The sequence below is a fragment of the Papaver somniferum genome, chromosome 2 (assembly GCF_003573695.1).
Source record: "Papaver somniferum cultivar HN1 chromosome 2, ASM357369v1, whole genome shotgun sequence".
In the NCBI taxonomy this organism is placed as follows: Eukaryota; Viridiplantae; Streptophyta; class Magnoliopsida; order Ranunculales; family Papaveraceae; genus Papaver; species Papaver somniferum.
Genome location: NC_039359.1, coordinates 163,808,047 through 163,880,135, shown reverse-complemented (window position 1 = coordinate 163,880,135; position 72,089 = coordinate 163,808,047). Strand labels below are relative to the sequence as shown.

The window sequence follows — 72,089 nt, the reverse complement described above, 5'->3', positions numbered from 1 at the left end:
CGTTAACCAAATTTCATTTCCATCAAAAATTTTCAACTTCCACTCTGTAACACATCCTCGTCAGCCGGGCTCTCCAAAAGTCATGAATGATCGAAGCGCAATCACTGTGGAAGACATTTCCAGGGTGTTAAAATATATCCTCGCGAGTCAGGCTGATATATCAAGTCAGCAAAATGAGACGCTTTGTCTTTTAAGATGTGTGGTAAGCCGGTTGTGGAAGGAGACGGCTAAAACTTTCCTAGAGAACACCATAAACGATAAAGATGATGTCGGGTCTTTATCTGAGATCCGTACTTCCGAAGATGGTGGTACAGACAGGACACGTAACCACGTCGGATATGAGCCGAAGGGAAACAATCAACAAAACTTAGCTAGTGATGAGGGGCTGAAACAGTTTCACAGGGAGACAGACTCGCCAGGGGTGTCGCAATACTCGCGGAATAAGAACGAAGGCCCGGATTATGAAACTCTGTTGGAGAGTATATATCTCAAGACGCTTGCAGAAGTTCGGAGAGTTGTTCAACAATCCACAACCCCAACCACCACGACTTTACCAAACAGAGAAGCACCATAAGAAGGGGAAATTTTTCAAGACCGCCACGGAGACAAAAGCTTCACTAATGAACGGTGCTCAGTTCAACCGCCTCATAATACCATTGATGTGGGACCCTCGAGAGGAGTTACACTTCGGCAAAACCTCCAAACTAAACGGTCCGCGTCTGTGTCAACGCACATCTCAGCCACACCCTCGAAAAGAGCCTCGTATCAAAGCTCGCAAGAATTCTCACGACAACAACTGCAAACACAAGAAAAGCTGGGGTCAGAATACCCGCGCTTCCCATTTTCAATGAGAAAGTTTTTGGAGTTGTTGGAGGCTTGGGTGCAAGATGGAGTAGTTCAACTACCTCTTGTATGGTGTTCACCAACTGATCAAGAGATGATTGATCCACGATATTTCCATTACCACAGATTCATCCATCACCCCACCAGTGAATGCAATGCCCTGAAACGTATTGTCTGGGAGAAAATCAACTCAAGGGAGCTACGCCTATGAATCGAGAACATTTCCTCTCTCCACAATCCGACGTGTGCAGTTTTACAGGATAGATCGAATTAGCTGGGGACCTTTCATTAGCAGAAGTCGTTAGCAGAAGCGTGTTACAACAACTCGGGTCGCAACTTAGATTTTATGCAATTATCTGAGAAATCCCAATTTTATTTCGTCGGAACCTCGTCAACAAGTAAGTCTTGTTAAAACAATTATTTATGCAATAAATCTTTTGAAATTTACTGGGGACTCACACGTGTCCCATTTTTTTGAGAATGAAGTCATTATCGTTCCCGATCTCCATCTTATGTTTAGCTCTACATGTGTTTCCTCTCGTGCGATGTTTGCAATTTTCATACAACATACACAATTTTCTAAAGTGCATTACTTGCATTCAAAAATGAGAATTTCTAGAATTTCTATTAACCCAGTCATAATTCCGCTCAGAGAAAACTACTCATAAATTATCCCAAAATCAAATTCAAATATCTCCATAAAAGCAATCACTTGCTAGTTCAGAACCAAAAAGAAAAATCATCAAACCATCAAAGGAATTCCTCACATCACTCAAAACATCTAAAAGAGAAGTATAAGAAAAGAAGACACAAAGTATCAAGGGAAGTATTTCAGCAACAGCTCGCTCTTTTTGGAAAGAGCAGCTTTCTCTTTATGAAGGGCGGTCTGCTTCAGCTGCAACTACTTAGACAACTTCTCAATCTCTTCCTCCTGACGAGCAATGCAATCCATGGAAGGAACTTCATTCATTTCACCTTGCAGCTTCTGGTTTTCAGAAAGTCCTTTGTAGATACAGGAGGCATTAAACTCATACTGCACGAACACGTCTCGATGAAACTTATAGCTTTCAATTACTTCCTTGGAAACGGTGCGCCCTATCACGATGCTCATACCATAAATGGAGGATAAGGCTTCTTGGACACGATTGACTGATGCAAAACGACTTTTAAGCTTCTTGGAAGTAGCTATATGGTCGTACTTCTTCCATATCTTGGTGTATAACTCTTAATACTTATCTGGCACATTGAACCCTACAACCAGTACATGATCGTCAAAAGGGACATCGAAAGGGGGGGTCAAAAGTGACCCTAGCAGCAGAGTAAACAACAACAGAGTGCTCAGTCAATGTTTTGTCGGTCACAGGGGGCCCTTTAAAATGAAGCGCCACTAACAATCATAGATGTAGCCTCTCCAGCATCCACCGTGTTGTTTTCCTCACCCTGAAGGTTGATTTCTGCCACGGTCTCATCCACAAGCTCACTGAAATGATCAGACTCCTTGCCACTCTGGGAGACGCTTCCTTCGTCACCGACCGAGTTTACATCATCTTTGTCATCGTATTCGAGAGATTCAGTCTCACCGGATTTCTATAAAGCCGCATTACGACTACGTGCCAACCTCGTCAAAGAATTTTCCTTCATGGTGCCCTGATTTTGAAAAAAGATCACGTTTAGTGGAAATGACGCAAGATAGATAAAGTCGGCAGATCAAAAGAGAAGTTTAAAGTACCCGCATGTGGGAAGAATTGAAAACCACCGGCCCATTTTCCTGCCTCTTAGACCTTACTCCTTCATCCTGGGAACTGCAGTCACCAGAAGCTCCAACCCTGGTTTGTTTGCCCGGAAGAGGTTTCAATCGTTTATGCTTTTCCAAAATTATAAGGGTGGGCTCACCACAAGGAAATGTCATGATCTCTTCCGAGAATTTTTGAAAAGCTAGCATCTCTTCTCGCCAAAAACTTCTATACCTACCAGTCGGGGCTGGTTTTCTTCCAAGAGGCAGGAATGGAAGGCTCTGCTTCGTTGCAAATAGGCTAGCATCAAGAACAGATGGCACAAGCTCCTTTGAAGGCATTGGCGGGCGATCAAACGGGATGCCTTGATCAAATCCCATCTGACGGGCGGCTCTGTCAATATTATAAGGAACTGCAGTGAGGAATTCATCAAAATAAGATGGAACATATCCCGAAATACAGCTAAGCAGAAATATAATCTCTCCAGAGCTCATATCCTTTCCATCAGTGTGCAACACAGTGACGGAAGCAGTGGTGAAGGTCTTTGATTGAACCACAGAAGAATGAACCGGTCCCCATGGACGGAAATCTATGGCGTACACGTTATCGAGGAAATCGACGAGCCTTATCCCCGGTTTTTGTCGTTTGTTTTGCCAACGGAGTATTCTCGAACCACCATACATGCTAGAAAATGAAGTTGCAGGGACGGGACCATAACCTTTGAAATTTTCCCATAAGCATGCTTGGAGGAAAGTTATGTGAATATGCGACTCCACATTCTTATACTCGTTGGAGGCGTACATGTCTGCTGCCAAAGCATCCAGATGAGAGTAGAACGATCCAAGGAATAAAATGCCTAAGGGGAGAACCACGCCTTTCGCTAAATTTATGGAAAACATGACAAGATCGTGTCTTATAGTCTTCTTCCCAGATCCGTCATCAAAGATGTCCCTAGACAGCCACAAAGACAGAAATGCGACCACGCTGAGTTCATCATCCAGTGCCTGGCCCGGCCTTGGTTTTGTAGGAAACCATTAAGATACCCACCAAGTATAAAAGCATTTCTCGTCATTTTTCGGTTGATCATACTCTTCTGCCTTCTGAATTATAGCATCGAGGGTGGAATTTTCTTCGATGGATAGTTTATAGTGGAAACTTCCCGCAATGGGGAGATTCAGCAACACGACTACGCTTTCCAGAGTAATAGTCATTTCTATCCATCTACATATTGCTGTATGTGTGGAAGGACGCCATCGAGAAATGAAAGTAATCAAACCTACAACGTCTTTCTTGATGTGAAGTGTTGCAGACACTATGATATCTTCAACAATTTGCGCCTTGGCCAAGTTATCTCTGATGCGCTCATTACTCAACATATTCCTCATCCACCCTTCATAAGAGTTCAATGGGGTATGGAAAAAATTAAAATCAATAGGAGAAGCCGGTTGTTCATTTTTCCGAAGACAGAACCTCATCACATGTGTTGGGGGAGCGAACGGAACAGTCTCTTCATTTTCTGATCCTGTGAGCAGGACCCACTTATGGCCAGGATGAGTTCTAACATTTGGAAAAGACACTGTAAACAGCTCATCATCTATGTTCGGCATGTCTTTGGAGTTGTTAACACCTCCCAATTTGGAAGCAACATTATCCTCAGGTGACATCTTAACGAGGGCTTCTTTGTTCACTTTCAAATAACTACAATGAAGCGCAATAGAAAAGAGTCATTACTTCGTACTGAGGGAGAAATCACGCATGCATGCGATGCAACATGGGTGATAATGAAGAAGTATACACACAAAAAAAAACTGTCGCGGGATGAAAGTCCACAGAAGGATCGGACCTCCACAGGCTTGATCACCCCCTAGATCGATCATTCATTCTATTGTCCGAGGTATGCTCGATCATTCTCTTGGCATGCTCTATCGTGTTGATTATGGAATGAACACACAGCCATGTCTAATAGGGTTTTCGTCCACATAATTCTTGTCGCGGACGTTGCATTCGCAATCGCAACCTAAAGCTTGATTTTGTACGCAGAGACGGTATGGAGCAAGCAGCATATCTACATGGGATTCTTTGCTCGCTTTACTAATGATTCTAGCAACATTAACTAGTTTGCTATTGATTTTACTGGTGGAGTTCGTTACAATATGGCTAAAAAAGAAGTTTCGTTCGTAACGAGATGGTTTTCTCAAGTTCAAGGAAGTTACACCTAGGGTTTACATCCGCAAAAAGAAAAAAAAAGAAACGAAAAACGAAAAACGAAAAAGAGGTGGAGCACTCACCTCGCTGCTGACGGGCGCTCGACGGAGGAGATGGCTGATGGCAGTGGCAATGATGGCAGGGAGTTGGAGCAAACAAAAATAAAAAGAAAAGAGAAAAGAAGAAAGGGTCGACTCCCTTTATATGCGAGATCGTTTGGCGGAGTTCTAATAGGAGAAGGTTTCCTATTTCGATTTGAACACGAAGCAAGGCAGCAGGGTCCACCGCGCCGATGCCCAATGGCCGAACCGACGCCGCCCTGCACGCCCGATGATGCTCGAATTCTCCCGGTAATCCATTTTTATTTTGTCTTCATCATATCCTGTATGTCACCATTTATTGCTTACCTCGCAACAATGTCACCGTTACGTGCTAAGCAGGGGACTTAATGTTGATGGTGGTTTTTAGTTTACGGTCAAAGTTGTAAAACCCTATATTTATCATTGTCATCCTGCAAAGGAATAAATGTCGTTTGGAGGTAACGAGTGCTCAAACATATTTACTTATATATGTATTGAACAACTCAGTATATATATGAAAATTCATTCAGAGTGGTGCGCGTAATAGCAATCCCAGATATTCTGTGAATTCTACTCTATGCCAGCATTATTAACTAATGCATAATTCTCCTAGTATTTTTCCATGTTATGTCCCCGGCCGAACTCTCAATGCTGAGATGACATGATGATCAATGCTCACTCTCAGCAGAGTAGCATGAATCTCCCGAAGTGTTGGTATTGGGATCTGCATAAAAATACTTATACAGGCTGCATCTCTCCAACAAAGAGATCAATGCGTTTACACACTTTTTAATTAAAGTTAGTGTGATCGACAGATTTATTCTTAAAGAAATTCCAGGCTGTTAATGTCGTCTTAGAAACAATCAAGGCCACACAATTTAACCGTGCGATTTAATAAGCATGGCATATTCCTAGCAGAACTAGGAAATCACTATAGTGACCACCAGCGGGCTCACGAGTACCCTATCCGGTCGAACACTAAACATACATCTCCCAGCACCGTCAAAACGCCTACCCAAAATAGGGTGGTCGCTGTAACACCAGTGTTTTAAGCATGGCACATGCTAAAAGATGCGTCGTGGCCTGAGATGAATCTTAATCCAAAGCTTCCTTTGCATAGTAAGATGCATTTGTCCAGGGGCCATATTTGGTGCCAAGTAAGGCACATCGCGTAGGAATATTGGCTAAAGCCAATATGGCAATAGTTGGAAGTCACATTGGCCAATAGCCAATCTCGCATCAAATGGTGCATTAGGCCAGTTGGGTAGATGGCCCTGGTAATGTACAGCCAACATGTCTAGACATCGGGTTGGCAGTGGACATCCAACATGGCTGGACACCGAGTTGGTAATGTACAACTGACATGGATGGACACCGAGTTGGAAGCGCGATGTTCGGCCAGAGTGGTAAGGTGCAGCCATCATGGCCTGTGGAGTTGATGAATGATTTTTTATCCTTCAATCTAAGTTGTAAAAATGTCTTTTAAACATATATAGGGAGGGATAGTTGGTTGAAGGTACATATACGGACCATGTACCAAGTAAGCTTCATCGCTTAGCCGGAAGAGTATAAATGATGCTTAGGCCTCATTTATACATATGTATCCTTACCAATGGAGCGTGTTAAGCATAGGCATCACTATGCCATGTTGCAGACCAAGTATTCATCACTTGGATGCATTTTGACGGAACGGCCTATACGGACTAGGCCATTACCATTATTGTTTGGCCACGACCATGCAAACGAGTTGGCTTAAGCTTCCGTCCCTTAGAGGATGAACTACGGTTTGTGCTTGATCCCTTTAGAGTAGGGAAGGGTACGTAGGAAGCCGCAATGAGTTGCAGCATTGCCGGTCCAGCACGTTGTCGCTCATATCATCTAATTTAGAGATGATTGCGGCACTGCATCTCATATCATCTGGCTCAGTAACTCGATGCAAGAGATGATTGTGGCCATACTTGATGAGGCTAGTTGCATTCCAATCCTGGCATGCTCATACTTCCTATCAAGGCGTTCGACATAGGCTAAAAACCATAGTGTCGTAATTTAGCTCAAGAGGAGTCCATTTTGATGGGAAACGGCCCAAAGATCAAGACATGTGATCAATAGATCCACATGGTCGCCAGAATTTAGCCAAATTCCATCGTTTAGGGCCTCAAAAAGCCGTTTCTGTCGTATTAAGAAAGTTTTTATTTTCTTAATAAACACTTTGCGGAACAAGGATAAGTTGGAACGGTGTGGAATCTAAGTTAGCCGCATCATGCTCCACCAGCATGCTTGCAAAGGCAAATGAACGTGCATTTGCCTATCTTTAAGGCTCGGATCATAGCTTCATCATGGCGCATCGGGGAGATTACGTCCTGCGGGGCAACGCGCCAAAGGCGTAATTTTCCGTTCCGTCACATCCGCGCTGTTCTCCGGGGCATTCTTAAAACTATCGCAACCGTCCAACTTCGCCAATCTAGTTGGAAGGATTAGATCATCCCATGAATGATCAGGGGACGCTAACGCACACGTTGGCGGTCCCACTTTTCCTTCACCCAATCGGTTCCTCACGACAAGGTCATGGAGCAATGAAAAGTTTGCTCGAACCATAGCAGGCGTGATGCTTCTAAGGGTCGCGGAAGTCCACTAGTTTCTTAAATCGATCACAACCATCCGACTTATCCAGCCTATTTGGATGGCTTAGATTGCATTTAGGACCATCAGGAAGGTACACGTGCGTTCACCGTCAGCCCAACATGGGTCCCACGTGATCGATCTCCCAAGAGGAGGCTCACAGCGTGCCAAACCGCTTGGCCAAAGTCACGAGGGCGTGACTGTTTCAACACCTTAATTAGGGTTTGCGGCAATGTACATCTGTCGTAGATTGATCGTGACCATCCATCTTCACCAGCCTAAACGGATGGTGTAGGTATAGACTCAAGAGGTCCCAAGGATGTCAAGGTGATCACTGTGGGCCCATCTTTGCGTGTGATGGTCCGACCAATGCAGACTAGGAACCGGCGCCTCGAAACACATGCCCAAAGGTAGCATGCTACACGTATCTTAAACACTTTGCGGCAATATATTCTTGTCGCAAATTGATCACGACCACTCATCTTTGCCGGTAAGATTGAGTGGCCTAGATCGAGTCTTTGTGGGACATAGAGGTGTAGACATGCACGCCAGCGGGTCATCTCCACGCATGCCTGGTCGGTCCCTCCAAAATTAACACCCATGATTGGATTCGATCAAGCCAAAGGCGGATGTTCGCACACCTCTAAAAAACCCTAAAATTTTTAAACGACACCAAATATGTGTCGTAAATCATCACGTCCGTCCAACTTTGCCATCTTGGTCGGACGTCTTGGATTAAAAGTTAGGCGATCAATGAAGCGCCTCAATGATCACCGTCCGCCACTTTGTCGTTGGGAGTGATCGACCAGATGGTGGCCCGCCCATGCGACCTCCAAACGATCACTCGAAGATGGTTGGACATGCTGCCATTTTAAGACGCTTAATCCGCGACTTATTCAATCATGCATTAAAACAGCGATGCTTCATGCATATCTATCGTTTTGAGCTGCTTGCCCGAAAACGATGCATTACATGTATCGAGCATACACGATATATCATGCATATCAATTCCTTAAATAACTTAGTTATTTAACCTAATAGCACCGTATGTTATTTCATGCGGTAGGTCCCACAACTTGACCCACTCATTCGAGACATCAAACATGTCACAAACTGGGGGATACTTACTGGGGTATTAGTCTGGCGGTTTACAGCGTGCGGTGTGCAACGCGCCCATTACGATAACATGTCAGGAAGCATGGATGGTTAACAATGATGAGGGAAATGGGAAAAGGCGTGATCGTGTGACAATCACCTACACGACCCCATTACCCCATCACTCAACTTCCTCCACTTCCTACGAGATGAGGATTGCGCTCAAGTGACTTGTATAAATAGGTTCTCCAACCTATTTCCAAAACACAAAAAAAACACTAAGTGTTGTCACAGTATCCAGAAAACACCCAGAACTGATAGATTACATTGTGCAAGCCAGTTCAACATTCTGATACAAGTCATAAACAACCAACACCTTCACAATCTCAACACTTTCTTCGCTTTCCCTCCCTAAGATCAACCCTTCTCCTTCACCTAGTGACCAAATTGAATCTGGAACGGCCATTTCTTGGTTTAGGACAGAGTCTTACAGATTGATTGCTCGAACCTAAAAGCGTTCACATGCAGTGCATTTGTTTAGGGTTTGAACTCGTTTCTCATCAATACACCCCCAAATTACCAAAAACAGCAGAATCAGTTTTTACCCCAAAACAATCAATAGCCGAAACAATTATGGATCAATAATACCAAATAAAACTGCCACAATTATAAGACAATTGCACCGGATTAGAAAAATGAACAGACGGAGCATGACCTGATCTAAAATTTCTTGCAAGACAACTGGGTTTATCTGTGGCACCCACTTGGGCTTCATATGAGTGTATTAACAAATAGATTTATTCGAACAACAGGTCTCTAATAGCTGGAATTCCTCCTGGACAGTATCAGGTTGTGGAGTTGGAAGAAACTCAAGTAATACCTCGGGCATACTAGGCTCAATTTCTAAGTTAAGGAATTTTAATGGGGATACGTAATCATCACTACCCCCAAACTTAGGGTAATCAGTATTCTCAGACAAACCTCTAACTATTGCTTGAATTTCCGGATCCTCTGAGTTTTTAAAATACTCAAGAGCTTCTTCTAGATCATTAGACCCAAACTTAGGGTCAACACTACTCTCTGTAAGGCCTGGCACTATGGCTTGAATTTCAGGGTCTGTAGAGTCTTTAAAGTACTCGAGAGCTTCTTCTAGTTCAAATTTTTGGTCACCTAACTGACTTAAGAGAATTCTCTCATCAAATTCATCTTAGGAATCACCAAATAAAGTGTCGTCCCAATTATCCTGAATTAGATCCTGACTTAAGAGAAGGTTGTCTATTGACATTAAAGACATTTAGTTCAGTGGTCATATTACCAAAGGATATGTTCATAAGCCCGGTCCTACAGTTGATGACATCATTAGCTGTGGCTAAAAACGGGCGACCTAAAATCACCGGTATTTGAGCACTAGGGTCCTGAACCATGTGATTACCTGTCAGCTAATTGTAGTGTCATTTTTGTCAGTTTCAACTCTCCAAGACCTAGATGAGTGTATACATGGTAAGGAAGTAAGTTAACACTAGCTCCTAAGTCAAGTAATGCCTTATCAACCATGTGATTACCAATCGTACAAGATATGGTGGGGAATTCAGGGTCTTTATACTTAGGGGATGTTTGGTTCAGAAGGATTGAACTTACTTGACCAGCTAAAAAGGCTTTCTTATGGACATTAAGCTTACGCTTTTGTGGACAAAGATCCTTAATGAACTTGGAATAAGCAGGCATTTGCCTAATTACTTCTAATAAAGGGATGTTAATGTTTACCTGCTTAAATATCTCCAGCATTTCGTTGAAAGTCGACTCTCTCTTTGTTGGAGCTAATAATTGTGGATATGGGGCTTTGGGCACAAAATGAGACCTATCGGGAACCACATTGGCATCACTAGAAATTTTGTCGGTCTCTTCAGCTAGTGGCTCCTCCTGGGGCTCCTCTTGGGCACTAGAGGGATCTTCTACATTATGTCCACTATTAGGCATGGAAACGTTATTTTCTACCGTTTTACCACTTCTAAGGGTTGTTACAGAGTTTATATGATTGAACTTATTCTCTCTAGAGGATACTTCATTAATTCCGCTAAAATTGGGTAATGGTTGACTAGGGAACTTGCTTTTCTCTCTCTTTCAAAGACTCAGCAATTAGACTAACCTGAGTTTTTATCTCGGATATAGCCTCAGAGTTTTCCTGTAAACCTTTCTCAACCGATTGCTCAAACACTGCAGTGTAAGATGGTTAGAGACTCTTCTAAACTCATGATCTTCTTATCTGAATGGCTCTGAAATTTTGCTGGTCCTAAAGGATTCTTAATATAGACAAACCCTGAGAGAGCCTGAGAATTACTAGATTGGTCTTGATTCGGGCCCTTAGACCATGAAAAATTAGGATGTTCTCTCCATCTAGGGTTATAAGTCTTAGAATAAGGATCGAATCTCTGACGGTTTTCAAACCTAGAGTTGTTATGAAGAGCATGGGCTTGCACTTCGTATCTTGCATGGTGTGACCCTTGATTCATTTTTAAGGCCTCTAGACGCCTAAGAATATCTGACCCATAATCAACTCTATCGACCCTATGGATAGGATGTCTAGGTATTTTTGGTTCTCTCATTGAAGCCCATTTCCTAGTTTTCTCAGCTAACTCGATGAACTCGTCAAAACAATCATCCGGGTCTTGATGGGTAAATTCTCCACCGCTAATTGTTTCTACCTGCATACAGGTTTCACTATCAAGGCCCTCATATAAAATTTGGTCCATGTGGGCTTTTTCAAAGCCGTGATGTGGAAACTGGTATAAAAATTCACTATACCTTTCTACATAATCATGAAGTTTTTCACCTAATTTCTGCTTAAAGGTTTGGATAGACTGCCGAACAGCAGAAGTCTTATGGTGTGGGTAAAATTTCTTAACAAATACCTCTACTAGACATCCCAGGTGGTAATTGTTTTAGAAGGAATAAAATGATACCAGTCTTTGGCTTTCCCATCTAGAGAGAAGTGAAACAAACGTAACCTAATCACATCTTTTGGGACATTCGGATAGTTCATTGTGTCACAAATCCATTTCAAAGTCTTTTATGTGGGTATACGGGTTCTCATTCTCTAACCTCCTAAAGGTATGAAGCATGCCAATAGTCTCAGGTCTAATATCAAATTGGACCGTAGAAGCTGGTATAACTACACCTGGGTTACATACTACTCTTGACGGGTTCAAACGATCCCTAAGGGTTTTTACTGGGACCTAAGCATCCTTTTCATCAACCATTTCGACAAAAATAGAAGTACCACCTAAATCCGAGTAACGGGTTGGACTCAAATTAAAAATGTTGTTATCCTCAAGTCTATCTTCTACCTGTTTCCAACGTCGCATACACAAGCAAGAATACTAGTGAAGCAAGAAAATCGTGCACATGCAAATGCAGGGTTTACTAAATTAGGTAAGCTTGGGATACCTCAACAAATATACCTAAAGGTACGAGGCTGAGGCTTGTGGAATATTGGCTGGTAACACCCATAAGGCCCAAGGCACGGGTTTAACGTACTTTTCCACGGGGTTCCTAAATTCGGTAATTCTGACGATGCAATTGGTGTGTGCAGCGTTGTTTTTTTTTATAAATAAAATACTAAAAAAAAAACAATATATACAAGTCCAAAAATAAACAAAATAAAAGCTAACAAAAATAAAAATCTTGGATTTTCTGTATTATTTTAGTCAAGTCCAACTTTCCACTTTTAACTTACAGCAAACTTGCACACCAAAAACAAAAATACTCAAAGTAAAATCTAACAAAAGAAAAAAAATAAATAAACCTAAAAAAAAATAAAAATCTAAAACCTAACCTAAAGGCGAGTCCGCGTCGGCGGCGCCAAAAACTGATGTAGTTTTAATTGTGGTAAGAAAGGGTTTGATTCTCAGACTTGTGAAGTTGATTTTATACTTAAAGTAAATTACACAAACGTTAATTCCTAATTACTTGATAAGTGAATCCTATTGTGTTTGGTTAAGTCCGAACCTTTTTATCAAGTAACATACTTCGTTATTGTATTGTCTCGATCTCGTATCCATAGACGATCACACGAAGTGTGAACCGATTACTTGTACTGTCTCGACTCAATCTATAGGTATCAGAGCAGGCATATTTGGGTACCCTCGCCTTTTCAATTTGTATCAGAGCAGTCAAACACGAAAAGATCTAACAATCTGTGTTTGATCCGATCCAACCTATAAGAATGAACTCGAGTTCTCATGAATCGACTTCAATTAACGTACCGCCAAGATTTGTCGGAACAAACTATCTATGGTGGAAATATGTTATGAGATATTTTCTTCAATCACGAGACTTTAATACTTGGCTATTAGTCGTCGATGGTTATATTCGTCCAAAGATAGAAAATTCGGAAACTGAGTTTAAATGCTTAGTAGATTTTTCGAACGAAGAAAAGGCACTTGCAAAGAAGAATTCAGATGGTTTGAATGCTATTATTCATGCTGTAAGTCGTGATTTACAACATCATGTGTCAACATGTCAAACTTCAAAAGAATCTTGGGATAATCTTCAGATCGTATTCGAAGGAAATTCATCAGAGAAAGAAGCTAGAATTCAAACTCTCACTTCCGATTGGGAAAACCTTCGAATGGTTTGACAACGACACTTTTGAAGAGGTTCATATTAAACTATCTGAGATAATTAATGCCTCTTTCTCATTAGGAAAGACTATTTCTGAAAAAGATATAATATGCAAGATTCTCAGATCGTTGCCATCTAGATACGATTCTAAGAAGCATGCAATCATAGAAGCAAACGATCTTTCAACTCTCTCACGAAGCACACTCGTTGGTAAGTTAAAGATATTTGATCATAAATCACAGTCTATTCAAGGTAAAGGAATCGCTTTTAAAGCTGCAAGAATTCCGAAAGCTCCAATGGAAAGGAATAGACAGTTGGATGATTCAGATGAATAGATTGCAGAAAATTCTGATGATGAAATTGAACAATCATTGTCATTAATTACTAGATAGTTTTGAGATCTCTTAAAGAAAAGAAACAAGAGATTCGTTAAGGATACTTATCGAGTTCCAGTCAAAAGGGATCATGAAGAAGATGATGAATATCAGCTGCAGTGCTTCAAGTGTAAAGGGTTTGGTCATATTGCTAAAGACTGTCCCAATCTTAAGAAATACACTAGAAGCAAGGCATTTGTTAGAGCATTGCTCGTTCGAACTCGCATGCGTTTCTATCTCAAGCATGTTTGTCGATATTAGTGATCAAAACTATATGTCTTGATTTCTAGTTTACTTATGACTAAGTCTCAGTCTAGGATAGTCAAGTGTAGTTGAAGCTCCAGACTCCATGGCGATCATCTTACGAAGACGAAGAACTACTCGAGGAACCGGTGGGACTTCATCCGACTAAAAGGTATGTGGAGACTTGAACTTATATATCACTCAAAAGTATATTGTATCTCCTACTCTTGAGACAAAGTCGTTTAAGTATGATAATTTTCATACATACACATTTGTTATTTCGAGCCGAGTTTACTCGCCTATCTTTTTCTCGAAATATGTGTTGGTAATCTTTCGCTTTAACCATTTTCATCTTTACCCGTGACGAAAGTCATGATGACGTTTCAATCTTGAAAATAGCTTTGATGACGATAGTCGTGAATAACGATTGTTATAACATTATAGAAGAATGTTTCAATGATTGAAATGTAGAGTTGAGATTACCATCTATGGATATAAGCATATATAGTGTGTTCGCACATTAGTGTATAAATACATGTAACGGAAGCCAAGTGCGTGCATATGTGTGCATGCGGTATTGGTGAAGGAGACAGGTTAAGTACGCGTACCCACGGAAATTTTTATACCGAAAATTTCTGCTGGAGTTTGTAAGTTTGCAAACTAGTAAACCAGTCACCGTAGGTACGCGTAAGGGTAGGCGTACCCACGAAAGTTTTCGAACCGAAAATTTCTGCTGAGTTTATAAACTCAAATCCGGTATCTAAGGTACGCATACCCGTACACGTACTCAAGCTGGTGATATCTTAAATCGGTAGTTCATGAACTTAAAACAATAAATTAAAAGGAATGCAATCTTTCCAAACCGTGGCTATATTGTTCATGAATTGATTCAAGTGGATCAAACCGATTTTGTTTCAATTGTGTCTATGAATAAAGACCTAGGCAATTGAACAACTCTTCAACTAGTTCTTATGAGTCATTTGAACTAGTTATGAGAAAGATGAATACAGTTAATATGAAATTTCTCATATGGCTAACCATTGGGTAACTATTTGTGAACCAACTAAGTGTACACGTTTAGGTACGATTACTCAAACATAAATGAATATATTTCATTTGTGTGTGTGACAAGCTAAGTTTCGAACTAACGGTTGAAAGATATTAGCTTGGTTGAATCAGGTTTTTCATCTGACGGTGAATATTGAATGCTTTGTTACCAAGGTAACTTAGATTGCAAACCCTGATCTGAAAACTGTATAAGGAGACATCTAGCATCTGGAAAAACTAATCCCCACACTTCCTGTGTGATACTAGTTGGTTTTCTAGAGTCCATTCTCCTTTAACCTTAGGTTTCTTCTCGAGACCCTGTAGGTTAAAGACTTCATTGGGATTACGAAGTCAGACGAAACTACTTTTCTTGTAGTTGAGCGATCTGATCTTGCCATTTTCTATCGTACGAGTTCAATTGAATAATTGTCTTGAGATTATATCTCCGATAGGGAAAGATAAAAAGAAATCACAAACATCTTCGTCTCATCGTTTGTGATTCCACAATATCTAGTTTCGCTATCATACGATTTAGATGATTGTGAGGTGATTGATAATACTAGGTTGTTCTTCGGGAATATAAGACCGATTTATCAATTAGTTCATGTTCACCTTGATTTATCAAAAGACAGAATAAAAACTCTTGGGTATTTCTGTGGGAGACAGATTTATTCAATTCTATAGACTTTTCTGTGTGAGACAGATTTGTCTATCAAGTCTTCGACTTTGGGTCGTAGCAACTCTTAGTTTTGGATGAGATCATCTAGGGGAATCAAGTGCATAGTATCTTGCTGGGATCAGAGACGTAAGGAGCGCAACTGTACCTTGAATCAGTGTGAGATTGATTAGGGTTCAACGACAATCCAGACCGAAGTTAGTTTGTAGTAGGCTAGTGTCTGTAGCGGCTTAATACAGTGTGGTGTTCAATCTGGACTAGGTCCTGGGGTTTTTCTGAATTTGCGGTTTCCTCATTAACAAAATTTCTGGTGTCTGTGTTATTTCTATTCCGCATTATATTTTTTTATATAATTGAAATATCACAGGTTGTGTGTTGTATCGATCAATTGCGAAATCCAACCTTTGGTTGTTGATTGGAAATTGATTGATCCTTGGATATCGGTATTTGGTGCCATCCAAGTTTATATCTCTTGTATTTAATCAAGACTCGCATATTTGCTTGAGTAAGAATTAAATCAAGAGATAGAGATATAAAACTCTTTGATATACTTTTTTATTGATTGAGTCTAACTGTCTAGTTGATTATAATAAAAGCATATTGGAGTTAGTCCATACAGATTGCTAATAAAAATATTGGGTGAGGTTGTTAGACCCCCTTTTTTTCAGCATTGGCTGTAACTCTAGATGAGACCTCTGATTCATACGATTCTGAATAATAGGAAACAACTAATATTGCATTAGTTGTCAATCTTATTTCTTCCTACTCCATTATTGATTTACCCATTTTAAGAATGGACATGTCTTCCGATGTTATTAAATCACCAAATGGTAAAGGGAAAAATAAGACAAGATGCAAAAACTGTCTCAAAAACAAAATTGCTAAGAGTTGCATATGCAATTCCAGTCAATTCCAAGATACTTCGTTAGTTCGAGGTAACAAAAGGAGATCCTTTCATACTATACTAGATCAAGAACACTCTGGTTGTTCAAAATTACATAATGAGAAAAAATCTCATACTAACGCCACTTGATCGGTATTAGAATTCTTTCCTCACCACGTGTGCCAATCTTTTGAGTGAGGAAGAATAAAAATGGAACTTTTGTGTAGATTATGGAAATAATATCTAGTATTTGAAGATAATTGATATTTTTAGGAATATTGTATTTTCGGTAGTATGAAAAATATAAAAAGATTATTCCCTTATTTTGATCATTCCTTGTCCGAACGATGATTCTGGATCAAATGGTTTCTCTGGAGAAGATGCAAGATCAGAAAGATCATCTTAAGACTAAGTCTGGATTGTCTCTTGATATTAAGGGTAAAATCAGAAAGGGATATTGGCTTAGCAAGAAGAAAGAGAGAGTACTCTGAAGAAATATCAGTGTATTGAGGCATTGATACACTTTTGTGTTCAATCAAAGACAGAATTACATGCTCTTGCAGAATCCTTCATGAAAATTTCTCTTCTGCAAGAGATTCTGGTCAAGCAACAAGGTTTTCTACTTGAAGAAATTCAAAAGATGAAGAGCAGTAATCCACCTTCATTCGGCTCTGATATGAAGGACTGAGTTGCTAGAAAAATAGACATCAATTTTTGATTTCTTTCATTGATTGTATTGGTCTATTATGAATAAAACTATTATGAATTAAATTATTTGATTGGTAATTTTTCTTGTGATACTTTTTGGTTTACATAGCATGTGCTTGATTGCTTTTATCTTATTGCTATGTATGATTATGAGATGTTTGATTTCGGTTTTACTACCTTAATATTCGATCTCATATATTGTGAACCTTTGTGGTTTGGGTGACTTTTTGATTTAGCAGGATTAAGTTCTATCCCATGTTGGTAGGCTTTATCAAAGAATCATGAGGGGTTTTGGTAGAAACAATATGTGAAAAATTCACAATATGTTGAATCAATTTTGGTTTAGCATAAAAGCATATGTGTTTCGACGGTTTTCAACTGTTGCTTGCAATTGTTAAAACCGATTTTCAACCTTTCTCTGGTAAAGGTTGGTTGTTGTTATTCTGTTGTTTTTGCATAAGGATGACAACATGATGATACTTTGATATCAATTATCCCTGGACGAAGATGCAATCATATTGGAGAAGTGGATGCGAAATTTTAGGTAACAATCTTGTTAGTTAATTGTTTTCCTGTTTAAGAAAAGCTTGAGTTTATATCATATATATTTATTGCTTTTGCTTAACAAAATTTCGGTTCAATTGATGTTTATTCCATGATGTGTGTGTGTGGATGTGTGTGATTCAATTGGTTCCGGTTAAGAAAAACTATTGTTATCTTGCTTTATTGTGTGGTATCAATTGTTTAGGCTTACAAAATTTCGATGCAATTACGGTGTTTTAATGCTTATGTTGATTCAATTGCTTCCGGTTGAGGTGAATAATTATGCAAGTTGATTTATTTTGGTTTGTATGAATTATTTATGGCTTAACGAAATAAAAAGTGTACGGGATGAGTTGTTTAGTCCAATTTGATTCCGGATAAGAGAAACTAAGTTAATTCTGATCTTAGTTAGACTTATCGAAGTGAGGTTTCGGCTATTCAAGTCTAATCGAATGCCTTAACAAGAAATGCTAGTTAACTAACCTAGTACTTGTCTTGTTTAAAATTGAAAGGTCTAAGTTTATGGATAATTAGAACCTGATGAGAAAAATAGAGTTATCTTTATTTTGGTCTTATCGAATTAAGCGGTTGTTTTTGAACAATCGGTTTATCTAAATAAAAGATTAAAAGAACATACTAAGGGGGAGTAACATGTCATATGAATTGGTATAACAAAGACGTGCGGATTGAATATCTACCTATATTCCTTAGGGGGAGTATTAGCTTTGTTATTATAATGTCAACAACGACATTTTCAAGGATTGAATGTAAGCAGTTTACTGTGCTGTTGAATCGGGAATCAAGCGTATGTGTAATGAATTCTTGTAATTTGTTTATCCATATGATGTAAGAGTTTTGTTACTAAAATTGACAAAGGGGGAGAGTGTTAGAGAATTTCTCGGTTGAACCCACCAAACGTTGGTATGTCAAGTTTGGTTGTCATATTTTAGTGAATCAAAACTCATGTTAAGAGTCGCTTGATTATGTACTAGAGTCAACTGCGTATAGGTTAGCTTGAAAGTATTAGGATATGAGACATTACAAGTATTGCGAAGTATTGAATATGTGAAGAAGCAAGGAGCTACAACGAAAACTATCATCCTTCCACTTGAGGTTAGTGATATTTGACTTGAACTGTTTCATTCCCTAACGTATCTTTCAAGTCGTGCATATTGAAAACAAAACTGCATAGCATATTTGAACTCTATATAGACATGGTATTAAGGAATACAATACGAGGTTTATTGCTTAACTATTAAACTTTGCAGATAAGACATCGCCATAATCATTTGAATGCTATTGTGATTATGTATGGGTATGAGGTAAGGATTTCATCCTAGGGAACAATGTTTTACATGTGTTCTAAGGAAGTAAGTTCATAAACTTGTTTGTGAACCGAAAAGGAAATTTCCAGGCGTTATTGGCTTTGTTATTCATTTCATATCTTATGAACAACCAATATGTGTGATTGAGTGTAACCGTTCATGACTTGTTTGTGTTGTTGGTAGAACTATTCACAAAGGCCTGACTTATGTATTGGTATGACTTTTATTAGTGAAACCTATTTTAAGTAATCACCTGAGATGGTATGATCGGGTTTGAGTTTTGTCTGACCAAATATGGGAAAGGGGAACTGATCCTAGTAAGAGGTGCAGTACATCACAAAAGGGAACAGATCCTTGTATGGGGTGCAGCAAGGTTTATATCAGAAAGCGGAACCGATCCTATGAACATGTGCAACACGTTTTTAGGAAAAGAGGAACCGATCCTATGGACATGTGCAACACATATAAGTTAGATACCATATATATGTGGGGAGCCGATCCTAGTACCTAGTCAACCGAATTTTGGAAAGCTAGTGTGACTATGGACAGTAGTCACATGGAGGTAGAACCGAAACTTGTTTTGGTAGAACCGTTAAACCCATGATTGTGATTGAATGTTATTTGATCAATCGCATAGTTCTTGAAAGTCAGATGAACCAATTCTAAACTTTTTTGGAAGTGTGGCAAATCAGTTTCAAGATTGTAAGCGTGAAAGAGAACATACAAAGAAAGGATGTCGACATACTTTGAACACGTGTTGTGAATGTTTATTTCTTTAATTGTTCAAAGTTATTCCTTCATAGCTAAGGGAAGGGAATCCCAGGATCGAAACATAAGTAAGTTAAGAATATTTTAATTAAGGTCATTAATTTTATTTTGTAGGGAAATACAATAATTAGTAATGTGCATTTACTAATTAGATTTTCCGAGAGATTTCGATCATTATTTTTGGGCAGAGCATTTCCAGGAATTATGGAAAACGAATTTGTGCTTTAATGAATATCTTGAGAATATAATCGGTTTTGGAAATTCCTTGGTGTCCAAACTTCCTTGTTTATAAATATTTGAAGTTTGCCTTTCTAGCAAACTAATCCTTCGTAATAACAGACTTCCTCTTTGTTGTGTTATTACGGGTGCAGCCGCCTATTCGGAGAGGAGAGTAACCTAATTAGAAGAAATCTCTTACGGCCGCTCAGTTTAAAGTCTTCTTTGGTATTGAGAAGCTCTAGCGTGTACTGTTGGTGGGAAACTAGATAATTGTGGTTTATCTTTTTTTTTTTCATTGATTTAATTGACTAATGGTGGTTGAAATCTGATTGCACCTAGTTTGTTTATTCTTGAGAATCTTCTCTTCTGATATAAGATTCACTCAAACTAGTTCAGAGTTTCGACAGGGATCTTTAGACTGTTTTTAATTCTAAAGACGATCTTGTGATAATCCATTTTTAACAGACTCTGTTCTGTGCGTGATTGATCACAAGAGAGTCAAGTGATTGTGTGCAGGATATTATTGAAGATCTAAGAATATTTGAAGACAAAGAAGATATTGAAGATATTGATTTGTGGGTTCATAATCTTTGGTGTGCACAATACTTTTTTCGGTATAAGAGGATCCAATTAATAATAGGTTTATCCTTGTGGTAGATTGTATTGACTAATTGAGTAGATCGGCATCAACACAATTCTTTGGATTAAGAGTGTTGTTGGCTTAATCTTGAACGATTACTTCGGTAATTGATCATAAGATAGATCTAAGGACCTGACGAAGGAGTTTATGTTAAGATAAAAAGAAGAGCCTTTGTCCGAATCATATCACTTGGTCTAAGAGAGTTGATACCAAACATATTTTTTGTTCCTTTACTGTTTGGAATACGAACCAAAGGAATTGTTCCAAGTACCTGACTTATTTATAAGTTGGAGGCGTGGGAATACAGATGGAAGTAGGTGAACTATAGGTGAACTATAGGTTTAGTTGCTTGGTCTCAACTATACGAAGTTAGGTGTAATTTTGTGTAGCGGATTAATCCTGAGAGTATTAAATTCTGGACGAGGTCCCGGGGTTTTTCTGCATTTGAAGTTTTCCTCGTAAACAAAATCTTGTTGTGTCATTTACTTTATATTTCCGCATTATAATTGTTTTATTATAATTAAAGTAAATTACACAAACGTTAATTCATATTTACTTGATAAGTGAATCATAATGTGTTTGGTTAAGTACGAACCTTTTTATCAAGTAACATACTTCGTTGTTGTATTGTCTCGATCTCGTATCCATAGACGATCACACGAAGTTTGAACCGATTAGTTGTATTGTCTCGACTCAGTCTATAGACAATCAATTTCGGAGAAAGGACTTATAGGTAGGTAAAGTTTTAGCTTGAGGCATATTTGGGTACCCTCTCCTTTTCAAGTTTACTTGTTTAAACGGAAGAGCCTTGTCATAACTCAACGAATCTTTTTCTAAAATATTTTTGGTGTAGTTACCAAACAACTTTGTTCCTTTACTGTTTGGAAGACGATCAAAATGAGTTGAGTGCTTAAGAATTTACATCGGTAAAGCAACTCAAGATTGATTTTATGTCTTGGGATTCACGTGTGTGACCGGTAGGTCGTAGACACATGGATACTGAAGGAACTAAGTAACAAGGGGTAGATTACTTGGTCTCAACTATAGGAAGTTGGTAATGTACTTTGTGTAGCTTCTTAATTATGAGAGTATTCAAAACTAGAATAGGTCCCGGGGTTTTTATGTGTTTGCGGTTTCCTCGTTAACAAAATCTCGTATGTGTTATTTACTTTTATTTTCCGCAATTTTTAATTGTTTATTATAATTCAAAATAAATTCACTTGTACGTTAATCCTAATCACTTGACTTTGATCCTATAGTCAATCGGTCTTGTACCATAATTATTGCCAAGTGAATATCAAGTTGTTGTATCATCTCGACTTTGTCCATAAACGATCACACTTAGTATCAGACTTATTGGTTGAAACAAAAATATTATGGTGTATTTGGGTATTCTCGTCTTTTCACATGCAAATAAGGAATGTATGGAGAGAAAGGGGATCTCCCTGACGAATTCCCATTGAATTTATGAATTTTGGGCCTGGGGAACCATCATTGAATTTAAAATAATAGATAAAGAGGTAGAAGAAGTGCATTCCACTACAAATATCACCCATATGTCGCTGAAACTGAAAGAGATCAAGGCCTTATTTATAAAATACCATTCTACCCTATCAAAGGCTTTTGAAAGATTTAATTTTTAATTCAAGAAATCTTTTTTTGCTTATGGGCGACAATTAAGTTATTAGTAATTTGCCTTCTCGGAAGAAAGGCTGATTGGTTCCGGGCTATTTATCTGTTTAAGAGAGGTTTTAAGATATTTACAAGATTTTTTGAAATAAGTTTGTAAATTGTATTGCTCTGGATAATAAGAAAACCTGTTGGGGTTTGAGGAGTATCGATTTTTGGGATAAGAGTAAAAAAAGAAATAATAGTTATAATCAGGATTTAGAGAATATGTTCTGAAAAATCTCTAAATTAGTGAAATTATATTCGGTCCCATGATATCCTCGGCTTCAAAGAAAACCAGTTGAAACCCATCTGGTTCAGGCTCTTCTCGGTGATTCATGTTCGAAAGGGTATTCGAGAATTCTTTCTTAAAAGGAATTTCGATGAGAAAAAGATTTTTTCTGCTTCCAAAATGCAAGGCTTTATTGTACCAGATAAGTTAACATTATATACACTGATTTTGGATGTGCCTATCTGGGAGAAATGGTTGATAAGAAAGGAGTTGATCTGTTCTCTTATATATAAGCAAAATATCGAGGGTTCTCGAATGTAGACAATTATGTTGATTCTTTTCTTATTTGAAGCTACAACATGGAAACGTTATGTATTTTGATCATATGCTTTGAAGAATTTGTCCCGAGAATACTAGTGGTAAAAATTTCGTACTATTTTACTAATTCCGACCCAAAGATTTTTTAGTTTATCTAAATTAGAGGAACAGTCTTCAAACTTGTGAATAGCTAAATATTTAGGCAAATAATTAAAAATGGTCAACTTTTATCAACGGTGTAGTTGAAAAGCAAAATATAGGGTTACATACAACCCGTACCTCAAAAGGTGAGTATTCAATGTAACCATTTGGAGGTGATAGGAATTGAGGTGAGTATTCAATCTAGTCTTTATAGGTAATAGGAATTACAGGTGGGTTTGGATGTAGAATTTTAAAGGTGGAATTTATGGGTTTAGGGGATTTGGTATAATTATGTTTCCCTTTATATGTTTGGTTGCCTGAATCCTTGGAATCGCGTTTCCTACGGGATTCAGTTTTCCAGCAAATCCTCCATGTGGAGTCCGACCCCTCCCCCATAAGATTTGAAGGGAAACTTATCAAGGGATTTATGGTCCCACTTTTTTTAAACTCTAAATCCCATCATATATATGCAATTTTAAGATTTGGAGGTAATGCTAAACGGTACAAATACTTTAATACAAGAAAACTCTATAAATCCTAGGATTTTAATTGAGTTACCAAATACACAAGGAATTTACATGAATCCCAGAATTTGTAATCCCAAGGGATTATAAATTCCTGGAAACGGTGAATTCTGCAAACAAACCCACCATACTACGTTGCATAATCAGAACCATGCCAAACACCCGATTCTTAAATGTAACCCTTGACTACTTCCATAACCGGAACCCAATTATTAAATGCAACCCTTGACTACTCCCTTTGACTGCACGACACCCTCTAATAACTTCTATTTTTAACATGCAACCCTTGACTACTCCCTTTGAATGCATGACACCCTCTAATAACTTCTATTTTTAACGTGCTAACCGGACCCATAACTTTCAAAACAAAAAAAACAAAAAAACAAAACAAAAAAACGAAAAAATAGTCACGGTTTTGGTACACTCCAAACCGTAGCATGACCATGAGAAGCAGCAATAATATTACCCGGTCAATCCAATATTCAAAATTTAAACACATGTAGATAGTGGATTTTCGACAAGGGTTAAAATTGTAAAACCATAATTATACATACTCCTGATCCAGCGATCAGATGAGTGTTGAGGCTCATGTCTCTCATTGAAGCATGAAAGCTCATGCCATGAAATCTCTGACTGAGAATACTGTTTCTCAGTGTATATGTAGATGTGCAGTCTCTCAGCTGAGGCAACGTCATATCTCATAAATACTGAGCAATTTCAGTAATTACTCCTATATAGAATCGAAAGATTGGACGGCTCCTAGACAGCTTTCCTGCTAGTATAGAGCAATAACGTCTTCAGGATGCAACAAGGTTTTCCCTGAATATATAAAAGAGATATGACGTTTCAACAAGATCATTTTTCTCAATTCTCAGATAATTAATGCTCCTACCTGCTAGTATAGAGACATCAATTAATTATCTCTAATCGTTAACTGAATATTCAGCAATATTCTACGATTCTTCGTAATATTTCGTTACTTCAATTCGTGGTTCTTCCCAGAAGAATTCCACGAGTTAGTGATAAATGTTCAATGTACGGGCATCTGCGCTATCGAATAAGCCCCGACCAAAATGGTGCAAGTGTACTCAGTAATAATGCACGAACGATCATTCCAAAACACGAAGGAATGATGAACCTATACAAAATAGAAAGAAAATAATAAATAATAAAATATTAATTGAAGCGCCAGGGGACTGGACCCACCGTCCGGCCGGTCGTGTCGTGGCCAGTCCCACGCCCAATTTTATATTTTATCATATTTTTATTATTTTCCTTGATCTCATGAAAATCTCTTCATTTGAGCAAATATCCTTCGTTTCATGAAAACTCCTTTAATTCACGAAATTTCCCTCAAGTCATGAAAAATAATATAAAATTAGGGAAACTCGTAGGACCAGGCTCTAGCCGGTCCCACACACCCCTTATTTCATTATTATTATTATTATTTATGTTTCCCTCATCTCATGGAAACTCCTTGATTTCAACAAATTCCTTGGTTTCAACAAACTCCTTGGTGTTATGATATTTCCCTAAAATCATGAAAAATATTATAAAATTAGGGAAAGTGTCTTGGGACCGGGATCCTTGGATGGCCGACCATGCCTTGGCCATAGACGGTTCCACACTTCATGACTCCCTATTTTATTATTTTTATTTCCATAATCTCATGGAAATTCCCTAACCTCATGAAATTCCTCAGTTTCATGGTATTTCCTTCACATCAGGGAAAATACATAAAATTGGGAAAGGTGTTGCGGGACTGAGCCTGCTAGCTGGACGGCCATTCCCTAGCCGTGGCCGGTCCCACACATTGCAATCCCATATTTTATTAATTATATTTCATCATCTCATGAAGATTCCCCAGTTTCAGCAAAACCCTGAATCCTTCATATTTTTTCAAAATGTTGCTCAAACGCGCATCAGAAAATATCGAAACTCTCAGGACTGAGATACAGACATTATGGTGACTCAGGCATGTCTCCTTGACCGACCAAGGCTGGTCCTAAGGCTTGAAAATATCTGGTATCGTATGTTTTAATAATCTTGACATAGTTTGCTCAATTGATCATATTGGGTCCAAACTTTTCTCAAACAACTGGGAGTTTTTCTCAAACGACCATCAGCTGGTCCCACGACCACCAAGATCCGGTCCCATGACCCTTTGGTTGGTCCCTCATATTTCCATAATCAGGTTTTACTACCTAACGCTCACGCGAACATTATTTCAATAAATGTTAAACCAGCATTTAATCATCTTTTCACCAACTGGTCTTCATGAGACTTTGATATTTTTCTCATTTGAGCATCTGGGCATTACATGGTCGACTCGTCATCCCATGTAGCCGGTCCCTCCTTCACCCTGTGGTTGATTTTCAATTAATCATCAATTCAGCAATTGATCAAAATTAGGGTTTTGAATCCAAGGTTCATAATTCCAGATTCAAACACTAAATTTTATGTTGATCCCATGATCAGCATTTTAATTAATTATACTTGGTTCGGTCGCCAGTATTTTAAATTAATATTTGTTTGGTCCTGCTACAATACTTTATCAGATGAGAACATTTGCTCAGACGAGAAAAATTTGCTCAGACTAAGGAATATTGGCTCAACTATCAATATTCAACGATTTATCAAATGAAAAATATTTGTTTACTTCAGCTATCAACATTTATTCGAAGAATTATACCTATGTCTCAACAGACACGTTCAAATCATGAGTCTCAGGACATTTGCAAATCACGTTCAACTCAGCAATAAAAGGACTCATCGTCCCATAAAGTCAGCAACTGACTCCACAATCACGAGATGTCAATCGTGTCACATGGGGGATATTAACTAGGGTTTTGGTATGGCGTTCTACGGCATGTGTGTTCATACACATGACGAGAATGTGAGCAAGTCATGCAATCAGTTGGAGGAGTTAGCAAAGTAGTGGGTGGAAGATTAACCAAGTCTCCGCATGATGAGCAACTGGTTTTGAAACGATTTCCCACTTCCCCACTCTTTGACTCCAGCAACTGTCACACTTTATGGGATCAAGGTACTTACAATTACAACAATATAAAAGGTCTCTGAATCATGATTGAAACGGACAAGAATTTCTCGACAAGTTCATACAGACAATCTTTCATCTTCACGAACTCATCGTCTGAGCAATCACACTTAATTGAGTAAGTTCAATCATTCATAACTTTCTTACGCAGAATACAAAACACACCTACAATCTCGATCACCATTGATCTTACACATTTCTCAGCTTTCCTCCTATAGATCGACCCATCCTCTCTTGTGACCGAATTGACTCTGGAACGGCCATTGTCTTGGTTTAGGTTGGAGTCCTATAGATTGATCTCTCGAACTTAAAGCACTCCCTTCTTGCAGTGCATCTGTGTGAGGTTGAGTATTTTATCGGTTCAAGGAGTCTCCTCCGTACGGTCATCTCCTCGATTCCGTAAAAACCAGCAAATCGTTTTTCCCCATCTACAGATTGGCGACCACAGTGGGAGGTTAATCTCTCGGTTGCAATCTCAATTTACAAATATGGCTGGTCTTAGGTCTAGGTTAGTTACAGGTTCCAACACAAACGACGCTAGCACTAGCAACAACAACAATGAGGATATCCTGGAAACCATTCCGGACTCTAACACTGACGGTGGTGATGTTATTCCTCCTCACGCTAATATGGAAGGTCATCCATTGTTCGGCCGACACCATGGAAGGACCATGCCGGTGATCCATGAGAATTGGCTTAAGGCATTTGACGCCTAAAATTATTGGGAATTTGAGGTACTTGGCGTTTGAGCATTCATGACGTCTGGGATTTGGCATTTAGGATTTTCTTTCATTGTATTTCAATTTCTGCAAAATGTTTGCAATACTTGCATTCTGTATTTGAATTCAGCAATTTATCAAAGTTCAGTTCATTTTGCTTAAAGAAAATCTCTATCAAATCCAAAAGAAAATCCTCAATCATCTACCAATCCAAAACCAATCAATATCAAAACCAAAACAAAACCTCACATCTCTCAGAAGTTCAGAAGTTCAAGAGATTATGAAAAGGAAGTCAAATAAAATCAGCAAAGAAAGATTTTCGCTCCTCTGCATCCTTCAAGACTTGCAAGGCCGCCTTCTCCATGTTCAGCTCCTCAGTCATCTTAGCAATCTTGTCTTCTTTCTGCATCACAACATCATTGGGAAAGGTTATGTTATTCTCACACGAGTTCTTGATAGCATCTATTTTCTTACAAAGCCACTTCACGTTGAAGCCAAGTCTTTCAGAATTCTCCAAGTTGAACTCCCAATCAAAGAATACATCTGGAATCACAGTATTTCTGGCCATAGCCCATATGTCACTCACAACACGCAAGATGACACTTACTTGCATTGTTAAAGCATAAGCGCATCCAGGGTCTCTGGTAACAATGATGTGACGAAACTTCCTCCATATCTTCTCGTACAAGCCTGCATATCCAATAGGAACGCTGAATCCAGCAACCAGTTCATGATATGGGAGCGATGCATCAAATGGAGGATCGAAATCCAATCCCGCACTTGGATATTCATGCACCACTATACGGTTCTCAATTACTGGAGCAACTTCTACGGTCATGGCGACAGTTTCTTCAGCCTCCTCTACTTGTGGCTCGGTTTCTTCTACTACTGGAGTAGCAACAATCGAGGTTTCCATAACTTCGGTGACAACCCTCTCATGTCCTTGAAGTGCAGGGATGGTTGTCTCTTCATCAATAACTCCATGGATGCTCGCGTTATCATTATTGATTTCAGTATCCTCAACTTCGGTATTTGGTACCTAATACGAAGATTACATGAGGTTAGAGCAATCTAGACATGGAAACCAAATAGGATCATAAACTACAGCGTAAAAGCAGTCTAAGTTCATCATTATGCACTCAATACGCGAACAAATAGCGTGAAAGTCATAAAAACACGTTTTGCGGCAAGCTCGTCTGAAGAGATTTTACTCTTCCTTGTACAAGATGACGAACTGGGAGCAATATACAAGGAATATGAGGATGTTTTATATACCATTCTTTTCGTATGGATGTTCTCTACAACATATAAAAATTTCATAGCAATCCGATAAGCGGCCAAGGAGATATGGTCAAAACATTGGGCAACATACAGTCTGAAAAAGTTCTGAAAGTCTCCTGGAAGTTTACTGTTTCGCCTTTTTCAGTCCCTAAATATGCTCAAAACTTAAAAATCTTATTTGAAAAAGCTTGGTAATTTTCCGGGCTTGAAGATACATACGCAGACCGTGAAAATCCGACTTCATATGAAGATTTTATGGCGTTTTTGCTGAAAGATTGAGTTCTGAATTTTCTGGCGATGTATTTCAGCAAAGTTTTTCGTATATGCACATGGATTCTCGTTCATTCACTCATAAATCAACATTCTTATGCTTCCGTGGATAAAGTACAAGGGAAATACTTACTTGGGTGGTCTCTGAAATGTTCAAAGGATTGGAATTGCCCGTGTCAACATCAGGAGTCTCATTACTTCCATTTGGTTTTGAACCTTGGAAATTTCCTTTATCTCTATCCTCCGAGGATGAACTAGTATCAGCACTCTCCACTTCCATGGCATCATCCTCCTGGACATATTTTCAACAATTAGCATTTTACCTACGAAGCATCATGTTTGGCTATGTGTAAGAGTACTCACATCATTATCTTCTTCAACACTCAAGTCAGAAACCGTCTGCACAGCAGCAGAGAATTGAAGACCGTCAATACTTGATGGAGAAAAGTTCTGTAACCAAATAACAAATGTTGGTTTACGAACCTAGTAATACGGATATGAAAAATTCACGGCGGAAAAGTATAGAAAACTCACCAAGGAAACAACTGGGGACTTTATGGTGTTAGGCAACAGCTTACCATTCTTGTTCCTTCCTTCTCCACCGTGAATGATTGTTTCTGCTTCTGAGAAGTTTACTTCAATTCGAGGTCTCACAACACGACCGTCCTGCAAAAGAAAATTGATGCGACAATCAAAAGCAGTTATTTTAATCTTATGAAGAACATGCAAAAGATACATACTGGTGAACATACTGGAGATGCCTTTCTATTATCACCGCCAGAGATATGTTTCAATCTTGGTCTAGAAGCAATCATATCAGTAGAAGGAGGCTCTTTCACTAAAGGTTGTCCAACCATTACAAAATCGTGTAAACGCTCAAGCTGCTGATCCCAGAAATCTATGTAACCTGGAGTTACATATGTAATTCGTTCAGAATAAGGAAACCAGTAAGAACCTCCTTCAACACGTGTACGATCTAAACATGTCTTAAGTTGTTCCACTGATGGTTTCCTTTTTCGAAAAGTTGGAACGCATTGATCCATACCCATCTGACGAGCTGCTCTATCGATGTTGTATTCCTCTACTGAAAAGTCTTCATATATTGTTGATAAAAAGTGACCTGGAGTACAACTCAACATTAAGGATCTTTCTCCATCGTTCAAGTCAACACCAGATTTCAGAGTCATACTTTCTTCAGTATTGAAAGTTTTCAACTGAGAAACATAAGAAGGAATTAGCACCCAGGGGAAGAAATTAAACTCAAATTCATTGTCTAACACATCGATGAGACGTGTCTTGGATTGAGGTTGCTTTGTAGACCAGCGCATAATCCAGGAATTATCCTTCTCAAGAAAAATACGACGAGAATCAGCAGCATTCATCCCTTGCAAGATATTACGAGGAATAGGTGCATAATTCTTGAAGCGCTCCCATATCAAGGCATGAAGAAACATCGTATTGGTGTAGCATTCAATCTTCCTAAATCCATTCGAAACGTTGGAGTATATAACCAAGGAGTCCAGGTTAGAGTACAAAGAACCCAAGAATAGACTACCTATGGGAAGTTGTTCACCTTGATCCATCTTAATAGCAAAAGGGATTACAAATAGATTTAGCAAATTTCCGAGGTCTTCAAACACGTACCTGGACAACCATAAACACAAGAAAGCAGAAATAGATAACATACCATCAGGTTCGTCAAGAGGGGTATCTCGTGGACACCAGTGTGTTTGAAAAGGCGAGGGTACCCAGATATACCTCAAGCTAAAACTTTTCCTACCTATAAATCCTTTCTCCGAAAGTGATTATCTATGGACTGAGTCGAGACAGTACAACTATTCGGTTCACACTTCGTGTGAAAGTCTATGGATACGAGATCGAGACAATACAACTACGAAGTATGTTTACTTGATATAAAGGTTCGGACTTAACCAAACACAATAGGATTGCTTATCAAGTAAATAGGAATTAACGTTTGTGTAATTTACTTTAATTATAATAAAACAATTATAATGCGGAAAATAAAACTAAATGACACAGCAAGATTTTGTTAACAAGGAAACCGCAAATACAGAAAAACCCAGGGACCTAGTCCAGAATTGAATACTCTCAGGATTAAGCCGCTACAAAAAATTACACCTAACTTCGTATAGTTGAGACCAAGTACCTAAATCTATAGTATACCTAGTTCCGTTTGTATTCCCACGCCTCCGACTTGTGAATAAGTCATGTATTTGAACAATCCCTTTGGTTTGTATTCCAAACAGTAAAGGAACAAGAAATCTGTTTGGTATCAACTCTATTCAACCAAGTGATATGAGTCAGACAAAGGCTCTTCCGTTTATCTCAACATAAACTCCTTCGTCGGGTCTAAATTTATCTTATGTTCAATCACCCAAGGGTAATCAGTTAAGATTAAGCCAACAACACCTTTTATCCGAAGAATCGTGTTGATGCCGATCTACTCAGTTAATCAATCCAATCTACCAGAAGGATAAACCGATTATTAATTGGATCCTCTTTTCCCAAACAAGTATTGTGCACACCAAAGATTATAAAACCCAAGTCAGATCTTCAATATCTTCTTTGTCTTCAAATATTCTTAAATCTTCAATAAACACCTGCACACAATCACTTGAATCTCTTGTGATCAATCACGCACAGAACGGAGTCTGTTAACAATGGATTATCACAAGATTGTCTTTATAACTAACAACAGTCTAAAGATCCTTGTCGAAACTCTGAACTAGTTTGAGTGAATCTTATGTCAGAAGAGAAGATTCTCAAGAATAAACAAACTAGGTGCAATCAGATTGCAACCATCGTTAGTCAATCAAATCAATCGAAAACAAAGATAAACCGCAATTATCTAGTTTCTCACCAACGGGTCGTGCTAGAGATTCTCAATCCCAAAGAAGACTTTAAAACGAGCGGCCGTAAGATATTTCACCTAATTAGATTACTCTCCTCTCCGGTAGGCGGATACACCAGTAACAAAGACAAAAGAGGAAGTCTGTTGTTACGAAGGATTAGTTTGCTAGAAAGGAAAACTTCGTGTATTTATAGACAAGGAAGTTTAAACACCAAGGAATTTCCAAAACCGAAAATATTATCAAGATATTCATAAATGCACAGATTCGGTTTTTATAATTCCTGGAAATGCTCTGTACAAAAATACAATCGAAACCTCTCGGAAAATCTAATTAGTAAATGCACATTACTAATTCCATAATTTACCTACAAAGTTAAATTAATAACCTTAATTAAAAGATTCTTAACTTACTTATGTTTCGATCCTAGGATTATCTTCCCTTAGCCTTTAAGGAATATCTTTGAACAATTATAGAAATAAACATTCACAGCACGTGTTCAAAGTTTGTCGACATCTTTACTTTGTAAGTTTTCTTTCACACTTACAACCTTGAAACCGATTTGCCACACTTCCAAACCAGTTTAGAATTGGTTCATCTGACTTTCAAGAACTATGTGATTGATCAAACCAACATTCAATCACAATCATGGGTTTATGGTTCTACCAAAACAAGTTTCGGTTCTACCTCCATGTGAGTACTACGCATAGTCACACTAGCTTCCCAAATATTCGGTTGGCTAGGTACTAGGATCGGTTCCCCACATATATATGGTATTAAACTCATATGTGTTGCACATGTCCATAGGATCGGTTCCCCTTTCTTATATAAACCTTGTTGCACCCCATACAAGGATCGGTTCCCTATTGCACTGCACCCCTTAGGTTCGGTTCCCTTTCCCTCACTAGGATCGGTTCCCTACCCCCAACAACGATCGGTTCCCTTTCCCCAACAAGGATCGGTTCCTTTTCCCCAAGGCACATACAATCTGATCATACCAGGTGATTGCTTAAGATTGGTTTTACTAATAAAAGTTATACCAATACAAAAGTCAAGACTTTGTGAATAGTTCTACCAAGAACACAACAAGTTGTGAGCGGTTATACTCTATTACACATATTGGTTGTTCATAATGCAATGAATAACAAAACCAATAAATCCGGGAAATTTCCTTTTCGGTCCACAAACAAGTTTATGAACTTACTTCCTTAGAACACATGTAAACATTGTTCCCTATGATGAAATCCTCACCTTATACCCATACATAATCACAATAGAATTCAAATGATTATGGCGATGTCTTATATACAAAGTTTATTGGTTAAGCAATAAACCTCATATTGTATTCCTTAATACTATGTCTATCTAGAGTTCAAACACGCTTCGTATTTATGTTTTCAATATGCACGACTTGAAAGATACGTTAGGGAATGAAACAGTTCAAGTCAAATATCACTAACCTCAAGTGAAAGGATGATTATTGTCGTTGTAGCTCCTTGCTTCTTCACATCTTCAATACTTCGCAATACTTGTAATGTCTCATATCCTAATACTTTCAAGCTAACCTATACGAAGTTTAACTCTAGTACATAATCAAGCGACTCTTAACATGAGTTTTGATTCACTTAAATATGACAACCAAACTTGACATACCAACGCTTGGTGGGTTCAACCAAGCAATGCTCTAACAATCTCCCCCTTTGTCAATTTTAGTGACAAAACTCTTATATCATATGGATAAACAAATTACAAGAATTCATTACACTTCGCTTGATTCTCGATTCAACAGCACAGAAAAACTGCTTACATTCAATCCTTGAAAATGCCGTTGTTGACATTATAATAACAAAGCTAATACTCCCCCTAAGGAAGATAGGTAGATATTCAATTCGCACGTCTTTGTTATACCAATCAATATGACATGTTACTCCCCCTTAGTCTGTGCTTTCACTCTTTCGTTAGAAATAACATTCAAGCACCAATGTTCTTTTCCTTAGCGATAACAATTAATATGAAATCAATGCTAGTATCACTTGTTTACTCCATATATTTCTCCCCCTTTTGTCACAAAAATGACAAAGAAACGAAAAAATAAAGGACAACACGAAAAGAATCTTACAAATCTCAGAATAGACTTGCAAACCTGTAGAGTTAGGCACGAGGGTTCCATACATCAAGTTATGATAACCAATATCAAAACCGAAACTACAATTAGTCTTATTTTGATATGTTACCAAGGAAATAATTTCCCGAAAAAAAATTTCCATTTAGTTTAGCAAACCAAAAACAACTAATCACATTAGTCCCTTTGTTAAACCGATTGTTCAAGAACAACCGCTTAATTCGATAAGACCAAAATAAAGATAAACTCCATTTTTCTCATCAGGTTCTAATTATCCATAAACTTATACCTTTCAATTTTAAACAAACCATATTTTAGGTTAGTTAACTAGCATTTCTTTATTTAGGCATTCGATTAGACTTGAATAACCGAAACCTCACTTTGATAAGACAAACTAAGATCAGAATTAACTTAGTTTCTTACCCGGAATCGAATTGGACTAAACAATTCATCCCGTACACATATTATTTCGTTAAGCCATAAATAATTCATACAAACCAATATAAACCAACTTGCAAAAATTATTCACCTCAACCGGGAGCAATTGAATCAACATAGCCATTAAAAGCACCGCAATTGCACCGTAATTTTGTAAGCCTAAACCATTGATACTGTACCAAAGCAAAATACCAAAGGTTTTTCTTAACCGGAACCAATTGAATCACACACATCAATTGTACCGAAATTTTGTAAGCCTAAACCATTGAAACTATACAAAAGCAAGCTAACAATAGTTTTTCTTAACCGGAACCACTTGAATCACACACACACATCAATTGTACCGAAGTTTTGTAAGCCTAAACGATTGATACCACACAATAAAGCAAGATAACAATAGTTTTTCTTAACAGGAACCAATTGAAACACACATCCACAAACACATCATGGAATAAATATCAATTGAACCTAAATTTCGTTAAGAAAAAACAACAAATATATATAATATAAACTCAGGATTTTCTTAAACAGGAAAACAATTAACTACAAGATTGTTACCTCAAATTTCGCATCCACTTCTCCAATATGATAGCATCTTCGTTCAGGGAGCATTGATATCGAAATATCTCCACGTTGTCATCCTTATGCGTAAACAAAAGAATAACAACATACCTCAACCGTTACCAGAGAAAGGTTGAAAACCGGTTTTAACTATTGCAAGAAAAAGTTGAAAACCTTAGAAACACATATGCTTTTATGCTAAACCAAAACCGATTCAACATATTGTGACTTTTTCACATACTGTTTCCATTAGAACCCCTCATAATCCTTTGATAAAGCCTACCTACTAGGGATATAACTTAATCCCGCTAAATCAAAAAGTCACCCAAACCATGAGGGTTCACAATATATGAGATCGAACATTATGGTAATGAAACCGAAAACATACATCTCATAATCATACACAACAATAATATAAAAGGAATTAAGCACAGGCTATATAAACCGAAAACTATCACAAGAAAAATTACTCAAATCAAATAACTTTATTCATAATAAGATAGTTTTATTCATAATAGACCAATACAATCAAAGAAAGTAATCAAAAATTGATGTCTATTTTATTCTCTCATTTCTTATGAAGATTGCATTCAAATACTGGATTCAAATTCCTCTGAGTACTTTCTCTTTCAGTAGATATGTTCATCTCCAGCAGTTGAGAATGAAGATTTGCTATTACTTCCTTTGAATCCTTTAGCATCAGTTCATGATACCTTATACAACCTTTAACAGATTGAATATGTTTTCTTAGAGAGTCTTGAGAGTTACCATGAAGAGGAACATCATGAGGTTCAGTCGAAATTGACGCATAGAGTGCTAGTTCATCAAGAGACGATTTCTCTTTTTCCGATTTCTCCATTGAAATATGACAGTCTTCTCTCAGACATGAAGAACATGTGAGAAAAATAAGGAAAATATATAAGAAATTTTTGGTTTAAGGAAACCAAAATTATTCTTTCCCAAAAATAAGAAATATTCAATATTTTTTACAAAAGAAACAAATATGAATAACTTGCCCATATTTATGCTTCCTCACAATCATAATTTTGGGCAACAAGTGAGGATGAAAATCTCAACACATCAGTGAGTGTCGAGGTGAGAATAATCCTCACCATTCTTGTCTGAAACATCCTTAGAATGATTTATTAACACAGTTGACTGTGTTTCCTTAGGGTTTTCCTTTCTCTTGTCATGGCAAGAGTTTTCAATCAATTTGTGTAAGCCAAGAATTTTACCGATCTTCCTTATCCCTTTTTGAAGAGCCTGAACAAGTTTGATTTCACAAGATGTAGCGACATCATTCTCTTCACATGAAGAACTTATTGTATCATCAGAAAAGTTGGTTTCTGATTCGCTTGGTATTTTACCTAAATTCTCAGGTTCAGAATCTATCATACAAGATTGATCTGAAATGGATTTCAAACATTTTTCAAGATCTAGAATTAACCTTTCACTTTTCTTAATTTCCAACTCAAGTTTTTCTAGAAGTTGATTAGACATTCTTGAAACAACACTGTCTGAGTTGGCAAGAAGTGCATTGCAATTAGATATTTCTTCATTGGATTCTTCCTTCGGAATATCATCAAGAGTGGAGACATATGCTCTATTGCACTTTCTAGTTTTTCTACTGGACAGTATTTTGCCATATGTCCAAATTTACGACACTTGAAGTATTGAACTTCATTACTATCCTTTTTATGGCAAACTGTCAATATATTAGGAACATGTGTCATCATATGACAAGATGTTCTTAACTCGTTGCGCAAGAAGCACAATAGTTGAGTCAAGCTCCTTTTCAACAGGTGCCATTACCTTTTAGCTACGATTTTCAGTTTGATTCTTCAGCAGAAATTCTTTATCAAAGATATTTATCTTTCCCACAAGAGAGCTTCGAGAAAGTGTATAAAGATCGTTTCCTTCTATTATGGCATGTTTCTTAGACTCGTATTTGGATGGTAACTATCTGAGAATTTTGCATATTATTTCTTTTTCAGGTATAGATTTTTCCAAGAAGAAAAGATGCATCAACAATCTCAGAAAGTTTAGAATTAAACTCCTCGAAGGTGTCGTTATCATCCATATGGAGATGTTACCATTCAATTGAAAGAGTGAGAAGTCTAGCTTCTTTTTCAGATTCATCTCCTTCGAATACAGTCTCAAGAATATCCCATGTATATTTAGAAGTTCTGCAGGACAGCACATGATAAAGAAGATCATCTAACAGCGTGTATAATGGCGTTTAAACCATCAGAATTCTGTTTTGCAAGAATCCTTTCTTCAAGAGTATACGATGCTAATCGTTTGAACTCTGACTCCGAATAATCTAACGGATGTTGGTATCCGTCTTCGATTAATTACCATGTATTAAAATCTCGGAATTGAAGAAAAGCTTTCATAGCCATTTTCCATAATGGATAATTAGTCTCATTAAATCTTGGTTGAACGTTAACTGAATCGAACACAGATTCAATTCTTATAGCTTGGATCGCACCAAACACAGATTGTTAGATATTTTCGTGTTTTCCTGCTCTGATACAATTGAAAAGGCGAGGGTACCCAAATATACCTCAAGCTAAAAAATTTCCAACCTATAAGTCCTTTCTTCGAAAGTGATTGTCTATAGACTAAGTCGAAACAATAATACTAATCGGTTCACACTTCATGTGATCGTCTATGGATACGAGATCGAGACAATACAACAACGAAGTATGTTTACTTGATATAAAGGTTCGGACTTAACCAAACACAATAGGATTAATTATTCAAGTAAATAGGAATTAACGTTTGTGTAATTTACTTTAATTATAATAAAACAATTATAATGCGGAAAATAAAAGTAAATGACACGGCAAGATTTTGTTAACGAGGGAACCGCAAATGGAGGAAAACCCCGGGACCTAGTCCAGAATTGAATACTCTCAGGATTAAGCCACTACACAAAATTACACCTAACTTCGTATAGTTGAGACCAAGTACCTAACTCTATAGTATACCTAGTTGCGTCTGTATTCCCACGCCTCCAACTTGTGAATAAGTCACGTACTTGGAGCAATCCCTTTGGTTCGTATTCCAAACAGTAAAGGAACAAGAAATTTGTTTGGTATCAACTCTATTCAACCAAGTGATATGAGTCAGACAAAGGCTCTTCCGTTTATCTCAACATAAACTCCTTCGTCGGGTCTAGATCTATCTTATGTTCAATCACCCAAGCGTAATCGGTTAAGATTAAGCCAACAACACCTTTAATCCGAAGAATCGTGTTGATGCCGATCTACTCAATTAATCAATCCAATCTACCACAAGGATAAACCTATTATTAATTGGATCCTCTTTTCCCAAACAAGTATTATGCACACCAAAGATTATAAAACCCAATTCAGATATTCAATATCTTCTTTGTCTTCAAATCTTCTTAAATCTTCAATAAACACCTGCACACAATCACTTGAATCTCTTGTGATCAATCACGCACAGAACGGAGATTGTTAACAATGGATTATCACAAGATCGTCTTTAGAACTAACAACAGTCTAAAGATCCCTGTCTAAACTCTGAACTAGTTTGTGTGAATCTTATATCAGAAGAGAAGATTCTCAAGAATAAACAAACTAGGTGCAATCAGATTTCAACCACCGTTAGTCAATCAAATCAATCGAAAACAAAGATAAACCGCAATTATCTAGTTTCCCAATAACGGGTCGTGCTAGAGCTTCTCAATCCCAAAGAAGACTTTAAAACGAGCGGCCGTAAGAGACTTCACCTAATTAGATTACTCTCCTATCCAGTAGGCGGCTACACCAGTAACAAAGACAAAAGAGGAAGTCTGTTGTTACGAAGGATTAGTTTGCTAGAAAGGCAAATTTCGTGTATTTATAGACAAGGAAGTTTGGACACCAAGGAATTTCCAAAACAGAAAATATTCTCAAGATATTCATAAATACACAGATTCGATTTTCATAATTCCTGGAAATGCTCTGTTCAAAAATACAATCGAAATCTCTCGGAAAATCTAATTAGTAAATGCACATTACTAATTCCATAATTTCCCTACAAAGTTAAATTAATAACCTTAATTAAAAGATTCTTAACTTACTTATGTTTTGATCCTGGGATTCTCTTCCCTTAGCCTTTAAGGAATATCTTTGAACAATTATAGAAATAAACATTCACAGTACGTGTTCAAAGTTTGTTGACATCTTTACTTTGTAAGTTCTCTTTCACACTTACAATCTTGAAACCGATTTGCCACACTTCCAAACAAGTTTAGAATTGGTTCATCTGACTTTCAAGAACTATGTGATTGATGAAACTAACATTCAATCACAATCATGGGTTTACGGTTCTACCAAAACAAGTTTCGGTTCTACCTCCATGTGAGTACTACGCATAGTCACATTAGCTTCCCAAAGATTCGGTTGACTAGGTACTAGGATCGGTTACCCACATATATATGGTATTAAACTCATATGTGTTGCACATGTCCATAAGATCGGTTCCCCTTTATTCTATAGACCTTGTTGCACCCCATACAAGGATCGGTTTCCTATTGCACTGCACCTCTTAGGTTCGGTTCCCTTTCCCTCACTAGGATCGGTTCCCTTTCCCCAAGGCACATACAATCCGATTATACCAGGTGATTACTTAAGATTGGTTTTACTAATTAAAGTTTTACCAATATAAAATTCAGGACTTTGTGAATAGTTCTACCAAGAACACAACAAGTTGTGAGCGGTTATACTCTATCACACATATTGGTTGTTCATAAGATATGCAATGAATAACAAAACCAATAACTCCCGAAAATTTCATTTTCGGTCCACAAACAAGTTTATGAACTTACTTCTTTAGAACACATGTAAACATTTTTCCCTGATAGACACATTTTTGTGTCTAAATTGATCTCAATACTATATATTGTTGGCACTCGGTTTCGTATTTATTATGGTGTTTTATGTGTTTGTAGGTATTCTGGGAAATAGACGTTTTTGGAGAAATCGGCTCAAAAAGTTGTTAAAGGCACCTCTGGAGGATACCTGCTAAAGGGACCCCATTTTGGATAAGGGGCATCCACTTTATAAGGGGCACCTATCTGTTATGGGCATCTCAGACTTTGTTCTCGGTGCTAACAGGGAAAGAAGATACTCGGAATTTTGGATCATCTTTGGACAAGGCTTTAGCGAGATTTAAGGAGATTGTGGCTTGGATTCGGATTGGATTTGGTGTATTTGATCTAAACAGGAACGGTAATCCTTTTAGATTCCATAAAATAAGGATAGAATTCTGTTTCACGTAGAACATAAAAGGTGGAGATATTTCCAGAGTTTGAGCGACATCCTATTGAAGTTTTTCAAGGATTTGGGTTCTGATTTGGACTTGGGTTATTCTGTTGGAGTATTTGACGGATTTGGATTGGTCTTGGATTTATGCGGTGAAACAGGGATGCTGAGAAGTTTGTTTTGAAGAAAACGAACAAGTTTCCATACTTATCTCACGTAAACATGGCAAGAGAGAGTCTCGGGAGTTAAGTCATTTTTTTGGAAGTTGCGTACGACTTTGGAGAGTATACTTTCTCAGGATTCTATTATATCGAGTTGGAAGATTTGTTAACAAAACAAAGACGCGGTGAAGAGCAGAAAAGGGAGGAAAATCCCGAGACTTTCGTGTGAAGTAAAAGAGACTTTCGTTGAGGATTAAACGGGCTGTCATGTATATATATATATATATATATATATATATCTTGGGGGAGTCCCAAAAGAGGGTGTCGAGTAGTTTGGGGCCTTTATGGAGTTTAGGGGAAGCTCTGGTACGAAGAAATCACGCTGCAGAGAAAGTTGCAGCAGCAGGAGGAAGAAGACGAAGCTGAAGAACATTAGACGACCCAAGTCAGTCGCAGAAAAGTGTGGTTTATCCACGACACACATAGTATCGTTCCCAGCAGTCTTACATCTTCTGTATCGTTAGTAACAGTCGATCTTCCACGCATATAAACGTTGCAATTGATCTGTTTTATCTTTTTCTTGTATTTTCACTCTCTTCAAACACTTTGGAGCCATGAATAAATATTTTGAGCATGTTTTTGATGTGAGGAGCTAAACCCAACACTGGGAAGACGGTGGAAGCCCTTTTTTATCATTGTGGTAATTCTATTAATTCTTTATATGACTTTTTTGCACTAAAATTGAAATGATTTATGATTTCTCTTGAATGGTTGTGGTTTCAATTGATGGGTCATGCTTAGCTTAAGTGTTTTGATGTCTCATGCTTTGGATTTACAGTCATTACTTTCGGAATCTACGTTGGCAAAGAATAAGAGTCAATAATCTTTATCATATGAGCTATAATTGTGTAGAATTGATTTTTGAACCACATGAGTATTAAAATTGGTGAATCCCGAGTCTCGGTACTTCTCGTTATTGTGACAACCTTTTTTTTGTGTATATATTTATTAAATCTGAAATCGAGTCTACACAAGTCCGAGTTGAACGAACTTTATTTACCACTATAAAACTACATCAATTTTTGGCGCCGCCGACGCGGATTTGTATTTATATTTGTTTTAGGTTTATTTTTATTTTTATTATTTTTTGTTCTTTTTTACGCGTTGTGGTATTTTTCGATTCTTTTCAGATTTGGAGCGAAGCTACAAGAAAAGAAAAATTGCTATAAAAGGAAAGCATCGCCAAAGAAGGAAAGAAAAGAGGAATCCGAAAAGAGTGAAGAAGAATATTTTGTATATAGGTATTTTGTTTATTTTTAGAAACTGTAAATAGGATTTTATTTTTGTAATTTTTCTTTTCCTTTTTTGACATTTTTATTTTTGGACTTTATTTTTGGACTAGACATTATTATTATTTTGAAAACCTAAGGAAGGGTTAAAAATTAAATATAAATTGTTTGCAAGGAAGGACGACAGTTACGATACTGTCTCGGCCCCTCGGGTTCGTACACTGACATTGGAGTGGGTGGCCTGAGTCGACTTCAACGGTTCATCGCCCGTCTGGTACGGGAGGTAAGACTCTATCCACCCACGAATCCCCTGTCAGTGGGTTTTATGTTGTGTGACAACTCACATCCGTGCAGTAGAATGTCGAACTGGTATTACAATAGCCAATACAACGAATATCCGACTGAGTTTCAAAATGGACGTTACTACTTTGACCATAGTGTGAATAGTGGTTGGGAACATCATCCTTTTGAAGATTATGGTCCATACCATGGTGAGGCCAATTACTATCCACATACGCACCGGTCATATGAGCAAAATTCTTATATTTCTCCTTTAGAAGAGTCTCTCAGGAAATTAGAAGAGTCGACACGTAGGATAGCTGAGATGAATAACTTAGTTTATGACGAAATAAAACTTTCTATAGAGTAATACCTCAAGCTGATAGCTGAGACGAACGAAATAATTGCTCGAAATAATCTTAATTTTCAATACAATGTCTCCAATAATACCCTTGAAAATGAGGATAGTTATTTGCATAAACAGGATGACGAGGATAAAATTGGTTACACTACTTGTTTAGATGAGGTTCAACCATTTTCATGTTCTTGTAATGATGATTATGATGAGGATAATGTTGATGAAGAATTTAAAATATGTAGGCACAGTGATCAGGAAATAGTTACTCCAATTAAGCTTTACGATGATAATATTATTTCTAGTTCAAATCCAAGTAATTTTAATAATTATTCACCTATTCAAAAGGACGAGGATTTGACTAGAGATACCCCCGTTTTAGACGATATAGTATTTCCTGTTTACGAAGTCGATAATGGTTTAGAGGAACGAGTTTATTCTGAGAATACTGTTTTAGAGATCCAGGATTTAGAAACATTAGTCTTAGAAGAAGAAGATGAACTCGTAGAGCTTTTAAATATGAGTGAGGATGCATCACCTGAGTATAATCTACACGAAGAAATTGACCATTTTCAGGATTCTGGTGATCTAGAAATTAGGGAAATTGTAGCTAGTCTATCTAGAGACACCCAAAACTCTAAGTTTGGGGGTGATTATCATTCTCCTTGTGCCTTACCTTTATCTCTTACAGAGATCCCTCACTTGGGACTTGACATATGTGCCTCAAACATTTTAAAAGATTATCTTCATACACGTTTTCCTGAACCTAGTGATGTCCATAAGGAAGTTCAGTTGTTAGAAACCCATCCTATGGTTGATGTGGTTTGCCCAGGCTATGATACCAAGATTGACTTTGTTTTCCCACCAAATATTTTTCTTCCAAATGTGGGGATGTATGAATTTAAAATGTGTCAGTTACTGAGTTTTGAGACTAAACCTAAGTACTTTAGGATATTAGAAACGACACATTTGCCTAAGATTGACCATCACTTTCATCGTGGTCAAATGTGTGAGTCAAAACTGATTGACTTTAAAGATCCGCAATTGTTCAGGTTATTATTATGTGCTTCTAAGCTTTTACTTGAGTTTCCAGACTCTAATACCTGAATCGGATCTTAGCTACGAGGAAACGCAACACATGAAAATATTTTATTTGGACCCAGTTATAGAACCTGAATCTGAACCACAGCTAGATATAGTTGTCTTAAACAGGAAACTAGACAAGGGTGTGCTTTATTTGTTTATTTTCTTGACAGGTTGCAGATTCCTTTTACTTGTGATAGATCTATTTGGTTTTGATGACCCACAGATATTTCGGCTATTACTTTGTGATTCTATGAGGTGACTAATCCTTTCTTAGTCTGGCTGAAGACATTAAACTTAGCACTTCTTGGGAGGTAACCCAATATTCATGCGACACGGTAATATCTTTCCTTATCTCTTTTGCTACAAATGCTAACAGTTTCTCCTTGTTCATGCTTTTAATTTCACCTTTGGGACATTGAGGACAATGTTAGATTTAAGTTTGGGGGTATAAAAGAAACTTTTTAGTTGCATAATTAAACTCCAGAGCCTAGAAATTTATGCCTATTAAGGATGGCACTAACCAATCTAAGTGGATGGAAGCATTTTGGTTGTAGGAGTTAAGGAACCAATCTGACTAGATGGCAACATCTAAAGAGTCTATTCATAAAATCACAGAGCTCGGGTGTTAGAAATAACATGATAGTTTCACCATATCTCGTTGAGTCCTTTTCACTTCTGTTTTTATTTTGTTTTGATTTTAAACTATGTTTCTCTAAGTGATTAGGCGGGGCTCACGATTCAAGTTGTTACCAATGCTAGGGTGAATTAGAGTGATTGAGATACAAAAAAGAAAAAGAAATTGAGACCAGACCATCAGACCAACTGGTATAAATTCAAAGTCGACCACTTGAACCCTTGTATATGCCAGTTGTATTGACCTAGAGTTAGGATTATCGACCACTGGTACCCTTGTATATGCTAGTGTGTTGATATTAGTCAGACCGGTATCTCAGTCCATTAGGATAGGTTCATTTTGGCGGAGGCCTTCAGACAGATATGAGAAACACCGTTCACCTAGTAAACATCAAAACCATCTATGTTTTTCTCTATATCCATCTTCTTGATCTGTCCATGTGATTAGTTTTGACTCCGGATATTGATGTCCATAGTGCGACTATCTGAGTAGAGCTCTGTCACTTATATATGAATTTTAGTATGCTTGAGTGCAAACTCGTGTACAACAATTGGAATTTCGCATCAGGGTACTTCCTCCTGTAGTCAATAAGTATGCCAACCAAGGAGATTCTTTAGTGCCTTCCAAGGTTCTGCGTAGATAGTTAGGGTCTGGAGTAAAGGTTTTTTGGGTATATCTCTTGTAAGCCCTCCCGAGACTATAACTCGGCCACTAGGGACACCTAGGGGTTTAAAGGCTTATTGCATATGCTAAATGCAATCGACGATGCCTGCGACAGTGAGTTAGGATTTATTTTGTAGATTTGATTTGCTCGGGACTAGCAAATAATAAGTTTGGGGGTATTTGATAGACACATTTTTGTGTCTCAATTGATCTCAATACTATATATTGTTGGCACTCGATTTCGTATTTATTATGGTGTTTTATGTGTTTGTAGGTATTCTGGGCAATAGACGTTTTTGGAGAAATCGGCTCGAAAAGTTGCTAAAGGCACCTCCGGAGGATACCTGCTAAAGGGAACTCATTTTGGATAAGGGGCATCCACTTTATAAGGGGAACCTATCTGTTATGGGCACCTCAGACTTTGTTCTCGGTGCTAACAGGGAAAGAAGATACTCGGAATTTTGGACCGGCTTTGGACAAGGCTTTAGCGAGATTTAAGGGGATTGTGGCTTGGATTCGGATTGGATTTGGTGTATTTGATCTAAACAAGAACGGAAATACTTTTAGATTCCATAAAATAAGGATAGAATTCCGTTTCACGTAGAACATAAGAGGTGGAGATATTTCCGGAGTTTGGGCGAGATCCTATTGAAGTTTTTCAAGGATTTGGGTTCTGATTTGGACTTGGGTTATTCTGTTGGAGTATTTGACGGATTTGGATTGGTCTTGGATTGATGCGGTGAAACAGGGATGCTGACAAGTTTGTTTCGAAGAAAACGAACAAGTTTCCATACTTATCTCACGTAAACAGGGCAAGAGAGAGTCTCGGGAGTTAAGTCATTTTTTTGGAAGTTGCTTAAAACTTTGGAGAGTATACTTTCTCAGGATTCTATTCTATCGAGTTGGAAGATTTGTTAACAAAACAAAGACGCGGTAAAGAGCAGAAAAGAGAGGAAAAGCTCGAGACTTTCGTGTGAAGTAAAAGAGACTTTCGTCGAGGATTAAACGGGCTGTCATGTATATATATATATATATATATATTGGGGGAGTCCCAAAAGAGGGTTTCGAGTAGTTTGGGGCCTTTACGGAGTTTAGGGGAAGCTCTGGTACGAAGAAATCACGCTGCAGAGAAAGTTGCAGCAGCGGGAGGAAGAAGACGAAGCTGAAGAACATTAGACGATCCAAGTCAGTCGCAGAAAAGTGTGGTTTATCCACGACACACATAGTATCGTTCCCAGCAGTCTTACATCTTATGTATCGTTAGTAACAGTCGATCTGACACGCATATAAACATTGCAATTGATCTGTTTTATCTTTTTCTTGTATTTTCACTCTCTTCAAACACTTTGGAGCCATGAATAAATATTTTGAGCATGTTTTTGATATGAGGAGCTAAACCCAACACTGGGACGACGGAGGAATCCCTTTTAATCATTGTGGTAATTCTATTAATTCTTTATATGACTTTTTTGCACTAAAATTGAATTGATTTATGATTTCTCTTGAATGGTTGTGGTTTCAATTGATGGGTCATGCTTAGCTTAAGTGTTTTGATGTCCCATGCTTTAGATTTACAATCATTACTTTTGGAATCTAAGTTAGCAAAGAATAAGAGTCAATAATCTTTATCATATGAGCTATAATTGTGTAGAATTGATTTTTGAACCACATGAGTATGAAAATTGGTGAAATCCCGAGTCTCAGTACCTCTCGTTATTGTGACAACCTTTTTTTGTGTATATATTTTCTTTATTATTAAGGATGAAATCGAGTCTACACAAGTCCGAGTTGAACGAACTTTATTTACCACTATAAAACTACATCATTCCCTAGGATGAAATCCTCACCTTATATCCCTGCATAATCACAATAGCATTCAAATGATTATGGCGATGTCTTATCTACAAATTTTAATGGTTAAGCAATAAATCTCGTATTGTATTCCTTAATACTATGTCTATCTAGAGTTCAAACATGCTTCACAGTTATGTTTTCAATATGCACGACTTGAAAGATACGTTAGGGAATGAAACAGTTCAAGTCAAATATCACTAACCTCAAGTGGAAGGATGATTGTTGTCGTTGTAGCTCCTTGCTTCTTCACATCTTCAAGACTTCGCAATACTTGTAATGTCTCATATCCTAATACTTTCAAGCTAACCTATACGAAGTTTAACTCTAGTACATAATCAAGCGACTCTTAACATGATTTTTGATTCACTAAAATATGACAACCAAACTTGACATACCAACGCTTTGTGGGTTAAACCGAGCAATGCTCTAACAGTGTTAACCAGTGGGCGTAAAAAACTTTGCCATACGCCTTATTAATTCTCTCCATCTCAACTGTTAAGATGTTGCAAACCACTGCCTCCTCTGTTGAAATCTCTTCAGGGAAGTTACCCGTGATTGGGAGGTGCAACAAAGCAACTACATCCTCCAAAGTAATAGTAAACTCTCCCCATCTGTATATAAAGGTATGAGTTGGAATGCACCAGCGAGCAAGTAGAGCTATAATACCTCGCGCATCATGTAAAATGAACAAATCTCCAGATGCTTGGATGTCCCTGGTCACCTGTGCTCTATCCAACATGGCTCTAACACGAGGAAAACCCAACATATATCTCGCCCACCCAAAGAATTTTTCTAAAGGTCGTCGAGAAAGCTTGAATTCTATAATCGACGCAAGAAAAAGTTCTTGTTCAAGACAAAATCGAATAGTTTCTTGAGGAGTCACTAATTTTTTCTGAATAACCTCTCTGGGATTTATCAGAAGGAGAAATGCTGGAGATTGAAGACGTTTTCCAGTTCCCTGCTGAACCGCGAAAAATGCATCATTTATATTTGGAGCGTTTTTGAGCCCAGGAGTTTCTTCTTCTTCACCAGCAGAAGTCTCATACATACATGTATCTTCTCTGGAGGCATCATTTTCCTGGGAGTCATACATCTTTGCGAAGTAGGTGTAATGTGAGCAAACATTATTTCAGAATATTGTCATACAAGACGCAAACTTCGACAAGATGATGGAGCTATACATTCTGACAACAAAATATTCATGCAGGCATCTACAAAAGTGGTAATCCTTAACTCTTACCTTTTTATAATTCCACTAACAGTAGTGATTGTGATATGAGAGCTATCACTTCAAAACCTTGCTCGTTTCTTCGAATCTACAAAAGACGAACAAAACTCAGGTTTTCATAAAATCACGAGAAATTCCATCATGCGAGCATTAATCACCGGATTATGAAAAAATAAACAAATGTTTCATCACAAATGATTGTTTGTCTTCAAATATTGCTCAAAGTATTTTCGAAATATATATACATATATGTGTATAAATAAATAAATACATAAATAAAACGTGATTAACTCACGTAAAAAAATTTTTTTGACGTGAGCCCAGGCTCACGTGATTTTATGAAAAAAAAAAAAAAAATCTTTGTGGAGGCTCCACAATTTGATAAAAAAAAGAATTCCTTCGTACAATCGTTTTTCTTTGAAACGAAGGTTTATTTCGGTCTTGTGAAAGGTTCATATCTTTTAAGATAAAGTTTTGGTTTCCATGAAAGCTTATAAACAAAATTTTATCACTGGACACAGCTCTATTTCAAAAGAAAAATCTCTCTCAAGTTAGGGATTATTGCTAGTCTCTTGAACTAATGATCGAACGAACATATGTTTAATAAAATAAGGGTTTTCTACAAAACTCACACTCATATATACACATGTATAAAATTTTAGCATGATCAAAGCATGAACGACTCATGAATAAATTATTGAACTTCTAAAAAAAAAAAAACTTACCTGGTCGGTGCCGGCCGGAAGTTGGACGGACGGTCGGACGACGACAGCAATTACGACGATTTTTCTCCTGCTTTCCTCTGAGCTCAAGCGTGAAGATGATGAAGGGAGAAAGATGGTGGTCGGTCGTGGAGGAGAAATAAAATAAAAAAAAGGATTAATTCCCTTTTATATCAATTTTTATTTTCGAAACCTAATTTCACAAGGATTTCCTTTTCGGGCCCGGCCCGTGAATCCTAAACCGACCAAGGTTCCACCATCAAATCAACGGTTCTACACCAATTCATGCTCATTAGACGATCTCTATCATGCAACTGGGATCTCCGTTCAAGCCGTGGTTCGCTCGCACGATCGAAAATCCGGTAACATCTTATCTTACGACTAAGTTCAATTACTTATTTCGTTCATAACTGGAAAATCACCATTCAGTGTTGACTGGGGAATATGACTGTCCCTCACTGAACAGGGGACTTAATGTAGATGGTGGATTTTCGACAAGGATTAAAATTGTAAAACCATAATTATACATACTCCTGATCCAGCGATCATATGAGTATTGAGGCTCATGTCTCTCATTGAAGAATGGAAGCTCATGCCATGAAATATCTGACTGAGAATACTGTCTTTCAGAGTATGTGTAGATGTGCAGTCTCTCAGCTGAGGCAACGACATATCTCATAAATACTGAGCAATTTCAGTAATTACTCCTATATAGAATCGAAAGATTTGACGGCTCCTAGACAGCTTGCCTGCTAGTATAGAGCAATAACGTCTTCAAGATGCAACAAGGTTTTCCCTGACTATATAAAAGAGATATGACGTTTCAACAAGCTCATATTTCTCAATTCTCGGATAATTAATGCTCCTAGACAGCATGCCTGCTAGTATAGATCCATCAATTAATTATCTCTAATCGTTAACTGAATATTCAGCAATATTCTACGATTCTTCGTAATATTTCGTTACTTCAACTCGTGGTTCTTCCCAGCAGAATTCCACGGGTTAGGGATAAATGTTCAACGTACGGGCGTCTGACTCGCTATCGAGTAAGCCCCGACCAAAATGGTGCAAGTGTACTCAGCAATAATGCACGAACGAGAATTCCAAAACACGAAGGAACGATGAACCTATGCAAAATAGGAAGAAAATAATAAAATATTAGTTGAGGCGCCAGGGGATTGGGCCCACCGGCCGGACGGTCGTGCCATGGCCAGTCCCATGCCCAATTTTATATTTTATCATATTTTTATTATTTTCCTTGATCTCATGAAAATCTCTTCATTTGAGCAAATATCTTTCGTTTCATGAAAACTCCTTTAATTTATGAAATTTCCCTCAAGTCATGAAAAATAATATAAAATTAGGGAAACTCGTGGGAACGGACCCTAGCCGGACGGCCATGCCCTAGACTGTCCCACACGCCCCTTATTTCATTATTATTATTTTTTATGTTTCCCTCATCTCATGGAAACTCCTTGATTTCAACAAACTCCTTGGTTTTATGATATTTCCCTAAAATCATGAAAAATATTATAAAATTAGGGAAAGTGTCTTGGGACCGGGCTCCTTGGACGGCCGGCCATGCCTTGGACATAGCCGGTCCCACACTTCATGACTCCGTATTTTATTATTTTTATTTCCATAATCTCATGGAAATTCCCTAACCTCATGAAATTCCTCATTTTCATGGTATTTCCTTCACATCAGGGAAAATACATAAAATTGGGAAAGGTGTTGCGGGACCGAGCCTGCTAGCTGGCCGGCCATGCCCTAGCCGTGGACGGTCCCACACCTTGCAATCCCCTATTTTATTAATTATATTTCATTATCTCATGAAGATTCCCCAGTTTCAGCAAAACCCTGAATCCTTCATATTTTTTCAAAATGTTGCTCAAACGCGCATCATAAAATCTTGAAACTCTCAGGACTGAGACGCGGACATTATGGTGACGGGGGAATGTCTCCTTGACCGACCAAGGCCGGTCCTAAGGCTTGCAAATAGCCGGTCCCGCATGTTTTAATAATCTTGACCTAATTTGCTCAATTGCTCATATTGGGTCCAAATTTTGCTCAAACGACTATCAGTTGGTCCCACGACCACCAAGTGTCGGTCCCATGACCCTTTGGTCGGTCCCTCATCTCTCCATAATCAGGTTTTACTACCTAACGCTCACACGAACATTATTTCAATAAATGGTTAAACCAACATTTAATCATCTTTTCACCAACTGGTCTTCATGAGACTTTGGTTTTTTGCTCATTTGAGCATCTGGGCGTTACATGGTCGACTCGTAATCCCATGTAGCCGATCCCTCTTTCACCCTGTAGTTGATTTTCAATTAATCATCAATTCAGCAATTGATTAAAATTAGGGTTTTGAATCCAAGGTTCATATCCAGATTCAAACACTAAATTTTATGTTGATCCCATGATCAGCACTTTAATTAATTATACTTGGTTCGGTCGCCAGTATTTTAAATTAATATTTGTTTGGTCCTGCTACCAATACTTTATCAGATGAGCAACATTTTCTCAGACGAGCAAAATTTGCTCAGACTAAGGAATATTGGCTCAACTATCAATATTCAACAATTCATCAAACGAGCAACGTTTGCTCACATCAAGGAATATTGGCTCAACTTTCAATATTCAACGATTTATCAAATGAACAATATTTTTTCACTTCAGCTATCAACATTTATTCGAAGAATTATACCTTTGTCTCAACAGACACGTTCAATTCATGAGTCTCAGGACATTTGAAAATCACGTTCAACTCAGCAATACAAGGACTCATCGTCCCATAAAGTCAGCAACTGACTCCACAATCACGAGATGTCAATCGTGTCACATGGGGGATATTAACTAGGGTTTTGGTCTGGCGGTTTACGGCACGTGTGTTCATACACACGACGAGAATGTGATCAAGTCATGCAATCAGTTGGAGGAGTTAGCAAAGTAGTGGGCGGAAGATTAACCAAGTCTCCGCACGATGAGCAACTGGTTTTGACACGATTTCCCACTTCCCCACTCTTTGACTCCAGCAACTGTCACACTTCATGGGATCAAGGTGTTTACAATTCCAGCAATATAAAAGGTCTCTGAATCATGATTGAAACGGACAAGAATTTCTCGACAACTTCATACAGACAATCTTTCGTCTACACGAACTCGTCGTCTGAGCAATCACTCTCAACTGAGTAAATTCAATCATTCAGAACTTTCTTACGCAGAATACACAACACACTTACAATCTCGATCACCATTGATCTCACACATTTCTCAGCTTCCCTCCTACAGATCGACCCATCCTCTCTTGTGATCGTTGACTCTGGAACGGCCATTGTCTTGGTTTAGGCCGGAGTCCTACAGATTGATCTCTCGAACTTAAAGCACTCCCTTCTTGCAGTGCATCTGTGTGAGGTTGAGCATTTGCTCGGTTCAAGGAGTCTCCTCCGCACGGTCATCTCTTCGATTCCGTAAAAACCAGCAAATCGTTTTTCCCCATGTACAACACCACAATTCAGCAAATTTACCAAAAGTCCCAAATCAATTTTTCTAGAGCAGATCCAAAACTTGGACCGATCCAACTCTCATGAGTAGATTAGCAGATCCAATCGGCTTGATTGATTCCATTATCAATCAAAAGGTCATTTTGAGCAACAAATCCAACATCGCCCTTAATCAAGGAGTCATCCCCTCCCTGGACAGAGCAACCCAATACATCAGTACTGTAGATGCCCCGAGGAAGAATTTATGATTACGTAATGTTTAAAGTAAAATTACTCTCTCAGTTTGTGGAAAAGAGTTACTATCACTGGACAAAGTGATATTTTTCAGAATGAAGGTAGTTACCTCAAAGAGAAGGCTTTCTTGTTTCTGGGTTATCGATACAGGCATCTTTAAACCATCAAGAATAACAACAAAGGTTAACAATATCCCGGCTTGGACTATTGGTGCGTCTGTCAGGTTCTATACAAGCTTGCTCCATATAAAAAGTACTCTACATATCAAAAACTGAGACAGCTAATTATTACAACCCCACAACAGACTTCTTTTTGTTTGTTAACTCTTCTCTACTATCACTTATTATTACTGCTGCTACAGAAGATCTTTATTTTACATCACCAAAAAATTTGTACAAGAGCAAACTTATCGACCAAGAGAGCGTTTCCAAAAGAACACTGTACAGATAATACTGGACCCGCTGGCTGGGAAGGTGAAAAGATAACTCTACTTGCGAGATGGTTTTGGGTCGAGTAAAGTCCTCAGAGCCTCGGGGTCGCTGACTGGAGCACTACATGTGAAGTTTTGACAAACAAAAGCAACCACTTTGTCCGCTGCTGGACTACCCTTGGCCATCTGGGCAATGTTTTCATTATTCTTTTCCCAGAATTCTCTGTCTTCTTTGTTGGTTAGATCCACATGAATTACCTGGAGGAAAAAATCGCAATTTACATGAGAATCGCACAACTTAACAAATGCACTTATGTACTGTTTTCTCATATTTTGGAGACATTTCCATTGGTTTGCATCTTAGACAATCCCATGATATCTTACACAAAAAGGAAATAATCCTTGTTTAAAATGATGTCAATATATCACTAACCGGGGCATATAAAATATGACGATTCGAATAAACAAGTTGCTAATAAGACCATCATCATCATCATCATGATTATGTTAAATGGGTAGAGAGGGCAGGCATCCACAGCTTACCGTTTTGTTCGGATAGTAAGATGCATGACTGGCAGATATCATATTATGGAACTCCAGAGAAGGTTTAGGCCCAGCAAGAACAACTTGCTTCCTGGAAGGAACACTAAGCATATCTGCAGCACAGCACATCAGAGGAACAGCCATAGCCATGTCTTTCAATCTTTTCTCAAAAACTGCCTGTAAAAATCAATCCGATTTCCACAAAACCCGTGAGTAAAATCCACCAAACCTAATCTAACACTCCTTCAACAATAAAAATTGGATTCTCGGGTAAGAAAGAACAAACCAGAACATGTTCGGCATTTCGCCGGAATTTCTCGGACTTGCTACTTGCGACCATAGATGATAATCTCACAAGATTTATTATCGATACAGAATTCCCAGAAGGCTCCGCTCCATCATGATCTTCTTTCACACGGAGAAGCACAGAAGAATCTTCTCCAGTGGTGTTAAAATAACCTCCTCCCTCGTGATCAAGAAACAACTCGTCCTGGTACCGTAATTCACATAGAAGTGTCAAACAATAACAAACAAAGATGGTAGAGCAGGTATAGAGAAGGGAAAATGACAAGTCACTTGCCTGGATATCTTGTAGTTCAATGGCCCATGATAACCAGTTGGTCCCACCACCAAACTCATAGAGATCCAGCAGCCCTTGAATTAAAAAAGCATAGTCATCCAAAAATCCAGGGGCTTTTGATGGACCTTTCCGAAAGCTGTGTTGTAACCTTTTTGTTTGATCATCATAGAGCTGTCTTTTGATGAAAGATGCGGCTTTGCTTGCAACTTCTAGATATTCCTCAGGCTATTCAAAGGTGAAAACATGTTCAAATGATTAAAACATACATCTATAATACATACTAATGCATGATTCTCGTATATCCTGCCACCAGGACAGATGAGGTTGGACAACTATGCATACATTGTTCATGTAGTACAAGTTGTACAACAATTTATAGTATGGGATAAAACACTCTTGGAGCGGAAAAAGTTGCATAAGAAAGAGTTCAGGATGATTACATTGCATCCAACGACAGGAAAACTGAATTGGGTACCCTCTGGCTCCCCCATGAGAATCTTAGAAGCTCTTGCAAAAGAGGAAATCACAAGTCCATTCCATGAAACAATCACCTGGGAAAGAGGTATAATATCTGTTAGAAAAGTTCCCATAGGACACCACTTCTAGACTTCCATTTCCGGAAAGCAATAAATTCTTGTAAACATGAGTAGCTAAACTAGGTACCTTATCATCCAAATGTGGGCGTGGCCTTTTTGATCTAACATCAAAAAGTTTTTTTCGACAGGCTCCCAATACATCAAAATACTCATTCTTGGACATGCCAAACTTTGATGCCATTGCAGACGCATCACTTCTCTCTATGAGCACATTCAAACCCTTAAATTCTTTGTGAGGGTCGCTCATTTTAGATAGGTCACAGTTCCCCGAAGGTTTTATATAATAATGTTCTTTGAACAGATTTGCATATTCACCGATGATGCTTTCAACCTTCGAGAAAAGAGAGATCAATGCCAGGTATAACCACAAAAACACATCGTATGCATACATAATCTGAAATCTTAAAGTTAGGAATAACTGTCTACCTCTTTACTCGTCCAAACATAGAAAGCTCCTTCCTTCTTTCTTGTGGCACCCTCAGATTCAGCACTATCAGCATCTTCAGCTGAATATATTTCGCCCTCTGGTCCAATCATATCTCTCCTCAAATAGTCGAGAATATCCCTAGCAACATTTGAGTAGAAGGCGTCCTTTGTAAAAGTGAAGGCATCCAAATAGACATTAACAAGCTGCCCTTGATCATACAACATTTTCTCAAAGTGTGGAACTGCAATAATTAACACCGCACAAGGATTATAGAACCACTGAGACAACTACTCTCCAAGAAAAGTTATAGAATCCCATTTTCAAAGGGAGGGAATAGCCAAAAGTATTTGAACATTTCCAACACTGAACAAATTATGAATACGAATTAATTAATACTCACCATGCCAATAATCGTCCACACTGTATCTATGAAAACCACCTCCAACGTGATCATGGATGCCACCTTTTGCCATACTTTGCAAGGTAAAATACACCATTTTTAGATGTTTCTTTGATTCGTTTAATTTCCCGGCCTCCTCCAGATTCTTTGCTTGATAAAGCATTAGCTGAATTTCGACAGGTCTTGGAAACTTCGGGGCAGATCCAAACCCTCCCAATTTCGAATCATATCTCTGACTCAACTGTACATAGTGACTGTAATTTCTTTAGTAAATGAAAAATATATACATAAAATAAACTCGAGAAACTTGTGTAATTCTATGATCTGGTGTACTCAGCATTGTGGTAGACAGATTAGTGATGCGTACTGTGTTAAGTCATTCAACGAGGGGGTTATGAAATTAATTCTACAAACTCGGATAACTAACTGTCAAAACAACGAAGCATATGTTGGAGACTCAAAATAAGTCAAATAGGAACAGATCAATGTTTGTCCTAAGGAGCTGCATTGAAAATTCAGATGAAAAAAGAAGATACACTTCGAACTAAAAAATCACACCTGTTCAGCACAGAGACGCAATGCATTTTGAGCTACATCACTTGTTAACTTACTAGAGCTGGCACTTGCAGACAAAGCCTCTGACATCTGTTCTATTGCAAAAGCTCCACTATTAACCAGCACTTCTCTTTTAGACTCCCATGCCTCCTTTACTTTTCTATTGTCAAAGATGCACTTTGATGATCAATAGGTGACAAAAACTTGTACAAGGAATTACATAGTCGGCAACTAGAGGCAGCAACAACCCATCAAGGATTAGAAGAAGTTGGTTCTACCTCATTGTTGAACCCACCATATCACCATGGGGAAAAAAAAAACAAGAGCAGTTCACATGTCCATTGAACTAAAGGTATATAATATACTCACCGAAGTATAGTTTTGAATCCTGGTCGCCCAAAGTTGTCCTCTGGAGGGAAGTATGTTCCACCCATTAAAGGCTTCAAATCAGGTGAGAGGAAACAACTGAGTGGCCAACCACCACCACCATACAACGCTTGCACATATGTCATGTACACCTAAAGAGCAATACAACAACAGAACCATAAGAATATCAAGATTATATGAGCAATTGAACGTTTCTACGGTACCTTATACTCCTAAAAGACTGAAACCTTGTCAAACTAGGTGGATATGGAGTAAAAAATGATCAAACCTTATCAACATCAGGTCGTTCCTCGCGATCCACCTACAGATACCAATTATTAAAACATATATATATAACCAAAAGTTTTACCACAGAAATCGCTACACAAAGTTTATCAAATATATGTTCCACTCACTTTGATACTAACAAACCAGTCATTTAGCAATTTAGCCACTTGTTCATCCTCAAATGACTCTACCTCCATAACATGACACCTTAGCCAATGAAATCAAGAAAAGCCCAAATCCCAAATCAACTTCAAATTAACAGAAAACTGTCTTATAATTGTAAAATCCATGAAACAAGATAACCCACTTACCAGTGACAAGTACTGTATCCAACTTCACATCAAAACCCACCAACAGCCAAACAAATACAAATTAATCAAACTAGATTTCTTCTGTAAATTCGAAACAAATACGAGATAGTACAAAAATGCATACTTACTTGATAAGAAAATTGGGATATCTCTCTTCTTAGCTTCTTCAAATGCTTCTTCACCCCATGGATACCAATTAACCTAAAAAATAGAAACACCTTTTATCAAAATACAAACCTCCCCCAGACTAGAATCACACATAAACAAGGTAAAATTAAAATTGAAATGAAAAAATTAGCAATTTAGTTACCGGGTTATGAGCATGTTGTAGAAGATACGGACTATGTTCTAAAGCAAGCCGATTAGTATGAGATTGAGCTGGTGGTGATATGGTTTGTTTATCAGCCATTGATAATACTCTATACGAGTGGATTGGTCTCGTAAAGGAAGGTTTTTTCAAAATGGGTTTTCTGTTAATGGATAATAGTTTACGTTGATGGTGAGAAAAGAAGTAACCTTGAAGACAAGTAGTTGTGAGAAGGTTTCTGAAGAGCATAGAAGAGGAAGAAGAAGAAGTGGAGAGAGAAAGTTGGGAAGAAAGAAAAGTCATTTTTTGACAGAGTGAAGAGAGTAAAAAAATTACAAGTTCTGAAGATGAGTCATCATCTCCTGTGTAGGAAACCGGTTGGGAGAGAGAATTTGTGAATGCGGTTAATAGACACATCATCGATGCACTCTGTGTGGTGTGCCCGGGCAGTTGAAATTCCGATTAGCCGCGGGTTTAAATTCTGTCCCGACTCCCGTTCGATCAGTCGGGATGCTAATTGCTTGGAAAAAAATAAATAAAATTTGAGCAAAACGCTCAAATTCGCATATTTTACCGACCCAATGAATAATTTAGAGAGTGGGCACTTGAGCGGGTATCCCGGAGGACTGGATGTGCGTGGATTTTTGAAACCCGGACAAATAAACATCATTTAGGGTAATGTCTATGCCAATCAACAACTTTTTTTTGTGCCACGTGGATGAACAAACACGTATTTATATCATGGGAAACCAATTGGGGGTTAGTCCATGAGTGAGTTGGGAGAGTTTAATGAATTGTAAATTTTGGGAATTTTGAGGGAGTGTAAGAGAGTGTAAGGAGTTTGAGAGAATTTGGTGTTTTGAGTTTAGGGAGTCTGGGAGACTCTTGCAAAATCTCTACTCTTTTGAGAGATTTGTAGTGAGGCAAAAGTACACTGTAAACTCCCCAAAACAACCGACTCCCTAGTATTCTAGGGTTTTACCACTCACAGGGAGTTCAAGAGTTTCTTTCAAACTCCCCCACGACTAACGAGGTTTTCTGGGGAGTTTGGGAGACTCTTCTAAACTTTCCCCCAACTAACGGGGATTTTGAGAGACTCCTTCGAACTCCCCACGATTTACGGGTAAAACCTGAACTACACTCATGACTCAACTCCCCCAACTCCTCGAGGACTCAACTCCCCCAACTCCCCGAGGACTAACCCCCTACAAGGAAAAATGCACAAATCTGATATTTTAGAGTCTCACTAATGATTTTATTAATATAAATTAATAAGGGTTGGGTCCCACTGATTATTTAACTAAAAAAATAAATAATAAAAAATAAAACCTAAACATAATAACCGAGATTTTGAGAGAGAAAACCATGGGGCGATCAAACATCATCCGCAGGAGGTTTTGGAGTACCTGCCAACGGGTTTACTTCGCCCGCGCGGTTGTACATTAAACGTGCGTGTAATCTACGACTGCAACCAACAAACCATCAAATTTATTGGTTTTCCCATCTGTTTTTCAAGTTTGTTGAGTCCACGGTAGGAACTGCTCTTATCTGTTGGACATCCCACTCTAAATATAATATAGGTATTATACATGTACAAAGGTTATTACAGGAAATTGGTATATATACATATAATAAACATATATATAGTTTCCAACCAATTAGGAATACCCTTTTCTCTTCTAAAAACTTTGTTCCGGCCTGGGAAGTTTTAGGTATTTTTGTATATGGGCATTTAACATTTCCTTCCCTGTAAAGATCGCTAATTTGAGTTTCCTCCCCAAATAAATTGAAATTAATGTTTCCTTCCATCGTTACATTTTCCATCCAACTTCCAGTTAACTGAGTCAGGAAGGATATACGTGTGACAAAAATATACACGTGTCGAACAAAATTACCAAAATATCCTCATTTGTTTCCGTAAATTAAATCACAGTCACAATCTGAATTGATTTACAGTCTTATTCCCTGAAACTGAGACACAACATCACCAACAACTCCTCTTAGTTCAGAACACACATTCATCGTAGCACACAATCTCAATTCCACCAGCCTCACCTCTTTCTCTACTTCAAACAGATTCGACAAACCCTAACTATCCATCTGTAATTGACCACCAACAGTAATCAAACCCAGACCCACTCTCTAAATTCATCTAATTCAGCTCCAAATCACCAGATCCATCTTCTACCAAACCTACATCATCATTTCATCAATTAGATGCATATACCCAAATCAATCTCAGCACCAAACCCTAATTTTTTAACTGCAACTTCATGTAACAATCCCAGACAGAACCATTAGATGCATATACCCAAATCAATCTCAGCACCAAATCCTAATTTTTCAACTGCAACTTCATGTAACAATCCAATAAAATAATGATTATTTTCATTCCACTATATGTAAAGCGACCGAACAACAATTTTAATTAATTCGTTCAATAATTTTAATAGGTTTTCTTCCATTAATGCTGATAATGAAGTAGAGGTTGGGGAAAGTTTCTTCAGATTGATGTCGTTGTCGTAATTTAAGATGATTGGTGAACATTAAGAGTGGGTTTAATCTGAATCTGAATTTGACAGCAAGATTGTGCAGAGATTACACGAAGTTGTTGATGTCGTTTAATTAATGGGTTTTGGTGGTTGATTTAGATTGCGGAGATGGGTGTTGGTTGAGCATTAAAGAGATGGATTGATAGAAAATGAAGTTAGGGTTTGAATTAGTGTTCTGAATTGGAGATTTCCCACTGTTTATGGTAAGTTTCACTAGGTACTAATGGTGTTTGGAATCTGAGATGAGACAGATGGATATGAATTCAGCTTTGTAAGAGGTGGAGCTACAACAATGGAGATGGGTTTTTGGTTTAATCTGAACATCAGTTGGTAGATGGTTATTGGGGGTTCTTTGAAGGGATTGAGAAATGGGTTGGTGATGTTGGTTCTTAGTGGAGAGTATTTTGGGAAGGTCACGAAACACATGTACAGTTTATACCGCGCGTGCATAGGTGCTGACTCAGCTAACCGGGCAATGGATGAAATTCCTAACAATCGGAGGAAACACTAATTTTAATCTATTTGGGGAGGAAATGCTAATTAGAAATCTTGGGAGGGGAGAAAATGCAAAATAGTCCTTTTGTATATATGTAATAGTTTTTCATTTTACAGATGTATTGGAAGCCCTCAAAGATAATTCAGAAGTATCATTTTTGGATTGAATGGAATCCTTCGTATCAATGAATATTTTATTTTTAGTTGTTGAAAAGATGTTATGTTATTCTTGTTATATTGTAATTATTTAAAAAGGGATTTTGAGTATCCCCTCAAAAAAGATACCACTGGTATCTTGCAAAACCCCGTTTTAAATCATAATAGATAAAAAAATTTTAATTTGAATATGTTGTAATCGAGCAGTTAAAAAATAATGTCTAGAATTGTTGACATACTTACCCCTGGTAAAATGCGCATTATCAGCCTCCCAGAAAATTTGACCGTTTAATGGTCATCTTCCCTCCTTATATTTATGTTCTTCCATCTCTAATTAAATCAGTTGAAATATGTTTTCCGATTTCACCAAAAACCACATGATTTACTCGGCCAACATAGAACAATCAAGAAAGAGTACTACCAGAGAATTGTGATTGAGTATGTGAGGGGATCTTAAAGTCGCGACAATGAGGTAAGTTTTTGCAACAAAACCATTGAAGGGGGTAATGCAAATCATAGTATTTAAAGTAAGGTGTTATACAAATTTAATTTGTTACAGGTGTAACCAGAGAAAATGAAGTTTCTAGTAGTGAAATCACCTATCAAATATGTTTTCAACTAACTTGTTCAACAATAGATTGCCCGTTTATATACTCTAAATGTAGAAAATGTGATGGGATTAGAAGAGTTTTCTAAGGAAACAATGAAGCTAATCCACAAAGAAGATTGTTGAGGTGTCAAAACTTCAAGCAGTAAGGTTTCCATCACCTAGAAATATCAAGAAAGATGGTGTTCAAAGTGTTACAATCGCTTACATTAGGCTAAATATTGTCCTTGAGGAAGTGTTAGAGCAATGCTCAGTCGAACTCGCAAGCGTTGCTATCTTAAGCTTGTTTTTCAAGTTTAGGTGATCAAAACTATAAGTCTTAATTTCTAGTCAACTTATAGTTATATCTCGGATTAGGAAAGAATGTGTAGTTGAGCTTTAGATTTCACGGCGTTCATCGATTGAAGACGAAGATCTACTGAGGAGAGCTTGGAGGAACTTCATCAACAAAAGGTATGTGGATACTAAAACTTATCTATCACTCGGAATTCTATTCTATTCTATTCTATGTCCTAATGAGACTAAGTCGTATAGCTATATAGACTTTTATATTATACACATTTGATATTTCGAGATGAGTTTAACTCGGTTATATATTTCTCAAAATATGTGTTGGAAGCTTTTTATTTAGCTAAGTTCATCATACTCTTGATGAGTTTAGTTGGAATGAATTTATTTGTTGGAACTAAATAATAAGTCAAAAGATGATCATGTGAAAATCGCCTTGAAACATCTTACACGATTTGTGTGAGACAATCATTTGATGTCGACTCGGAAAGTTTCGTATTGATCATTCAATCACTTGAAAAATTACTTATAAGTTAATAGTTTATGTGAGACAGTTATTATCGTCTTCTAAGGATGTTTCAATGATTGAAATGGGAGTTTAGAACAAATTAACCTTTGTCTGGATACATACCGGTATGCAAATTGTTGTGGTATGATTCAGGTCCGAAAACCTTGTTTGCATACCAGTATGCGAACGGTTTTAACTGTTAAAGTCCGGGAACCAAGTTTGCATGCCAGTATGCGAACGGTTCTACCTGGGTTAAGGTCCGGGACATCAGTATGCATACCGGTTTGCGAACTGCTGGACAAAGACCAAAGTCCGGAACTTTAATTTGCGTACCCGTTTGCAAAATTAGTGGTTAATATTCTAAAATCGGTTAAGCATGTTTTCATACTCATGAAAACAAATACATTTATGAATTAAGGAATGCAATCTTTGCAAACCCTGGCTTAATGTTCATGAATTGATTCTCATGAATCAATTCGATTTTGATTCAATTGGTTCATATATATTTCTGTGAAATAGTGAACAATTGAACAACTCTATGAGAAATACAATTAGATTCATTTGATTATCTTTCATGTTTGATTCATCATCATAGTTGATCTAGAAGTGTTGGATGAATGTGGTTAAGACAAAAGTTTCATATGGCTAACTTCAGTTAACTATCATTGAACCAACTCAATATACACGTTTACGTACGGTTACCCTTATCTAAATGAAGGTATATTTTATTTGTGTGTAACAAGCTACGACCATATAACGGTGAGGAGATATTGCTTTGGTTTTAAGAAGACTTAGCTTGAATCTTAAATTAGGTTTTCATCTAATGGTGAATATTGAATTCTTTGTTCCTAAGTTATCTTAGCTTTGGTTGAAAGCAAACCCTGATTTGAAAGACTATACAAGGGAGAACTCTAGCAACTGGAAAACCTAATCCCAACACTTTCCTGTGTCCTAGTTTCGACAAGAGTCGATTCTCCTTTAACCTAGGTTTTTCCAAAACCATTATCGGTTAATGACTTGAGGACTTCATTTGGGATCCGTGAAGCCATACCCAACTATTTTCTTTGTATTTGCGTGATATGATCTTACTTGTTCCATTGTATTGAGTACTATCTTCTCTAAGATTAACTCGAGTGTTAGAGCATAGCTCGGTTGAACCCACCAAACGTTGGTATGTCAAGTTTGGTTGTCATATTTTAGTGAATCAAAACTCATTTTAAGAGTCGCTTGAATATATACTAGAGTCAACTTCGTATAGGTTAGCTTTAAAGTATTAGGATATGAGACATTACAAGTATTGCGAAGACTTGAAGAAGTAAAGAAATAAGAAGATACAACGACAACATCATCCTTCCACTTGAGGTTAGTGATATTCGACTTGAACTGTTTCATTCCCTAACGTATCTTTCAAGTCGTGCATATTGAAAACGAAACTGCGAAGCATGAACACTCTAGATAGACATAGTATTAAGGAATACAATATGAAGTTTATTTCTTAACCATTAAACTTTGTAGATAAGAGATCGACATAATCGTTTAAATGCTATTGTGATTATGTATGGGTATGAGGTGAGGATTTCATCCTAGGAAACAATGTTTTTACATGTTTTTTAAGGAAGTAAGTTCATAAACTTGTTTATGAATTGAAAAGGAAATTGCCAGACGTTATTGGGATTGTTATTCATTGCATATCTTGTGAACATCCAATATGTGTGATTTAGTATAACCGCTCACGACTTGTTTGTATTCTTGGTAAAACTATTCACAAAGGCCTAACTTATGTATTGGTGTGACTTTTATTAGTGAAACCGATATTAAATAATCACCTGAGATGGTATGATCGAGTTTGTGATTTGTTGAACCGAATTTGGGTAAAGGGGAACAGATCCTATGAAGAGGTGCAACATATCAAAAAGGGGAATCAATCCTTATATGAGTTGCAGCAAGTTTGTAGCAGAAAGGGGAACCGATCCTATGGACATGTGCAATACGTTTTTAGGCAAAGGGGAACCGATCCTATGGACATGTGCAACAAATATAAGTTGGATACCATATATATGTGGGGAACCGATCCTAGTACCTAGTGAACCGAATTTTGGAAAGATAGTGTGACTATGCACAGTACTCACATGGAGGTAGAACCGAAACTTGTTTTGGTAGAACCGTTAAACCCATGATTTGTGATTGAGTGTTCTTGATCAATCACATAGTTCTTGAAAGTCAGATGAACCAATTCTAAACTTGTTTGGAAGTGTGGAAAATCGGTTTCAAGGTTGTAAGTATGAAAGAGGACTTAGAAAGTAAGGATGTCGATATACTTTGAACACGTACAATAATGTCTATCTATTATTGTTCAAAGTTATTCCTTAATAGCTACAGGAACAAACTCCCAGGATCGAAATATAAATAAGCTAAGAGTCTTTTAATTAAGGTTGTTAATTTTATTTTAGGAAAATGAGAATTAGTAATGTGCATTTACTAGTTGAGATTTTCCAAAGAGATTTTCGGTCATTATCTTGGACAAAGCATTTCAAGGAATTATGGAAACCGAATTTGGAATATATTGAATATCTTTGATAATATTTTCGGTTTTGGAAATTCCTTGGTGTCCAAACTTCCTTGTCTATAAATACTCGAAGTTTGCATTTCTAGCAAACTAATCCTTCATGACAGCAAACTTCCTCGGTTGTGTTGTTACTGGTGTAGACGCTTATTCGGAGAGGAGAGTAACCTAATTAGGAGAAATCTCTTACGACCTCTCATTTTAAAGTCTTCTTTGGGATTGAGAAGCTCTACGAGTACCGTTGGTGGGAAACTAGATAATTTCGGTTTATCTTGTGTTTTCAATTGATTTGATTGACTAACGGCTGTTGAACTTTGATTGCACCTAGTTTGTTTATGCTTGAGAATCTTGTTTTCTGATATAAGATTCACTCAAACTAGATCGAAGTTTCGACATGGATCTTTAGACTGTTGTTAATGCTAAAGACGATCTTGTGATAATCCATTGTTAACAGACTACGTTCTGTGCGTGATTGATTACAAGAGATTCAAGTTGTTGTGTGCAGGTGTTTATTGAAGATCTAAGAAGATTTGAAGATATAGAAGATTCTGATTTGGGGTTCATAATCTTTGGTGAGCACAATACTTGTTTCGGTATAAGAGGATCCAACTATAATCAGTTTATCCTTGTGGTAGATTGGATTGATTAGTTGTGTAGATTGACATAAATACAATTCTTTGTTATTAAAATAACTGATTGGAAAATCTTAACAATTACTTCGGTGATTGAGCATAAGATGGATCTAAGAACCTGACGAAGGAGTATATGTTAAGATCACATCACTTGGTTGAATAGAGTTGATACCAAACAAATTTTTTGTTCCTTTACTGTTTGGAATACGAACCAAAGGAATCGTTCCAAGTACGTGACTTATTCATAAGTTGGAGGCGTGGGAATACAGACGGAACTAGGTGAACTATAGGTTTAGTTGCTTGGTCTCAACTATACGAAGTAGGTTTAATTTTTTGTAGCGGCTTAATCCTGAGAGTATTCAATTCTGGACAAGATCCCGGGGTTTTTCAGCATTTGCGGTTTCCTCTTTAACAAAATCTTGTTGTGTCATTTACTTTATATTTCCGCATTATAATTGTTTTATAATAATTAAACTAAATTACACAAACGTTAATTCCTATTTACTTGATAATCAATCCTATTGTGTTTGGTTAAGTCCGAACCTTTTTATCAAGTAAAAATACTTCATTGTTGTATTGTCTCGATCTCGTATCCATAGACGATCACAGAAGTGTGAACCGATTAGTTGCGCTGTCTCGACTCAATCCATAGACAATCACTTTCGGAGAAAAGACTTATAGGTAGGAAAAGTTTTAGCTTGAGGTATATTTGGATACCCTCGCCTTTTCAATTGGTATCAGAGCAGGCAAACACGAAAAAATCTGTGTTTGGTGCGATCCAACCTATAAGAAATTGAATCCAATGGATGATTCAGTTAACGTAGAGCAATAAGGTGATATACTTCAGAAAGGATGCTTGTTTTCAAAACCTGATAAACAGATCAGCACTGTTAGTTCTCCGGTGGAACACATCTCAGGAAATATTAACCCGGATGAGTTAATACAGAAACAAATACTTGTGACAAACAAGTCAGATTCAGAAGATTGTAATGATATTAAATTTTTCACAAAGCTTGCTGAAAAATATAATCTAAAGGATAATGTATATTATCCATCTGCCGAGAAGCTCGTCAGAGAATCATTGATTCATGAAAATGCTGAATCTAAAGAACTTTATGTTGTTCAAGCCAAAAGAAGTATATTAGTTAAAACAAGGATATGCGATTCTAATCTCCATAATCTCTTAACTAATATACTACATCATGATTCTAATAGCCTAACCACCTACAAGAATCAAGATAGATGTGCTTTAAGGGATAATCCTCTGACTAGTATCCGTTCAACATCATCCAATGATGATTATCTCTTAAACAGAGAAAAAGATCAACTCTTGAATACAAAAACAAATTATTTCAGATCATGCTGCTTTGTTGTTGATCAAGTGTCTAAAATAGAATCCAGGAAACAATCTCATCAAATGATGATGTCATATTCCAAGGAATTCCTGGGTCGATATAAGAGTTCTGGTTTCACAAATCAAAAAACTTCAAGTCACGTTTATAAGGTTGATCATCGATCTGATCCTTTTGTTAAATCATATCACTCCAGCTGTGTCACAGTGAAAGAAGTTTATTCTTGGAAGAATCCCAAAAGGATAGATATTCAAAAATATCATGATGGATTATGTTCCATAAAATCTGAGCTATCACTAGCTCACTCCAACAACTGATGTTGGTCTGTGGAATTTCCCTAGATGTGCTCAATTCAAATATGAAGGTAAGTTCTTTAAAAAGAGCACAAGAACATGAAGATTGTATAATATTATACTCTTGAATATCTAAAGTATTTTTCTATACTTGGAATTCTATTTTTTAGGAAAATATTTTCGATCCTTGGAAAGTCCATGAGAAAAGTTGGGAAAAATATTTTCAAAAACTTCTGGTTTATACTGGTTCGAAAAAAAAAAACTCTATGATGTTTCCGAAATTTAATATTTTCACAAGTAAAAAATACCGTGATTAGGTATTACAATCTTGCTAACCAATTTTGGGTTATTATATAAATCCTCTACAGGACCGGTCCTTCTTCTGTCCACGGTAAAAGATGGGTGAAAATACTATTGACATTGAATCTCAACTTTGAAAACTTGAGACCTTTCCAGTTGAGTTCAAATGCTACTTCTCAAACGAACATAAAAAGAATCATATTTCTTTTGAGCTTATGCTTATGTTAATGGGAGATTTTGAAGTCGCTCATGATCTTTTGGAAACTGTAGTGGTGAATGAAAAACTGCTTAAGTCAATCCTATTGAAATCGATTGTGGAATTGAATCTTCTGAAACAAACACTCAATCATCTGAAAGAGAAAAGAAGACTCAAGAATCAAAACACCGAGGAATCATCGGTAAATAATGGAAGCACCACTAGAGATTAAGTTATTTGCTGTAATACTTAATCAAGAAAAATAGACATTAATTTTTGATTTTCAATGATTGTATTAAGTCTATTACGAACAAAACTATTATGAATAAAATTACTTGATTTATAATTTTTCTTGTGATGGTTTTTGATTTATATAGCATGTGCTTGAATGCTTTATTATTGCGATGGATGTTTATGGGATGTTTGATTTCGGTTTTACTACCTTGATATTCGATCTCATAATGTTGTGAACCCTTATAGTTTGGGTGACTTTTTGATTTAGCGGGATTAAGTTCTAGCCCATGTTAGTAGGCTTTCTCAAAGAATCATGAGGGGTTCTGGTAGAAACAATATGTGAAAAAGTCACAATATGTTGAATCGGTTTGGTTTAGCATAAAAGCATATGTGTTTCGACGGTTTTCAACTTTTGCTTGCAATTGTTAAAACCGATTTTCAACCTTTCTCTGGTAAAGTTTGGTTGTTTTTATTCTTTTGTTTTGCATAAGGAATGACAACATAATGATATTTCGATATCAATTCTCCCTGGAAGAATATGCAAACATATCGGAGAAGTGGATGCGAAATTTAAGGTAACAATGTTGTTAGTTAATTGTTTTCCTGTTTAAGAAAAGCATGATTTTTATTTCATATATATTTTGCTTTTTCTTAAAAAAAAAAATCAGTACAATTGATGTTTTATTCTATAATGTGTGTATGGATGTATGTGTGATTCAATTGGTTCCGGTTAAGAAAAACTATTTGTTAGAGCATTGCTCGGTCGACCTCACATGCGCTGCTATCTCAAGCATGTTTGTCAATGTTAGTGATCAAAACTATAAGTCTTGATTTCTAGTCTATTATAGCTAAGTCTCGGACTAGGATAGAAAGTGTAGTTGAGCTTAAGGACTTCATGGCGATTCATTATACAAGAAGAAGAACTACTCAAGGAACCGGTGGAACTTCTCGACAAAAAAGTATGTGAAGACTTGAACTTATCTATCACTCAAAAGTCTATCTACTCTATCTTCTACTTCTTGAGACAAAAAGTCGTATGCTATATATATATACTTTATTATACACATTTGGTATTTCGAGCCGAGTATACCTCGCCTTTCTATATCTCGAAATATGTGTTGGTAAGCTTTTCACTTCGATCAAGTTTATCTTTACCTAGTATGTTTTAATCATCTTGAAAATTGCTTTGACGAGAAATGGTGTAACAACTTTATAACGTCCTCTAAGAATGTTTCAATGGAATGAGAGTTTAGATTACATAACCAATAATGGACATAAGTATTGTTGTGGAAACACATATATGCATAAGCCCTATCCTTTGAACCAAAGTTTGCGAACTTTGTTGATCAAGAGAAACCGGAAGAATGGCTTGTTTCCAAGTCCGCGAACTCAGTCCGAGAACTCAGTTCGTGAACTTCCGAACTTCTGATCTCGAGAAATTCTGCTGGAGTTGACAAAATAGTTGCGTGAGTACTCCCCCTTAGTGAATACTCCATCTCACATGGAAACCACTCCCCCTTACATAATGATCCGAAAACCATATGTATTTGTAGTGTGAACTACATATTAATTCTCCCCCTTTTTTCAATAAATTTGGCAAAGGTACAAGAACGGGATCCTAATGAAATTTCCAAAAGAGACATTTCATGACCAAAAGAAAGCATATATCATCTTATTTAGATGCAATCATAGAGCCGAAGCTACATGCATTCATCAAGGAGTTTAAAGATACAAGATAACCCCTATAATATTCCACAGCCGCACTCCCGACAAAGATTTCGCAATTAAGCATAAGTTCAAAAGAACTCTCCCCCATAAAATGTCATTCCCGAAAGAACAACAAGAGCGACCTTAATTTCAAAAAGAAAAGAAGGATTTCTTTGGACTTAACAAATCACATACAAGTATGAATTTGAATCCAAAATACTCAATTAAATTAATCATAAGAGAACTGATAGACACATTTTTGTGTCCGATTTGTCTCGATTCTATATATTGTTAGAGCTCATTTTTGTACTTATTATGGTGTTTTATTTATTTGTAGGTATTTTTGGCCAATAAACATTTTTGCAAAAAATTGGCTCGAAAAGTTGTCAGAAAGCACCCGGAGGACACTTGCTATTCGGACCCCCGGTTTGGATAAGGGGCACCTCAGGACACCCCTTAAAGCAGCTGCTAAAGGCACCCCTACTCTGGATAGAGGGCGTCCCCTTTCTTCACAAATTCAAATTTCAAAAATGGCGGGAAAGTTAATTCTTGTCTGCAACAATTTCCCGATCGATTTTTGGGTAGATTTTAGCAGAGATCCATGGGCTTTGGTCAGTAATAGTATGTCATGATGAAACAGGCTTGGCACTCGGGTTTAAAGTCGAAAGAAAAGACACGTAGTTTCTAAACAGGGAGAGTTACGGGATTTGTTTGAAGGAAGAATATCTCGGTCTGATTAAATTGCGTGTGAAGAATATGTGCTGTTGATTTGATTCTATTTTTGGGAAGAGTCCAGGTAAATCCAAAGTAGCCGCGTAGGAGGAAAAAGAGGAGTTTTCATCAGTTGGATTTAAACATGCAAGAATATCTTATTTACGGAAACATGGGAGTAATCTTGGTCCTGTTCGACTTAATATGGAAGTTATATGCATTATCAACCGAGGATTTTTCTTGTGGAGGCATAATAGGAGAGTTTGAATGAATCTGGAAACGCGTATGAGAAAAGAAAGGGAGATATTGCCATGATTTTGAGTAAAAAAAAAAAAGAGAAGAAATCTCGAGTATTTCGGGAGATTTAATCGAGTTGTGGCCTATAAAAGGAGTTGGGATAACTCATAGAAGGGGGACGAAACCTTAGGAGAATTTTAGAACATAACAGAGCACAAAAACACCAAGTTGTAGAGATACGGGCGAGAGGAAGAAGAAGAACTCAGAACAGCAGTAAGAGACAGTCGCAGAATCCGTGGCCTTTTCTTTCAAATTTAATCAGTTTGTCACAATTTCTGTAACAATTATTCAGAGTTCGCAACAGTTTTGTGTCAGGGTACTTCGTAACAGTGGTTCGTAACAATTATATCCGTTACAAACACGCTGTTTTATACCTTCTCTTCTTTTTAATCAACTTTTGAGCAACAAACATGTATTTTGAGCAAGTGATTAATATGAGGAGCTAACACCATTGCTGAGGCGATAGAGGAAGCTATTTTTCCAACAAAAAGTGGTATATTCTTATTTATTTATTTATTTATTTATTTATTGCAATTATTTTTATGATTGTTTTTCCTTGAGTGAAAATTGTTTGAATGATTCTTGTTAAGCAATTGTTATTTCTTTTGATAGAGCATGCTTGGACCTAGGTTTTTGATGTTCTATGCTTCGGATTTACACTTGTTATTTTGAGAATCTACTTGTTGCAATAGTTTAGAATCAAACTGAACGAAAGAAATTGCATGAATATAAATATTGGATTAAATCACTTTGAACTTGGAAAATATTGGAATCTTAGCCTCACTGTCCTTTTAATATTGATATAAACTTTGATTGAGTTTTCTATAATTTTTAGTGAGTTTTCTATTTTAGTATTAGAATTTAAGTCTAATTAATATCCTTCACAATTCTGAGAATCGAACCACTTTTACCACTATCTACATATCACATCAATTTTTGGCGCCGCCGACGCGGACTTGTTTTTAGGGTTTTAGATTTTTTTTATTTTTTTTATTTTTTATTTTTTTATTTTTTTTTGTTTTTATTATTTTTGTCTTTTTTTATGTTTTTGGGTATTTATCTTGTGTCTACAGGTTCTGGATCATAAAGAAAATTGAGCTAAGAAGTTTGGTGATTTCATAAAGACTTGGAGCTAAAGATTAAAGCAAAAAGAACAGAAAAGAATATAATTTTATTTTTATTTTATTTTTTTAGACAATTTTAGTTTAGGTTTGTTTATTTTATTTTTAAAAAAAAATTGTATTAGGGTTTATTATTTTTGTAATTTTTCTTTATTTTTTTGGACTTTTGGACTTTGGGACATTATTTTTTTTTATTACCCTACAGAAGGGTACTTTAAATATAAACTGTTTGCAGAGAAGTAGGACAATTACGATATTGTCTCTGCACCTTGGGTTCGTACACTAGACATCGGAGTCAGTGGCCCGAGTCGATTACAACCTATTCATCCCCCGTCTGGAACGGGAGGTAAGATTCTAAACACTCGCGAATCCCCTGTCAGCGAGTTACTGGACTCCTTTGTATGCATATATGTTAAGGACTGGATACAAACATTTATTTTTCTAGTAAAGGGCAAAGCCTGGCCATACAAGATAAGAGTTCGGATTTCATCACCGTTCTCTTCTTGCCCGCTTTAGGAACACGTAACCTACGCGAACCTAAGCCTAAAATTTTGACTAGAACGAGACCGATAGGGTAACGAGCTTAACAGGAAAGTCATTTGAAAAATATTGGTTACTCTTTTAAGCATACTCCGAAGTTCTTGACGGTTTCTGTAAGTTGAATGTGTGACTGCGCCGCCTTGTAATACTGGTGAGGCCTTGGGTATAAAAGCTCCACCGAGCTTCCCTCGCCTCTATTCAACTTACGTTAACTCGGATTGATTCCAGAGGGGTTTGCTTAAATTGTAACGAATTCCCGTTCGAAGGATTAGAAGCTGGTCTAGAAACAATCTAAGTGGATCCAGCATGCTTTTTGTTTGCTAGAAATCAATAGGTTTGATTTGGTTGAGTCGGCCTTGATCTGTGTTTGCTTACCCTTCAAATTTAGAAAATTCTATTGTATGCATGAACGTAAAAGAGACGCACTAGGTAGATTTGTTAAAGAGAAACCTAGTAGTTCGAAGCGTCTCGATTACCTTAATCTAGAAAGTCTGGCTTTGAAGAGTCTGTTTTTGAACGTTCTTTGACTGAGGAGAGAATCCTTGTTGCTCCGATAGCGCCAGAAATGGCAACTTTGAAAGCTTTGTTGAATCCAACTAGGACTACCCGTCCTTCGTG

At 37.4% G+C, this 72,089-nt stretch overlaps 1 protein-coding gene across 2 annotated transcripts; it reads right to left on the bottom strand.

Annotated features, from left to right (window-relative positions):
• Positions 1-52,248: 52,248 nt before the first annotated feature.
• On the bottom strand, positions 52,249-57,263 carry LOC113349638 (spermatogenesis-associated protein 20-like). 2 transcript variants are annotated; one of them, XM_026593637.1, is made up of 15 exons: positions 56,923-57,260; positions 56,741-56,813; positions 56,613-56,634; positions 56,430-56,508; positions 56,303-56,335; positions 56,017-56,165; positions 55,651-55,807; positions 55,093-55,333; positions 54,692-54,933; positions 54,333-54,596; positions 54,110-54,220; positions 53,670-53,894; positions 53,376-53,579; positions 53,090-53,266; positions 52,361-52,804 (listed from the first exon to the last, which is right to left on the bottom strand). In XM_026593637.1, exons 1-15 carry the CDS (start codon positions 57,220-57,222, stop codon positions 52,604-52,606), a joined length of 2,478 nt encoding a protein of 825 aa, XP_026449422.1. In that variant the 5' UTR covers positions 57,223-57,260; the 3' UTR covers positions 52,361-52,603. The 2 variants fall into 2 exon arrangements, with proteins under 2 accessions (XP_026449421.1, XP_026449422.1); XM_026593636.1 differs by having other exon boundaries at positions 52,249-52,804; positions 53,376-53,894; positions 56,923-57,263.
• Between the last annotated feature and the right edge of the window lie 14,826 nt (positions 57,264-72,089).

What these genes read in the sequence shown, in the direction of transcription:
- LOC113349638 (XM_026593636.1), bottom strand. Translation starts at nt 57,222, where the DNA reads ATGACTTTTCTTTCTTCCCAACTTTCTCTCTCCACTTCTTCTTCTTCC. An exon ending in ATGTTTGGACGAGTAAAGAG is followed by an intron (nt 54,597 to 54,691) that starts GTAGACAGTTAT and finishes CTTTTCTCGAAG; the next exon opens with GTTGAAAGCATCATCGGTGA. An exon ending in CTTACTATCCGAACAAAACG is followed by an intron (nt 52,805 to 53,089) that starts GTAAGCTGTGGA and finishes TTTTTCCTCCAG; the next exon opens with GTAATTCATGTGGATCTAAC.